General features: G+C 35.7%; 2 protein-coding genes across 2 annotated transcripts; one reads left to right on the forward strand and one right to left on the reverse strand.

Moving 5' to 3' along the window:
* Positions 1–1729: 1729 nt before the first annotated feature.
* Positions 1730–30693, forward strand: MEKK1 (MAPK/ERK kinase kinase 1). The gene is made up of 9 exons (XM_006846564.4): positions 1730–3550; positions 7374–7458; positions 7664–7726; positions 10915–11072; positions 15860–15935; positions 16030–16089; positions 19220–19327; positions 29231–29488; positions 30244–30693. The coding sequence occupies exons 1-8, from the start codon at positions 2103–2105 to the stop codon at positions 29462–29464; spliced, it is 2232 nt and encodes a 743-aa protein (XP_006846627.2). The 5' UTR covers positions 1730–2102; the 3' UTR covers positions 29465–29488; positions 30244–30693.
* Positions 30694–41600: 10907 nt separating this feature from the next.
* Positions 41601–52326, reverse strand: LOC18995744 (uncharacterized). The gene is made up of 3 exons (XM_006846565.4): positions 52086–52326; positions 42005–42118; positions 41601–41904 (listed from the first exon to the last, which is right to left on the reverse strand). The coding sequence occupies exons 1-3, from the start codon at positions 52246–52248 to the stop codon at positions 41858–41860; spliced, it is 324 nt and encodes a 107-aa protein (XP_006846628.1). The 5' UTR covers positions 52249–52326; the 3' UTR covers positions 41601–41857.
* Between the last annotated feature and the right edge of the window lie 19763 nt (positions 52327–72089).

The following is a 72089-nucleotide window of genomic DNA, read 5'->3' on the forward strand; positions in this document are numbered from 1 at the left end:
AAACGTCAAACTGTGTCGAAGAAAAAGAAAAATGCTCCAAAAAAATTTAATTTCAACTTTAAAGGATTAAATCTCTTAGGCATCTAAAGCCTCATAAGTCTTACTTCTGAAAAAGACTTCCAAACTTCGAGCCTTAAAGGGCCGAAGTATGTTCAAGAAAAATAAAACTGCTTTAAGTTTGACAAATTTAATTCAACCTTTAAAGGATCGACCTGATTCTTAATTAAAAGAAATAAATCAATTTGACCCTCGAACTTATTCTTAACAATCAAGAAGAGTAGTTTGGACATTCAAGGTTCGAACTTATTCTTGACATCAAAAGAAATTAGTTCTACCCTTCAAGGACAAGTTCCAGCCTTCAAGGGTCGAACTTAAACTTCATCATCAGCATCCGAGCTGTATCTCAATTATTTGGGGTCAGCTACACGAATTGAGTTTTATCATTCTGTATCCTAATTATTTGGGGTCAGCTGCACGAATTGAGTTTTATCATTATGCTCTATTATGGGCAACATCCTCAGTAAAATCATATAGGTCACTATATTTTTTCTTACTACTTCCATCTATGTCATTTTGAGCCTTTTTTCTTTTTTGTTTAGAACCTTTTACTAGAAACTAAATCACACCTTCTAACCGGCGTTGTATTAGGCATACTCTATACATGGCCAGCCTACCTAAATCTATTTTCCCTTGTCACCTATTGCACCCACACCTAAATTCTGTCAAATATATTCATTCCAAATTCTATCATTTCTTATCATGCCACTCATCTATCTAAGCATCCTCATCTCAGTTGCACTCATCCTATGGGTATGTTGTTTATTGACCGTCCAACATTCCATCTTATAAAGCACAACTGGTCTTATAGCTGTCTTATAGGAGTTCTCTTTCAGTTGATATGCAACTATTACATAAAACTCTAAATGCACAGTAAACGTCGAATTTATGCTTAACAACAAAAAAGTTAGTTAATAGTTTCGAATATAAAAATTGATTGTAAGTTAGAAAACTTTGATACTATTTTTTACATGTTAGAAAAGTAAAATTTATAGAAACCCCCCAATTTGCATTTTCTAAGCATATCCTCCAATATTTTTATATTATTAATTTCAATACTTTTTATTTTGATAACCACTTCGTAAATACAAAAGTAGACTTTTTGTTTTTTCCAAAACTCTTTATGCCCACGTTTGCCACTTTGTTTCTCTAAATCGGTCCGGCACAATTTATATAGGTAGTTTGAACGTTATTTGCTATGTACTCAACTTGTGTCGGAACAACTTGTATAAAGCCAACACTTTTTGCGCCGGACCAAGACATGTGTCATGTTTTTTGAAACATTGGTTACAATGGAAGGAGAATTTAGTTAAAAAAAAATTTTAACTTTTTTGTACGGTGGTGCAATTTGTATAGAGTTGAGGCTCAAAACAACAAAAATAAATGGTACTTTCAAATAGTATTGAGAAATGTAGTTCAATACTGAAAATTTGTGTATTTAATTATAAAATTTAAAGTTTTAAAAATAGTACAGGTCGAACACATTTATGAAAACTTAAAAATTTTGGAAACTTGAAAATCTTGAAAACTGACCGTCTAAAAATGTGTGACAAAATGTATTATTTTTAAAATTTAAAATTAATTTTTTTTTCATGTCCATGCACCATCATGTCGAGATGATCGATTTGACGATATTTCGACAACAAAACAACATCTTCGAGTGAAATTTTTAAAGTGGGATCAAATTTATTGTTTAGAGCGTCGGCTCTGTAGCAACTGTCTCCTAGCAGGAGATCTACCCAAAATCCAGGTAAAAGCGAGACACGTCACCCTATTATATTACATTGACGAATACGAATGTTAGGACAGTCAACCCTCTACTCTCCGCAGCACAAATTATAACACAAATTCAAACTCGCCCTTTTTATCGGACAAGAAAATTCCCCTGCATTTTCATTTCACTAAGAACTTTTCAACTGGCCAGGAGACTGTCGCTACAAGAGTCCCGCGAAGCGCCATCCCCCAGGGCCCTGCATCTCTCTCTCTAGTCTTTACGCACGCAGACACGCAGCAGCTCTCTTCGCTGAGCATGGGGCCTTGCGCCGATGCTACCACGCTTGTTTAGGCGGAGCGGCGACCGACGCTCTGGCGAAGGCGGCGACCGACGCTCTAGCGTAGGCGGCGATTCACGGACCGCACCACCCATGGACCAAAGTCCCACCACACGCCGCTCGCGCACGCAGCCGAGGCTCGACCGACGCAACGCTGTCAAGCACATTGACTATGAGGCCTCGGCCTCGGCCTCGACCTCGACCTCGCCTGACTCTGGTTCTGGCCTCAGAACTAGGTCACTTGACCTCGAGCCTCGCTATGCTGGAGAGATGAGCTTTAGGGTTGTTGGGGGAGTTGATGGTGAGCTTGATAAGATTTGTAGTCATTTGGGGCTCTCGGGGCCGGATGATTTTTCAATTCCTAGAGCTGCTTGGGAGGCGAGAAAGGCGAGGTCTTCATCTGATTTGTTTCCAAGGTCTCGACTTAGAGAGGATTCTTCGGAGGTTGTGGGGAGTCCGCGGGATTCTAGCGTTTCTGATCTTAAAGAGAGCGATGGCACCGCTGGAGTTTCTAATGAGTTTGTCTCTGAGCAGAGATCTAGGGTTTCTGACGCTCTGGGTGTTGATTCAGATGCTAGTTTAAATGAGTTGGTGAATTATAGTCTTATCGGTCTTCCAGCTGAGAATTCTACGGTTTCGGCCGCTCCGAATGAGAAATCTGGACTTCCTGGTTCCCCGGATCTTAATGACAAATCTAGGGTTTTGAATGGGAGAGCAAATTCTAGGGTTTCTGGTGATAAACCTAGGGTTTCTGGTTTGCACGATGAAACCAGGAAGACTGGAAACCGTAAATTTTTTTGGTTGGCAGATTCGATCAGGAACTCTATGGTCTCGAGGAGTTCAGAAGTCATTGAGAATTCTGGGGTTTCAGGTGATAATCACGGGGTTTCAGGTCCACAAGATGAGATCATGAGGACTGGAAAACCTAAATCCCTTTCTCTTGAAGATGGGATTGTGAATTCTATGGTTTCAAGGAGTTTAGAAGTGATCAATAATTCTAAGGGTTTGGTCGAGAATTCTAGGGTTTCTGGTATCAAAGGGATTCGGCCTCCCATGCTTGCTCGACCTCCTACTATGTCTCTTCCTGTTGTGGTTGATAACTTCTCTTCTACTTGGGATATAATTAGGTCATTAGCACCTGTAGAAGAGGAGGCTTCTCCCGCTGTAAGAGGAGGGGGTTGGGAGAGTGAAGAAGATGTAAGGGAGGAGGAGAAATTGGAAGAAGAGAGGTTTGGGGCTAGGGTTGGAGAGACTGATCTCACTACTGCTTCATGCTCATTCTCGACATCAAATGATGATGATTCTTCGAGCACTAGCACCACCACAGAGGGCATGTATGTCATTTCTCCTCATGGTAGGTTCAGGCGTGGGATCAAATCATGGATTCGAGGTGGGCTTCTTGGGAGTGGATCCTTTGGGACTGTATATGAGGGCATCAGTGAGTAAGTGATGTTAGAGAATTAGATGATTCTTTCTTATTATGATTCTTTATAGCCCAGTTTCTAAGTAAAATGAAGCTCTTTTATTTCCCTTTCATTTCCTTTCTGATCTATGTCCTCTATGGTGGTGACCTTGAATTCAAATCAAATAAACATTTGGGATTAATATTTGATAGCTTTACGTTAGAAATCCCTCTCATACAGTAGGTTTTGCTTTAAGAGTAGGTGATTCTCATTAGTTTGCGTTTACTTGAAGCAAAATGATCTTTCATACTCTATCAAATGGGCTGGTTACTCAATTATAATGGGCAAACTATAGATTATATCAGTACTTTGCTAAAAGAATTGACCTTCACACTCAGAATTTATGCACAAGTTATTTGAATTGTGATTTTCAATTGCCTTTTAACTGGCATGTTCTATGGCTTGCGTCAGATATTCACAACTAGAAATGATCTTTCATTAATTCAGTTGTATGATATCTGGATGATTTTCAAATTTGGATTCCTTGTTTGTAATTGTAATACCATGGATTATCCTTAGTATTTGCTATGACCTTTTCTAAATCCCTTCCCAAGTTTTCACATGAAAGTGATGTTCATGATGAATTTTTTGGTGCTCTATGTTGTTGAAATCAATGCCAAGAGTAGAATGTTGTCAGCAAGAATCAAGGTATAAAATGCTCCTGCTGAAGGGGTAGATAAATGTGTGTCTTTTTGATAATTAGCCTCTGTGACCATAGTATATGAAACGGCCCTACATTTGGCATGGTTGAATTTTTTGGTGCTTTATGTTGTTGACATCAATGTCGGTCAGGAGAATGGTGTCAGCAAGAATCAAGGTATAAAATGTTTCTGCTGAAGGGTAGATAAATGTGTCTTTTTCATAATTGGCCTCTGTGAACATAGTATAATGAAATGGCCTTACATTTGGCATGGTTGTACCAGTGTTTTAAATGTGGGATGCGGTCCCAATGCAGCGGGGGATCGATGCGGCGATGCGGTCCAGATGTGGGCACATCGCCTTGATGAGGTCATTAAATATAAAATTTCTCAAAAAATAGGTTAATACCTGAAAAAATATGGAGGTGATTTATGTCATAGTAGTTATTTAATTTATTCATTTGCTCCACTATTATCAGCTGTTCGGAGACTTTGAATCCCTTGTTAGAAGGCATTAGAAATTAGAGACTAGAAACTTGAAAGTAACTTTATAGAAGATATCATATTATTGCAATTGCAAACTCGACCTTTGAAACCCTCGATATCCTGACGAATCTATGCTCAAACTTCTTCAAAAGAATGCCCATGCTAATCCCAATCGACAACCCAACCAACAATAAGAGCAAATCGACAATTTTTTGCAATCAAAATTTCCTCCTATTTTTTCTTCTTCGTTTGATCCAAAAACAGCCACAAATGAGCCTTTTTTTGTGTTTGGAGGGGGCTTTAATACCCCCAAAACCCTTTCCACCACTTTTGGGGGGAAATGACCAAAATGCCTATGCTCGTGGGCACTATTTTTACCCACAAGCTATGCGGTGCATATGCGCTATCCACTATGCGGCTGTGTATGCGGTGGGCTGCGGCACATATGCACCCCTATGTGATTCTCTTTGGGGTGCATAATGCATAATGCGGCCGCATATGTGGCAATGCAGCCTCATTTTAAACAATGGGTTGTACAACTAACTATGGCAACTCCCCAAATCTAGATCATGGAGCTTGAATGAGGCTACAAATAGCCTTGCAAAGGTCGCAGTGATTCAACCTTGTTTCTTTGCACTTTGTCTTGATTGCATGCCATTTTATCATAGAATACTTTAGCTTCCATCACAAGGGAATGGGATCTGGTGCCATATAGGTTCAAATTAATGTGGGTGGACCTTGGGGGTGGTGCGAGAGTGTTGATTGAGAGAGAGAGAGAGAGAGAGAGAGAGAGAGAGTTGGGTTCAAATTATTGGGGTTAGACCTAGTGGCATGGTGCTAGAGTGTTTCGAGAGAGAGAGAGAGACAGACATAGTTGGGGGTTGCAGTGGGTTTGGGGTAATGCTGGGAGTGTGCATGGGCTTTCTTTAAAAACTATATGCCTTATGCAAGACAAACTTGAAGGGTATGGTCCTGGTTGTGCCATTTGAGAGCCATCTTGGATTAGCATGTTAAGGCAATGGTGTTTGATTTGATTTAGATAAACCCATGAGCTTTTCCTACTGCCTTAGAAAATCAAAATCTTACAAAAAAAGTAATCTTATGGTGGTTTTGAGGAATTACATTGCTGGAGTAGCATGGTGGAAGGGGCAAATGCTGCTTATTATTTTTATACGTGAAACGTTGGATATGTGGATATGAAGATTTTAGGCGTATTTGTCTAATTGGCAGTCTGTTTAAGATGCCAAGGTCACATGAAGATGAACCAATTGAGGGACAGCCTGCTGTTTTGGGTCCTTTGTAATAACGTGAGAGGAAGGTGTAGGTCCTGTAATAGGCACTTTCTAAGGCACTTTCTACATCTCCATTTGGTGTTTTTATATCTTCCTATTCGTTATTTTGTAGTGGACATTTGACATATATTGTTGAGTAAAGAGTTGAGGCGAATAAAATATTATTTGGCTTCTGTTGAAGACTAGGAGACAAAAGCACACGTCTCTTTTGCCATAAGTTTGGTTAGAGCATCATCAATTACGGGTGGCATGGCTACCCTAGTGTATTCAAACTGAAAGTTAGATGAAAAGGACCCAAGGGCAGAAACAGCCAAAGTTTCAGTTGTTCTTCGAATTTTTTCAAATATTGCCCCTTCCTTAGGATCCATCAGTGCTTGTTGACTCCAAATCATCAATTACAGGTAGCATGGATTCCCTAACCTATTCAAATTCTAGGAAAGGACCAAGGACTTGAGAGGTTTTAACAAACTAAAAAGGTGGTTTTCAATCTTTTACGAATTTTCTTCTACTATTGCCCTTTGTTTGGAAATGAAGGATCCATCAAATTTACTGGCATCACAGAAATAGTTGTAAAAGGAGTCCAAGATGGGAAATCTGTCTGAGTGTTCCAACTGGCAAATTGAGTATGGATTAATTGTAGATAAGATTTTTGAAGAGAATCCTGTGCTCCTTTGGTTGCTACAGATCTGATCAGATTAACTGTAGCAAGTAACTCAACTACTGTCCATCCATGAACAAATTTTGCCCTTCTTATCACCCATTCTTTATGCAATTAAATTTACTCAAATATTATGCAAATCTGAAGGAACTGCAGGTGGTAGTCAGTATACTTCCAAAAATCACATTAGATAAAAAAAACAATTTTTAGAAAGAATGCCTACTATCCATAATTTTTTAATTTGGCACTACAGGAATTACTTACGGTGATATACCATTTGATAAATAGAGGAAAAAGAAAAAGGATACAAGAAGCTGAGCAGTTGTAAAAACAACCCTAGTTGGCTCTGATACCATGCCCATCGTAGATGCATTGGAAGGTGGGAACAGGGTCCAAGCACATAAGCTCGATGCAAACTTGGGCAAAGGACAAATAATCTCCCAACTGAAATTAAAAAATCCAACATTCAATCATATAGGGCGACAATACAATATTATATTTACCAGTTCTATTTTGGACAAAAACTGAAATGTACAAGAGAAATTAACAGCATAGAAAATGCTTGTGTGATTTCAATTCTCTTTCAATATGTCATGCATGGTTTTAATGAAAGTTCCTGCATGTTGTTCCTTCTGTATGTTGTTGTGAACGAATGGTCCTGTTATATTTAGGACAGCTTGTGGTGCTTTAATCCAGTTTCCTTGTTGTAAATTATTATCTTGTTGCAGTGATGGGTTCTTCTTCGCAGTCAAAGAGGTCTCTTTACTTGACCAAGGGAGCAAGGCCCAGCAATGTATCCTACAACTTGAGCAGGTGATACAAAGTGGAAGTTCATTTTTAAGTGCTGTTTATGTTTTATTAAGCAGTCTGTAATATAGGAAACTGGAATCTTTTGCATGTCATCCTTCATTAAACAACATTACACCACATATTCTGTGTCATTATGTGAATGTTAGGGATTATTGTTTGGATCATTCATCATTTTTCTAATTGTTTGCTCATGTTTTACCATTTCCAGGAAATTGCTCTTCTAAGTCAGTTTGAACATGACAATATTGTGCAATATTATGGTACAGACAAGGTACTCCTATCCCTTGACTCAATTTATATTTAATGATCAGTTTATGTCCATAGTTTATCTTTTACAATTTGCTTTTTTGGATTGACAAACACTTGCTTCTAGATACAATATGTCTCATGATCATTGCTTTTCCTTTCGTCACACGGTATTTTCAGTATTTTTTCACTTGCTTCACCAAGAACATTGCGAGACCTTTTGTGTCACAAAGATCACTATTTCAATGCTATGAGATCCTTTCAGCAGCAAAAACACTGTGCATGAGTATTGATCATAGAGTTCCTTTTTGCTTCTGTGGACTGGACCATATGATCTATTGACCATTATTGACACCTGATAATTTTTGTTATACCATATATATTTGTGCATACACACTTGTATATCTGTGTGCACATGGTTTATCCTCTTTTGACAATCATCTACATGTTTTACCAAGTTTCTGATGTCGTAGAACTTAGGCATCAGTCAATGATTATTTTCTGAATGGTATGCACACTGTAACAGGTTTTTCCTCTATGGCTAGAGATCTTGTACCTTAGTTTATGGGGCATGGGGAAGAGTGCAAAACCGTTCTCTTTTTAGTGGAGCAAATTTATTATTTTATGCATATTCGTGTTCTTGGCATGATCATGAGGAAGCAACATTGGTCGCACAAGCATCTGCTTTCATGTGTTGCCTCTTTAATCTATGGGACTAGTTAGTTCGTACTTTTATAGAGGCAATAAGTAAGCTTTTACACGTTTGATGTTCTTAATGTAGTATAGTGAATTCTTCCATACTGGTTTAGGTAGAATACTACAAAGGTAAATTCTAAAGTCCCCTAGGGCTATTGCGTCATTACCATAGGAAAGTGATGCATATGCGAGTGTTCTGGCTCATGTTGTTCATGGAAGTCAACTGCCCTGACTCTCATTTGTTACATAGGCTATATTGATCTATATCCTGTTGGAATGTGGCACTAAGCAATTGGTTATGACGGATATTTGAGAGAAGGAATTGGCCTAGAGGAGATTAAATGATTGAGAGAGGAGTGGATCAGTGCATTTAAGTGATTTGCGTAGAAAGGAAGGAGAGGTCAAGCAGGGAAGCTGAAATTGGTTAGAAAGGTGGGAAGCACCTTTTCGTTTTTGGCAATAATAATGTGTGGTTTAAATTAAGTTTTTGGTCAATATACTTCCCACTTATGCACATCCATCCATCATGCCATCCTTTTATGCATCCCCCAAAGTGCATACTCCTTATTGCTCAGGCAAAGTTAATGCACCTTGTGCATTATTGATGTAGATTGGCCATGCTTCTCCTGAAGATTTGATGTGTGTGCATTCTTTGTGCACGCAATATGCCCATTCATTTGTCATGATTTGCCCATATCTGCAATTTCTATACCTGCCCACTTGACAGCATGATGTGATACTCCCTTCAAAACCAAAATTAACCACCTGCTTTCACATCTTTGTCATCCTCCATATCTTCACATTGACCCAGCCATATTATGGCTAAAATGATGCTTCCATCATGGATACCCGTAATCTATTTCTTTTCTGATAATACCCATAGTGTGCTTATATTGATGATGTGTGCATGCCCTCCACATTGTTGAACTTTCTACAGTATAGGACTGTTTGGTTTTTGGCATCCTCGGGTATGTACTTTTACTTATATCCCTTCATATGTAGTTTTACCTGATGGCACTGCCACCCTTAGGAGAAGCAGCAGTGCCTTTTTTAGGCAGTTAACTGGGCTCACTATGCTAGTTGCTTGCCTCAAGGGAACCAGGCAGGTGTGTGCTGGCTGCTTGGGCCAGGGTAGTATGGATTGTTCTTCCCTGTATTATATCCCTTCATATAATACACTGAGCCCATGCAGTAAACTGGGCTCAGTGTGCTAGTTACTTATATCCGTTCATATGTAGTTTTACCTGATGGCACCGCCACACTTAGGAGAAGCAGCAGTGCCTTTTTTAGGCAGTTAACTGGGCTCAGTGTGCTAGTTGCTTGCCTCAAGGCAGCCAGGCAGGCCTGTGCTGGCTGCTTGGGCCAGGGTAGTATGGATTGTTCAGCCACTTGGCAACATGGGCTCAATACATCTGCGCAGAATGTTATATGCAACCTTACAGGTTCATTATGGTGACCAAGAGCATACTTTCTACAAGGAGAATCCTAATTTCCTTGTGTTTTTCACTGACTTATCAAATTTCTCTCCAGTCACTTCAATGGAATTGTTCAGGGGTGGTGACAGGACCCACAGTGTGATTTATTACATACAACCCAAGTTAAAGTTTTATGTTATTTCTATGTTAAGTGGAGCTCTATAGTAATTCATACGCTGGTGAACTTCCTAACCAGAGCTGCAGGTTATGGTTCTAGTCCGCCAAGTAGGCTTCAATGAAAAAGGAAAAATAAAGGATAAGAAGGATGGGGATGATGAAAATACCTCAAATACATTCTCTCAATAAAGATTTCCCCTTTGTTGACTATATTAAGGATTTGGAATTTGGACCATTTAATTCCCTTGAAATGTGGCTATCATGCCAAGCGGAATGAGCTGTCCTGTGTAAAATAAATATCCTGAAGAAGTGTTTTGATATTTTTTGTCATTTTTCTACTAGAAGTTGGTTTTTCTGTTACAGTGAAAATCTTCAACGAAAAATTTCCACAACTCAAAATTTACCTGAGATTCTGGAATATCAACTGGAGAGTTTTCAAACATTGTTGTTGAACTCGACAGCTTGCTAGTTCATGTGAACAATGATTCAGAAGGTGAACCTCTACATGCTTGATCAAATTCTAGGGTTGTGAGGAGCAGGCCTTCTTCTCGGGCTATACTCATTTGTATGAGTCATGCCTTTTGATTTAAATAGTAGTGGACATGTGCTACCTGGGCACGGGCATTACATGTGTGGCATTCATGCATTTACATTTTTATATGTGTTTATATATGCACATGCTTTGTCATACATCCTTAAGGTATATCCTGTGTATTGTGCATTTGGTCATCTGAATTTTCAATTGATTTAAGTAACCTTTATAACTCACACTGATCACTTTTTATTTGCTTACTTTTGTAGATCATGATCTTGGTTATTTTTATGTTTTTTTGAAAAGCTTCATGCTCTTTTTTTGTATCTCACTATTTTGTTTGTCATCGAAGAGTATGCATAAAGATTTACTGGTTCATAGTGATTTGTGCAGGAGGAGCAAAAATTATATATCTTCCTTGAACTTGCAACAAAAGGTTCTCTTCAAAAATTATATGAAAACTACCATTTGAGGGATTCTCAAGTCTTGGTATATACGAGACAGATTTTGAATGGTCTCAAATATCTACATGATCGCCATGTCATGCACAGGTGATTTGATTTCTTTATGTCCTTTAATGTATTTCTTAGAAAGTTTAGTATGTTGGCCAACATCTAAAAAGGAAAAAAAATTCAGTCCACTAGCTGGGTTTGTGTCTTTATTAGAATAAGTCTCCAGTATTTAAAAACTGCCGGGCAGCGCCCAGGCAGCAGTGGGGCCGCCCAGGTTATAAGAACCATAAGGTGTCTGATCCAACTGTTTTAGGGCCAAATTATGTGTAAAACCTAAAAATGCATATTGAGGCATATAACACATTAAGAATACATGACATTTAGTTCATCCATAGTCCATTATTCCATTATCTATACATGTCAGACCATTCCATACTCCATAAATGCCATGCACAGTAAAAATAGGAAAATATAACCCAACATCCAAAATTTTTGGATTCAGTCATCAATTCATTTTCAAGAAAAGGAAAGAAATAACACATATGACATATCAAATGTCCATAGTCCAAATCCTCTCCTGCATGCTCCAATGTCTATAGTCCATACATGCACATAATAGGAGAAAAAGTAAAAAGAAAGAAATATAGAGACTTGAAGACTCAAAGAGTTTTAAGTCATCACTCATCATTAGAAAAAGTAGGGTAAGCATGATATGCATCGGAGTCGAGCCTATCATCATTGGAGTCATTTCCCCCCTCAACATAATGGTTGTCTTCCTCTGTCTCTTCTGAATCTACCTCTGCTTCCTCCTTCCTCTGCCACCCTCATCCTCTGTGAATAAGATCCAATGGCTCTAGGAGGGTCGGCTGTTGTCCTTTAAGCCTCCATGACCATAACCCGTGCCAATCCTTCATGCCCCTCGGCCTCATCATCATCAACCAACCACTCCATGGAATTATCCATATTTTTTTATCTGAGGGGGTCACATGCCCAGAGATATGCATTTTTCAGGCCCCTTTTTTTTATTACGAATCGCCCATTCAGCTGCCCAAGGCAGAATGCATCAGGAATATGAACATAGCACTTAGACCCGATTACTTTGAGATGTGAGTAGTCTGGAACCTTGTTCAATAACAATTCTATTGGATCTCTCGTATCTCTCTTAGCAAACCTCTCCTTCAAGTATCGATTGCACTTCACATAAACTAGGTCATTGAGCCTCTTTGATTCAAGCTTGTTTCTTTTCTTTAAATGAAACTAATTAATATTACAAATTTACAATTGACATAGTAATCAATAACTACTAATTACTAATACAAATTAGTAAATTGTCAACTAATAAAATAAATTACCATCTCAAAAGTACTCCAATTACACTCACAGCCGGACGAGGTAGTGGTTAGGCTCAAGATCCTAATGGTCAACTTTTTTAAGTTTGGGGCGCTATACCCATTTAGGCTCTACCAATTGGCTGCATATTGATTATGAATTACGATTATTTATGAAATATAAAAAACAAACAACAAATATGAAACTTGAACTTGAGGGCTGGGTTAAGTATATTATTATCTGGATCAATTTTGGTCCTTTGTCTCATAACCATTGGACTGCCAAAAGACTTCAATGCTCACTTGTAACTTATTAGCTCCTCAACACATATAATGTCTTGGATATCCTTATTAGGGACTAGCATGTCCAGACACTTATCAAATCCAATCATAATTATGTCATTTGTCTTCATATCCCTCTCAATATAATAAAAAGTTGGGTTCAAATAATAGCCAACTACATGCAATGGTCGATACAGCTGCCTATCGTACTTCTCATCAATAATCTTCCAAATTTGCTCATAGCAGCTCACATCATTATCCAAATTATGGTCTCTCTCTCTCTCTTACAACTTTCCAGTGCCTTATACCCTTACTAATTCCTGGCCCATTTGCATGCTCTGCAATCACAAGAGGCGAACATCTGCCTCAGCTGAGCTCTCCTCGAATGTATGCTATCTAGACGTAGGTACCGGGTAGCAAATCTCATGACCCCTGGCCGCATTATCTCCTTCTTCTTGTAAATATGCGCATCATGCTGAGGGTGAGGACTTGGCTATAAATGAAAGTTGTAATTGTCCTAATCTTCTTAACTACACCTGCAATCTTGCTGAAACCTCCAATAGGCTCAAGCATGAGGTCTATGCAATGTGTTGTACATGGTGTCCAAAAGATATGAGTGTAGGCTATACACAATAAATTAATAGCAACAACATTAGGAGCAGCATTATCAGTGACAACCTGTATAACATGCTACTGCCTATCTTCCTTGATGCCCTTCTCCATCACTTTAAATATGTAATTAGTATCATGTCTATCATCAGAGTCATCAATAGACCTTAAAAAAACGGTCCCTAAAGGACAATTCACCAACGAATTCATCTGATTTCTTCTCTTCTTGTCAATCCAAGGATCAATCATAATAGAAACCCTATGTTGAGTCCATGCCTCCTTCTGTGACTCCACTATCTCCCTTGTAACATTCACCTCTTTTTCGAAAGAGGCTCTGAAAGCTCAATTGTGGTTGGGGGCTTCAACCTAGGTCCAAATTGACCAATTGCCTCTACCAAGGTGTAGAAGCTGCTTAGGCGAACGGTGTTGAAATGAATACCCACCTCATAAAACCACTGAACAATGTACTGAGCAGTCTCTCTCTCTCTCTCTTCCTTCTTGATTTTGTTTTCAATGGTTCTTTTTTCTATGTTATCTCACCTGCAACCTAAAAATTAGGCCAGGGCAAAAAAAAATCCATATGCCCCCTAACCCGAGGCCTCTTAGGCTCCCCACCCTTAAATCCAACTGCAACTCCCTTTCCTTTCCCTCTAGTCTGGGACATAGCAAGCTTCTCCACCTCATTATTCTCCTCGTCATCATAAAATACGAACCCCAGACCTTACCTATGCTACGCATGCCTCTCTTTCCTCTTTTTTCTTTTTTACTATATTCATATAGTTCTTTGTCTCCTCCCTAATCGCATCAGGAACTTTTTACAAAGGGCAACATCCCCCTTGATACTGGCAAGATGTTTCTTGAATCAATTTATACCCCCATTTGTATCCTTCTCACAATAATTGCATATTAAACAATTTTTGTCTAAAAGATTTGGATTATAGTCGTATTTCCAACCCGGATCACTACTACTATTAGAACTTGAAGAAGACATCTCAAATTAATCTAAGCAATCAGAAAAATAATTTTTTTTCACATACTTTGATTGTTCAAACTTCAAACTTCCACCTTAGAGATATTTCTCAATCTTAAAATCTACTAAAAAGAACCCCTATTAGGCCTTAAAAACTGCAAAAGTAAATCCAAACTCGAATGGAGATGTTTGAATCGATTTCTTGGAACTTTCAGAAATCCTTTGATCTTGTGGAAATAACGAATTTGTAGTTTTTCTCTCTCAAATAGTTCAAATGCGGTTTAGGTGGCATATGAATCTAGACACCCCCCTCCCCCCCTCCCCCCCCCCCTACCCTCTCTCTCTCTTAAAACAAAATAGAAAAAGGCCCCAAAATGCCCCTCCACGAGGTGCATTTTTGCCCCTGGGTGGGGGAGCCCGTCTTGCCCTATGCGATGCGCCTAGGACTTTTTAAATCACTGAGGCACGACCATAAGAGTCTATTAGTTGTGTATCTCTATAGAAGCGGTTGAGAATATTTAGCTAATCTTTAGTTATTTTTTTCTTTGTTATATTTGTGTTTGCTTATGTTCATTTTACATGCATGCACTCACACACACACACACACTCTCTCTCATATCTATGTGTTTCTCTATCACACACAGAAAGGGAGGGAGCCCATATCTACTAGCCCCTTCCCCATATCCATTGACTTTGATTAGGTGGGGGACCGACAAAGAAGAAAAACTTCAAATCATTTCCCCCCACTTGATGATCATCCTCCTTCAAAAAAGATCGATTTGGAGCTCAGAAAAGCTCCAAGTTGAATTCCCGCCTCATTTTGAGTCTGGACCGTTTATTTCTTGGATGTTGACTTGGGGGATTTGGAGCTCCAAATCACTTATTAGTTGAAGGTGAGTGTTGTGTTGTGAGTCCCTCAAATTATTGAGAAGTGGTAGATTTGGAGGAGCCATTGCAACAGTATTGGCCCTTGGTCTCATGGAACACTTTCCCATATGAGAGAGAGAGAGAGGGGGGGGGGGGGGATGGGTTGAAGAGGAGAGTTCGAGTTTCTTTCTTTTCTTATGATAATTTCAAATTCCTCTGAAATACTTATATGGTACTAGGGTCAAGTACTCCACAAAAGCTACTCTTTTAATATCTTCAACTCCTTTCATTACCAGAATTTTCTTTAATCAATTTGGTCTTTTTCCTTTTATTTTATTTTATTTTATTTTATTTTGTGGGGAGGGGGGGGGGGGGGGGGGGGGGGGGGGGGGGGGTGTGGTGGTGGTTGGGGGAGGAGGTGGACAGGGAGTGGAGCAATATCACTCTTGTGGGCTACACATTAGTTCACTCTACTATTGGGGACCCTATTGGCATGCCTGGAACATAGTTCCTGTCTATCAAATTAGAGATATCCATGTTTCTTTGTTTAGGGGTTTTGGAATTCAAAATTATTATTTTGACTCTCAACATGTAAGACTTCACCCTTCTGATCTCTATGATGTATCTTTAGGTTCTTAAAAGAAGTCTATAGTCAGCTAAATTTCAACACCTTTGGATCTCCGATGTGTCCAAACTCCAAATCATATTAATATTAGATAGCCAATTAAGAAAGAATTTTGGATGGTTGTCATAATTAAGGTTAATTCTTTCACTTTTTTTTTTTCCCTTTTTCAGCATCTAAATTCTATGCATTTTGTTTTCTCTTGAAGGGATATCAAGTGTGCCAATATTTTGGTGGATGCAAATGGGCATGTGAAGCTTGCAGATTTTGGGTTAGCAAAACAGGTTTGCCCTAATTCCCATGTGTTAGATCTTTCCTGCACATTTGTGATCTGTACTTGATATATTGAACTTATACTTCTGCATGTGTTGTTTCCAGACATCCAAACTGAACGAGCTGAAATCTTGCAAAGGAAGTGCATATTGGATGGCCCCTGAGGTGGGCATCTATTAATTTGAAAAAATTATAATATTATATATGGATGCATAATAGTAAATAATTTAAGATATGGTCGTATGATTACTTTGTTATTATGGATTTAAACTTAATTGATTCAGAGTACACTTATTTATACTTGCTCTTATACCTTGATCAAGTAAAGAATTTCTGAGGAAACTTATTCACTTTCCTGGCATTTGTGGTAGTGTATGTTATTGAGACTATTCAGACTGAAATTGGTTTTGTAGATGGTCCTTATTGCCTAGAATATTGGGCTTATGATCACTTACAATGCACAGTTTATCATCAATTATTAATAGTGTGTGTGCGCATGCAAGCATGTGCATGTGTAAATTTGAAGTATTGGGAGGATAAATAGGTGGGGTCTTTGTTTGCAGGGTGAAATGAATTTGTCGCGTTATCCCAATTCAAGTTGGATGTTTTCATCTTGTTTCTCGAAAAGCCTTGTGAAATAAAAAACAAATGAAAAGCAAGTAACTGACAAGCATGCATGGAAGATGGCCATTCGTTCACATTGCGTCACTCATTTAATTTAAAAATCATACATGTATGTGTAGTGTCAGCATGGGTATTCTGCATGAAAATGATTGGCTTTCAAACTTTTAATGTTCATTCATGGAATTTGTCAACCATATTTTTTATAGGATTCTTTTGTAGATTTTAAAGTATTGCATATATGTCATGGAAATCAGTGCCTGTGTATCTGGCCATCTAATTGACGACCTACCTTGAAGCATGCATTTACATTTATTTCATGAAAATCATTCCATGTATTTGACCTTGTAAATGACAAATCTACCTTGCAGCGTGCATTTAGTATCCTTATTTCCTGAGAAGTTTGCCCTTTGTTTTCATTGCAACTCATATCTATCCATTTATGTCATTATTCTCCTCTCTACAGGATCATTTCTGTGTCTTTCATTGTCACTCTGTACGTGGAATTTGCAATGTCAAATATTTTTTGTCAAAGAAATGCTTTGCTTTGGAAAGTTGTGTTAATGCAATCCAGTGCAGTTTAGTTGACATTTTGTTGGTGGTCAAAAGGGGTATAGTTTGCTATACCCCTTTCCCATTGGAACAGATATACAAAATGACGCTAAAAAGTGGTGTTTTATATTTTATTTAGAGTTGAGTCAATTGTGGAATAAATCAAAAGATTATTCAATACAAGGCTGAGTACTGAGAGTCTTCAGTGAAAATGTAAATTAGCATCTGAACAGTTGAACACATGGATTTCAAGGTTTTCTGATCTGTCTAGTATTTGTGCATGAACTCACTGATTGTGCATAGGAATTATGAATGGATTGTTGTCCTTCTTCATCTTAATGATTTGATCATTCATCGTTTACAATTATATATGTGGGAGCTACATTTAGCCATATGATTAAATAACTTGGAAACACTCACTCAAAAAAGAAAAAAACTTGGAAACATGACTTGAGACTTGTGCAAGTTGGATCAACATGTAGGCTAGCTGAGGTTTTAATGACTCATTTGAGTAGCACAAACGTTAACTTTTCTGCACATCACATTGCCAATTCTTACTGAGTTGATCCTGTTCATGACCAATTAATCCTTGTCAAAACTGAGTCAGAATGGCAATTTTAGCATTTCAATTGATGCTCATCTCTTACGGTTATTGGAAGAAGAAATTTGCGGTTTGATCTACAATTTTCCAGAAGAAATTTGGGGTTTGATCTAAGTTTTTTATTTTTGTTGAGAATGTTAACTTTGTATTGAAAGAGGGCAATAGTACAAAAATTCTCCCCTAAGAATTGGGGGCTATACACATCCCAAAAAATTAGGCTCCCCTTAAGGGATCCTTGTACAAAATCCCATGGGGTCGAATAGGAGAGGTAACGGGACTCTCTCCACCAGAAATGAGGACTGAGGCTGCAAAAAATTACTCAGGCACTAGAGCATTAGCACCTTCTTTGGCGAGGGAATCTGCGTTTGAATTGCATTCACACCATACGTGTCTCCAAGATCCTAAGAAGCCCAAACAGAGGATGTCTGATCTAGGATGTTTAGGTATCTAGGATGTTTAGGTATAGTGTTAGATATTTATTGTCATTCAGGTAGTCCCATGAGGGATTGCCGATCCTTTGTTGGTAATGCTAGTGTCGGTTTTCTCCTGGAGTTCATGTGGCTTTCTGGTTGGTTGTGTGCCCAAGGCAGGTAGATGTGACCTGTATCAGGTCAAGCGACATGGTGAGGGAATGTGAACTCTGTGTGGAGGCTCTAAGAGAATGGTTTATGTGGGGGCTCGCTCACCTAATGGCTGCCGATGAATGCAAACTATTTGGTTGAGAATTTTTGCATGTGTGAGGCTTTCAAGTGCTCCAAGGTATATTAGTCTGAAGTAAGACTATGCCTCCCACCCATCTCATTGTAGGATGACTTTTCCTTGAATTAATATCTAGATGGAATACTGCCATCCTGCCATTGGGGTTTCAAACTTCTGAAAATGCAATTTGAGTTATTGGATGGCAGGGGAACGTAGAATTTATGGTACTCGCTTTTGTTCTCAGCTGTGAATTGAACCAAATTCAAACGGAAAAACGTGGGGCCCATTGCTCTCATGCTTAGATTGGAAGGTAAGGAATGGCATATTATTTGACTCTTGAAGGGGGGAGAAGGTGGCAGATATGGCTTAAGGAAGTGTCTACCTGTCACCAATGCCTTTAACTGGTGATTCGGTTATGGAAGAGGATGGCTTTTCTCCTCTGACTTTTTTGAAGAAATTGTCTCTTATGATTTGAAACCAAGGTGCTGCAGTATCCTTTGAACTGATATGAGTTGATAATTGGATATGTTATTGGCTAAAGGAATTAATCTTCTTTTTTTGTCTATGATCAAAGAAGAAGGACGCATTCCTCTCTGTGATTAAAAATTTACAAGAAATAACTTGCAGTTTCTTGACATATCAGTTCAGATGGCTCAATTGTTTGAAAGCTGTGTTTTATCTTAAATTCCAAGAAATTCTGTTTTAGGATCAGATGTGTAGACATATCAAGTTAAGATTTTTTATTAGATATCCCAGACATGGGATTTAGTTCATTGTTCATGTTTCCCATTCAACATGACCATGTTTCTTTGCCTTTTACAGGTTGTTAATCCTCGCAAGACTTACTCGTTTGCTGCTGATATATGGAGCCTTGGTTGCACTGTTTTGGAGATGTTAACTCGGCAGGTTCCATATTCTGAACTGGAATGGGTAAGTCATGAAATGATGGTACAACAATTAATGCTCTTATCTAATTGTCTTGCTTGATCAGTAGAATTTACTACTCTGCGAAACTTTGAGGCTTCCTTGAGAGGAGAAGTGATTCCTCTGTTCTATTAATGAGTCGGTGCTCGATAAATTCGAATTGCTATCAACTAATAGCTTGGCTTATGATGACTTCTATTGAGTAGGATATTTTGTTTGGTTGTATTATTGTAGAGAACAGAATTCAAAAATTTGCCCCCCAGGCACCTAGGACTAGCTGCCTCTACATTTTTGAAGCATTGGTGGTGAAATGTGTAATGAGTTATTACTAGCTGGACGTAACTGTGATATTCCAGAGATATAAACTACATGTTCAACATGCTTTTTGACTCATCAGTTGATGTACTTTGCGGAAACGATCAAGGTTTAGGTCAGAGAATGTTGTATTGAATAAATTAAAGATTAAAGAATGTTTTGGTCCAGTTATATGGGTTCTTCGCCTTGATAACTTATTATTTAACTTCTTACACTTTTCAAAAATCCCTAAAAGATTGGTCGAAGATTTTTTTTTTTTTTTTGCGAGTAAATGTTAATGATTGGTCCAAGCAATTCAATACAGATTTCTTTAATCATTTAGTGTCATAGTTTTACCAGTTATTCTATTTTCCCATGTTATGTTTAGCATGGTATTCTTATGATCCTATTGTTTGCTGTTATTGTCATCCTCACTTGCAATGAATTTTAGAGTTGTGTTTCAACTGAAGCATCGTCTACATTTTTCAATATGAAAGGTTTCAAGAAGCTCAATTTCTTCCAAGGTATTTGAATATCTGTCTTCTCAAGATATGCTTCGATCTAAATGCACATATGGACTTGAACATAAGGATGATGCTTGAATGCAAGCGTTTTTTAATGCAAGCGTTTTCCTATGCCTGACATACCATCTACTAAATTGAAGGAAGGTTAGTGAGGAATTCCTTTGTGTGTCCCATGGAATATTAAGGCATGATGGTGACATTCTCTCGCTGCTTAGGGATGAAATCTCTTCTCCTTTTGTTATTCAAATTTCTCAGGACATGCATACCCGCTCTAAATCTTACATGGAGACCATTAACTCTTGGTTCTACCTCAACTGGTCTGTCTTGTCACCCTGCTAGACCTTCAATTAGTGTTAGATGTGTAAATGCTGCTAGGGGTGGATCACCATCTGATTGGTGTTAAGACAGCCGTCTTTTACATATAAATGAAAAACAGCCCATGTATTGAGTAGAAAGGAAGCGAAATTGCTAAGTTCAGCAAAGGAGCTGAATATTGTACCTCGATCAATACTGTTGTTGACATAACATGGCTTAGTTCTAATCTGCATCTTCACGGTATTCATTTTAAGAAACCATTTGTTATACATTATGATACTCAGAGTTACCTACATATTAGCCAGAATCCAAATCATGCATGTTTTGGAATTTACTCCAAGAAAACTCATGGCCAACAAATTTCTTTTGAATTTGAATCAACTGTCATTTTCTTTTCCTCTTTTTTCCCTTCTTTTCTTGTCTGGGTCACATTGATTGTCAATTTACTCCAAGAAAACTCATGGCCAACAAATTTCAACCAAGTTATGTGTTCCCTTCCAACCAATGTTTTCAAAATCGAATCGGAACGGTTAACCAGACATAGGGCCGGAAGCAGTATAACAGGCCTAACCAGTAAACCGGCCGATTCAACCGTTCTAACCTGGCAAGTCCCGGGCAGTCAAAAAATTGTTGAAAAAAATAAAAAAATTACAAAAAGAAAATCTACTAAAATATGAAAAGCGTACAAAGAATGATTAAAACAAAACACATTCAAATGAAGTTGATAAATAATGAAAAAAATGGATTTTAAAAAAGCGATTTGTGCCTAGGGGTATTTTTAATGTTTTTTAAAAAAGATGGGAAAATATAAAAATAAGTATTAATGACAAAATAATTTTTAAACTTCACCATAATGTAAAAATATTAAAAAAATGCATTACAAACCAAATTCCTTATTTTTGAGATTTTATATACATTTTTTGAATTTTGCTTTTTTAAAATACTTGTCGATCACCAAAACCGCCCAAAACCAGAACCAACAAGTAGCTAGTTCCGATCTAACTGGGCGGTTACAGGTTAGATCGCCCGGTTTTTTCAACATGGCTTCCAACCACTCATTGGTTGTGCCTATCTTCTAACGAGGGTGGTGTCCTGTGATGAGGATATATGTATTTCAATCCTCTTTTTTGCTTTTTTTGTTGAAACTGTTAACCTGTATTAAGAGTAGAAGTAGAAGATGTACAACAGCTACCCCCATCGAGAAGAGTGGCAAAAAGCCCTACAAGCAGGATTACAATTATTAGCAACAGGATTACAAGCATAAGTAGAAAATGCAAAGATACACCCAACACACAGAAAACAGATAAAAACATGAATGAGACGCAGCTTAGAACAACTCTATAGAAGCTCCCTGCTTAGCTAGCACGTCAGCCACTTGGTTGGCCTCCCTCTAGGCATGCGTCCAAGAGACCTGCATATGCCTACAAATATAGGAAATCTCAACAAAGATAGCCAATAGTCTCCAGGTAGAGCTAGATTCTTGTGAGGCCCAGGTGATGATGCTTTTAGAGTTATCCTCCACGACTAGTACAATGCTGCATGAAGGGTTGAAGAGTTTGAGTCCTTCCAAGAGGGCATGGGTCTCTGCCTCAGTGGAATCAGATGTACTGATAGTCGAGGTGAAAGAGAGAAGGGAGATTCCAGCATGTGTTTCAGTCTTTAACGATGATATGTGTATTTCTTCCAGTTTTTTGTGTCATGAACAATGCACATCATTGGTATTTTCCTCACATGCATGGTTTGTATTTCATGAAGTACTTTTAAGTATGTGTATGGTATTATATTTGTGACTACCTCTGTGTATGATAATTACTTATTATCCATATTGTCTTCATTCACACAGAAAGAATAAAACTGATCTCACTTTTTTATCTATTTAGTTCATGATGCATCAATGTATCTCAGGAGAACTAGAGGAACCTCTTTCATATCTATATTTCATTATTCATCAATCCTAGCTTTTAGTTTCAAGGACAAGCAGTGTCCTACAAAGAATTTAGTGTATCGTTGCAGGGGTGTCCTACAAATAATTTAGTGTATAGTTGCAGGGAGCACCTTCCCTAGGGGATGCTCCTGTTCCGGAAGCATGGTTCTGCATTCCCTGAGATGATCCCCATTGGTCGCTTGTTCCTGACTATCCCATTTAACATGGATCATGATGTATAGTCATTAGTTATGTGATTAGACATTTTTTTTAACATATATGCCATATATAAACATGAATACAGTCAACTATAGTAAGCTGTGTGTTATGTTTTTATACATGTTGATTGTATACCTTATGTTAATAGGAGATCGGAGAAAGATCTCAAGGTTTCATTAACACTTTTGAAAGACTATGGTGGTGGATAAAATTCAGTTTCCTTTCTTGTCGTGGCCCTACAATCTCAATTATTCTGTTCTTGAACACTTTCGCTATGGGATATCTGTAGTGTATGTGTTTATATATATATATATATATATATATATATATATATATATATATATATAGGAAGATGTTTGGGTGAGCCCACAAGCTCACAGGAAAAAATGAGCCCAACGGCTCAGATGGAATCTCGGTTGATTTGACGATCACGGATGTCCGGTAGTGTTTGAATTTTAATTTTTTTTACTATAAATCCAAATCACTTAAAATTTGGAACGTATATACATAAAAAATTGGTGAATTTTCGAAAAATATCAAAAAAATATTTTACATAAAATAAATTGACCAAAATACCTCAGAAAAGTTTTGGGGGTATTTTGGTCAATTTTTTTGTGAATTATTTTTTTATATTTTTATTAGGTGCGGCTTGATGAGAAGAATACACGCCTAAAATTTCAAGTGATTTGGATTTGTAGAAAAAAAAAAAAATTCAAACAATACCGGACATTCGTGTTCGTCAGATCGGCCCAAATTTAATCTGGGCCGTTGGGCTTATACTATTCTATGAGCTAGTGGGCTCACCCAAGCTTTTTCCATATATATATCTATAGGAAAAATCTTCCCAACGCCTATAGGTGAAAATGAACAACAGTGATTTCACCTACTCTCGTCACTGTCCAAAGTTCTTCGCACAGTCACGATTGTCCAATAGTGTTTCATTTTTTTTTATAAATCGGAATGATCTGAAATTTGAAGCGTGTGTACATCAAAATAAGCGAATCTACAAAAAATATCAAAAAAATCGCCTATAGGAATTTTCGCCTATATATATATGTGTGTATAATGATAACAATATATATGTATATATACATATTTGATTTATTGACTCGCCTGTAGCCTAGTTTAGGCGGATAACCCAAATTGAAGGAAAGAGACAATCTGGACAGCCAAGAATGAGACTCATTTTACCAAAATTTTGTTGAGTGAATCCTATTTTGTTTATTTATTTATCTTGATTGCCTAGATGAGATGTGTATGTGTGCAAATTTTGGGGTCCGACCAATAATTGTTTTAGAAAAATAATTTATTAGCACTCAAATCTGGTTGTTCGTCTCTTTCTCCTACAATCTAAGCCAAGCAGTTTATAATATGTCATAGGTTGATATCTTGGGTCGTTAATACAAGAAAATGGAGAGATTGAGAAAGATGTTGCATATAGAATTAGAGCTGGGTGGGTGAAGTGGAGATGTGCAACCGGAATTTTATGTGATCATTGCATACCAATGAAGTTGAAGGCCAAGTTCTATAGGTTAGTTGTGAGACCAACTTTGCTATATGGGGCGGAATGTTAGGCAGTCAAAAACAATATACCCATAGAATGAGTGTAGCGGAAATGAAGATGTTGAGTTGGATGAGTGAAAAGATAAGAAATGATAGAATTCAAAATGAATACATTCAGAAAAATTGGGTGTGGCACAAATAAGCGATAAGATGAGAAAGAGTAGATTGAGGTGGGTTGGCCATGTGTGGCGCAGACCCAGTACAACACCTGTTAGGAGGTTTAGTTCAAGTAGGGCAAGGGGTAGGCCCAAAGAACAAGTAGGGCAAGGGGTAGGCCCAAAGAACATGGTTGAAAGTAGTGAGAAAAAATATGGGGACTTATGGCCTCAATGAGTGTAGACCTTAAATAAAGCATAATGTTGGATCAGGATTCCTATAGTCGACCCCAATTAGTTGGGAAAAGGCTTTGATGATGATGATGATATATATATATATATATATATAAAGGGATAATCTAAACTTCACAACTCTTCAAATTACAAAGGTTAAAGATAGAGAGAGTTGTGAATAGTGGATTTACTAATTGTGTAGTCTATTTTTTTAAAAAAGTTACTTTTTGTGATATCTTCATCATTAAATAAGGGTAATTTTGTAAATATTACTACAAGATAAAGGGTACATTTGTTATCTTCATAAAGGGTAAAGTTGGAATTTTTACTAAAAGACAAGGGCACTCTACAAATAAAATTTCAGGACACTAACTTCCAAATACCATTGTATTTTTGTAAAAATTTCAAATTTACCCTTGCTTAATGGTTACGTTACCTATGAAAATAATTTTTTAAACAAAAAGTAATGATCTTTTTGATAAACACACTCATTAACTTTAACCTTTTGTATTTTGAGGGGTTGTTAACTCTAGACAAATCATATATATATATATGGGGTTGTTAACTCTAGACAAATCATATATATATATATATAGCAATGATCCAATGCACCGGTTGTATCATAGTATAATGAAACGACACTTCAAGAAAACCATGTTTATGCTATTTGTATTACCCCAAATTTTGCACACACTCCTTTCATCTCAATAATCAATCCCCAAAAAAAAAATTTCAATTTGAACCCTAGATATGGTCAAAATGAGTCCCCTCCAAATTTTGTGAATTTCAAGATCTTAGCCTTCATAAACTCAAAATCATTTTTTTTTTTTTAACATTGTTCATCTAATGATAATAAAGCCATCCAAAAAAATTGAAAATGAAAAAATCCTTCTAAGACCTAGATCTAATCATCTCACCAAAATGGACGACTTATGTTAATTGGCCTAAAAAAATACTTTCTAGATTGTGGTTTCAATTTTTTCTTTTTTTGTGATTGTTCATTAGAATGAAAAGAGTGTATATTTCAAAATTTGGATCAAACAAATGACCATAAGATGGTTTTTTAAGATTGTTGCATCATATTACTATACAACGGTTGCAAGAAATCATTGCTCGTATATATATATATATATATATATATATATATATATATATATATATATATATATATATATATAGGGTTTGTCTAGAGTTAACAACCCCTCAAAATACAAAGGTTAATGTTAGAGTGAGTTGTGATGGGTGTACTTATTGAAAAAGTCATTACTAACCATTAAGAGCAAATTAAAAACGTTTACAAAAAACATCTCATATTTAGTAAATCCACCCTTCACAACTCACTCTAACATTAATCTTTGTAATTTGAAAGGTCATGAATTGTAGATTAATCCTATATGTAGGGTGTGGTTTTTATAAGATTGCAACCTTAAACAATCCAATTAAGGTGCACCTCCAAATTTTAGTGAGATGTAATTTTAGTGTAAAAAATTCTTAGGATTATCTCAAAATCTATTGTTATATCTAATTATAAAATTTGAAACTCCAAAATAGTTAAAATCAAGTAGATCTATAAACATGTGATAATATTGAAAATGGATGGTCTAGATAATGTGTTGCAAGATGCATTGTTTATGGGACTCAAAATCTTTTTTTTTTTCATATTCATTCATATTGATGTCGAGATGATCAATTAGAAGTTTTTTCAACATTAAACAACCTTTTCTGATGAGATTACCCCATTAGCTCATATGAACATATGGGCCCAACGGCTCATATTGAATCTGGGACGATCTGACAATCAAGAACTTATTTCGTATTTGAATTTTAATTTTTTTTCTATGAATCCAAATAACTTGAAAGTTTAGGCATCCATTCTTCTCATCAAGGCGCACCTAATAAAAATATTTTAAAAATAATTAGCAAAAAGTAAATTGATCAAAATAACGTAGCTACGTTTGAGGGGTATTTTGGTCAATTTATTTCTTGCAAATTAGTTTTTTGATATTTTTATGAGATTCTCCTAATTTTGAAGAATACAGGCTTAACATTTCAAATAATTTGGATACGTAAAAAAAAAAATTAAAATTCAAATACGAAATGAGGTCGTGATCATCAGATCGACCCAGATTCAATCTGAACCATTGGGCTCATATGAACGCATATGTTCATATGAGCTAGTGGGCTAATCCCAGCATTTTCCTATATATATATGTATATATATATATATATATATATATATGTATATATATATGTATATATATATATATGTATATATATATGTATATATATATATATATATGTTTGGGCTTACCTCTTGCCTTTTTATAGCCTTCCACTTGAACTAACTCGCACCTCTTAACAGGTGTTGTACTGGTCTGTGCCACACATAGTCAGTCCACCTATGTTTACTCTCTCTCATCTTGTAACCTATTGGTGCCACACCTAAATTTTTTTGAATGTATTCATTTTCAATTCTATCCCTTCTTGTCTTGCCACTTATCCATCCCAACATTCTCATCTCTGCTACGCTCATTCTATGAGTATTGTTTTTTTTACCTCCAACATACCACCCCATAGAGCAAAGCTGGTCTCATAGTTGTCCTATACAACTTGCTCTTCAACTTTATTAGTATGCGGTAATCACATAAATTTTCGGTTGCACATCTTCATTGTGCCCACCCTGCTCTAATTCTATGTGCGACATCTTCTTCAATCTCTCCATTTTCCTAGATTATTGACCCAAGATATCTAAAGTGTGCTCTTTTGGTATTTTCTAACCGTCATTCTTAACTACTTCATCATCTTTACTTCTATTATTACTAAATGTGCGTTCCATCTACTTTATATTAGTCCGGCTAATTTTAAAACCTTTAGATTCAAGAGCATCCCTCAGTAGAACTTTGTGTTGATGCCGTTTCGGGACTCATCAATCAAAACTATGTCATCTGCAAACAACATGCACTATGGTACCTGATCTTGTTGGTGCCTAGTTAGGTCACCCATAACTGAAATAGAGGTATGGGCTCAATTCTGACCCGTGATGTAGACCTATTGTCATTGAAAACTCACTCATCTCTCCACTAGTTGTTTGTACACTATTCAACGCCCCATCATACATATCTCTCACCAAGTCAATGTAGTGTCTGGAGACTCATTTCTTTTCCAAGACCCACCAAATCAAATCTTAAGGTACTCTATCTTAAGCTTTCTTTAGATCAATAAAGACCATGTAAAGGCTTTTTCCCTTCACCCTAAACTTCTCAATCAATTGCCTAAGTAGGAAAAGAGCCTTGATTGTTGACCTCCCTGGCATAAAACCAAATTGGTTTTCTGATACATTCATTTCATGCCTTAGTTGTTGCTCAATCATTCTCTCCCAAACTTCATACTGTGGCTCATAAGTTTGATCCCTTAATAGTTTGTATAATTCGATGTTTTATTTGTTCTTGTAAATAGGTACCACAGTACTTTTCGTCCATTCACTTGCCATTTTCTTTGTTTTCAGCTCCTTATTGAACAACTTGGTCAGCCAGTCAATACCAATCTCCCCTTTGCATTTGCAAACTTCTATCATAATACTATCTGGTCTTAAAGCATCTCATATTTTCATCATTTTTAAGGCTTCTTTCCCTTCTAATATCCGAATCCTACGAATGTATCTATGACTTCCGCCGTCATTTATGCCAATGGTATGGTTCCTTCTACCACTGTATTCCCATTGTGTTCATCATTTAATACTTTTTTAAAGTAAATTATCCGCCTTCCGTTGATCTTTTTATCCTTCACCAAGATTCTTTGATCCTCTCTCGTAAAACGTATATATATATATATATATATGGAAAAGTCTTCCCCACACCTATAGACGAAAATGAACAGTAATTTCGCCTACCCTCATCACCGTCTGAAGTTCATCTTACGGTCACGATTGTTCGGAAGTGTTTCATTTTTCATTTTTTATTTTTCATTTTTCATTTTTTTTCTACAAATGGAATGACTTGAATTTAGAGTGCATGTACATCTTAGTGAGGCACACCTAATAAAAATATAAAAAAAATAATTCGCAAAAAACATATTGACCAAAATACCCCCAAAACTTTTCGGGGACATTTTGGTCAATTTTTTTATGTAAAATATTTTTTTTTTATCTTTTCGTAGATTCACTTATTGTTGAGGAACACGTGCTCCAAATTTCAAGTCATTCTGATTTGTAGAAAAAAAATGAAAAATGAAACACTACTGGACAATCGTGACCGTGCGATGAACTTTGGACGGTGATGAGGGTAGGCGAAATAACTGTTCATTTTCACCTATAGGTGCTTTGTAGTATCTTCCTATATATATATATATATATATATATATATCTGTGTGTGTTCGTTCGCATGCGAATGTGTGTGTTCCTAACAACTATGATTTAGCCCTCCATTTGTCAAATTGTTCCATAAATTGTGTTCGTTCGCATGCGAATCGTGTTCCTAACAACTATGATTTAGCCCTCCATTTGTCAAATTGTTCCATAAATTGTATTTTGAACTTTACATCTTTTGGAGTTCTATTTTTAATGTTTTATACTGGATTTATTTAGATGAGCCTTTGATGAATTCAGTTCAATGTGTCTTGTTTGCAAATTCGTATTGTTCAAGATAACATGATTCACAATTAAACTCAAGACCTTTAAAGTTTCAATAGAGAGCTCAATGCACTGTGACTGAGGACAATTATTTAAATTGGTTTGCTGTAACAGACACAAGCAATCTTCAAGATTGGTAGGGGAGAGCCGCCCCCTATTCCAAATTCACTCTCAGTAGATGCTCGGAATTTCATCCAGCAATGTTTACAGGTTGACCCAGAGAAAAGACCATCTGCTGCTGAGCTTTTGGAGCATCCTTTTGTACAGAGGACATTGTCACTTTCAGCAGGTTCTGGCACCTCGCGTGATAATATGATTGGTGACTTAAGATCACATAGATCAGCATGATACTCTGAATTATGAATTATCCAGGTGTGTAGTGTGCTTCATTTCAAGCCATTTCTGTTACCATCTGTGGACCAGCCTTTGGTCTTATTTTGAGATACAGCACATATTGTTTGGAGGAAAGCGGTCTAGGGTTCAAAACTCATACAGACAGACCCAGCCAGGGAAAAAAAATATACAGGAGGCTTTCCTGCTCTGGTCTTGTTCCAAACTCATAAAACTTTTCCAATATAACAAAAGCAGTTGCACATCATGGGACATTTTAGATTGTGTAGCTTTCTCTCATCACCCCTCTCAAAAAGTAAAAGGGGCAAAAGAGGGAAAGTTACTCAATCTTATGGATACCCAACAACTAAGTCACTTGGGTCATCACCATTCAATGAAATAGGGAGTGATGGAGTTGGGGTTCATCATTGCGACTGGTGGGGCCCATTCTCTCCCACTTGCCACCAATAGGTTCATTCTATAGTGATTAACCCATTGAGCTGGCCTAGTATATGTTCTCTCCCGTTGTATATGTTCTCATCCTGGCCCCCCGCTCCCCACCCCACCAAAAAAAAGAGGGGAAATTGATCAAAATAACCTAACCTTTAAACAATTTAACATTGTACTCTTTTTCAACTAGTCGAACTCATAGGCATATGTATTTTGATGGGTATTTAGAAATTAAATAGAAAGATATTGGCAAAATCTTAAATAATTGATCTCATGTGTATTAATTTCCCACAAAAGAAAGACATCCAGTTCTTGACTACCTGTACACATTTTGTTTTCTCTCTCAGGTTTGAGTAGCACAGGTTGGCAGGATGTTATAAAAGTTAATTCAGGCCATATGCGTCATGAATCCTGTGCCTATGTGTGGGGATAATGGTATTTAGAGGTGTTTCAGGTGAATTTTGAGGAGTAAAACCCCTCTCGGATTTGGACGGGGCATCTGAATACAATAAAAAAAAACCATACAATGAGACTATTAATCTTTGGGACAAGGTAGTCACAATTAATCTTGTTCATTTGATGTGAAATTAGATGAATGCATTTATTCCATTGATCAAGCTTAAACTTCAAAAGAAATTTTCTTGAACTTTGTGGCACACCTATTGGGATGGTTGTAAATAATTATGATCTCTTTGTATCAAAAGTAAATGGTTTTATTGTATACAATTCCTTACAATAATTGTACAAAAGTTTTGGGATTTTAGTATATCTGAGTTGGCAGTTGATTCTTGTTGGAACTGCTTTTGTTAGCCACTATTGACCTTTGGGCGGTAGTATGAGAGTGGTTGTTTCTAATGGTGACCAAGCAGTTCCATTGCTTCTTTGTTTTCAGCCCTTTGTAAACTAGATTTATTTCTTTGGGTTAATTGTAATAGTATTTTATTGGTAAATGGTTATGTATAGGTTCATGCATACAAACAACGCGTCTTTTTGTTTTTAGCTGCACAGCATTTTGCTTAAGTGGATCCCTCTCTCTCTCTCTCTCTCTCTCTCTCTCTCTCTCTAAATGCACTCATAAAGCAGGCAATTAGTTGTCAAACCATACTGCCATTGGATCTACAATGAAAGGCTGCTTGTTGAAGCGAGCTCTATGGCCAAGAACATAGAATATACAGGATCTGGATCTGTTTGCTACCTGAATACCCTCACTTTCATACATGTCACTCCTGTGTGAACTGCTCATATATTCTAGTAAAAATCTAAATATCATTTTTACTGCTTTGCGTTCTGTTTGATATTTCCACTCAGTCGTGGGAAACGAAAATCTAGTGAGTAAATGTTTCCTCAGTGTTATATGGACACGGACATAGGAGTCGTGTTTTGAGCGTGTAGTTTTTAGTAAAAAAAACCATGTATGGCCTCGACACATCCGTGAAACCATACTTCTAGAAAACTACATTTGTGGCATTTGTAGGACTTCAAATATTGTATATAGCCTCTTTTCATCCAAATAATCAATCTTCTAAAAAGTAGAATTCATCTTACATTTTTGGCATCTTTAAAATGAGTTTCCCGTCAATAATGAATTTAGATTCCTATTAGTGAATTTCAAGATCTAGATCTTTACGAACTCAAAATCAATTTTTTTTTTTTCAATATTGTTCATTTAATAATATAAAAAGGTTGAGCTAAAAAAATTCATTTTAAGGTTTAGATTTAAGCATCTTATCAAAATGGACGATCTATATTAATTGAGATAAAAAAATATTTTCTATAGTATGTTTTGAAATTTTTATTTTTTATAATTATTTTTACAAAGGAAAAAATTTATTTAAGGTTGTAACCTTAAAATGTAAAATTATAGATGCATCGCAAAAATCTATCATAAAGGTTTTAATGTTGAAAAACCATCTAATTGATCATCTTTACATTGAGATGTATGAACATGACAAAAAAAATGTTTTTGAGTCTTAGAAATATTGCATCTTGCAACACATTATCTAGACCGTTAATTTTCAAGATTTTCATATGTTTATAGATCTATTTGATTTTAACCTTTTTTTAAGTTAAAAACTATCTAATTAGATATGAAAATAGATTTTAACATAATCTTAAGAATATTTTAAACAAATTTATATGTTATGATAAAATTTGGAGGTGCGCCTTAATTGGATTGTTTAAGGTTGCAACCTTATAGAAACCATACCCTTATAAAAATAAAGAGTCAAACAAGGTTTTTAAATATTTTTTCATTATATTATAATACAACTGTTGCATGAAATCACTCCCCATTATATTTTGTCTTAAAAACGTTTAGAGGCGAATTGCTATTATGTTTCGCTCTCATCACAGTTATGCTATGTTCGGGACGGTTTTGCTTAAATCCTCATTTTTCCAACGGGAGCCGTGGCGGTTGTATATTTTTTGCATCAATTTTGCGTAAAACACTCTCATCACGGATATGTTAAATTCGTGACCGACCGCCACAGACATGCTATATTTGTGACAGTCTTTAATCCACGTCATCTAAAGAAATTGGAAGGTGTCGAGCCAATAGGTAAAAATACTGTTCATTTTTGCCCATAGACATTTTGTAGTCTAAATATAAAAAAAGGACCCAGTTTTTATGTGGCTAAGCCCACATATGTAGAAATGCGAGCCTCATTGAATCGGGGCCGATTTGATTATCACGACCTCATTTTATATTTGAATTTTATTTTTTTCTACAAATCCAAAGCACATGAAATTTTAAGTATTCATTCTTCTCATCATGGTGCACCTAATAAAAATATAAAAAAAATAATTCACGAAATCTAAATAGATCAAAATACCCTTGAAACATTTCAAAGGTATTTCGATAAAAATATTATAAATTATTTTTTTAATATTTTCTTATACCCTTGAAACATTTCAGGGGTATTTTGATCAATATATTTCTTGTAAATTATTCTTTTGATATTTTTATTAGATTATCCTATTTTTAAAGAACACACACCTAAAATTTCAAGTTATTTAGATTCATAGAAAAAATCTAACATTAAAATACAAAATGAGGTCGTGACTGTCAGATCGGCCCAAATTCAATCTGAGCCATTGGCTCACATGAACTCATATGTTCATATGAGCTATTGGGCTAATCTCAACATTTTCCATATATATATATATATATATATATATATATATATATATATATATGAAAAAAACTTGGGTGAGCCCACTAGCTCACAGAATAGTATAAGCCTCATTGAATTTGGGTCGATCTGACGATCGAGAGTGTATGCATTTTTTTTTTTTTTCTAAACGCCAAAATCACTTGACATTTTAGATGGATGTTCTTCTCATCAATCTGCACCTAATTAAAATATATAAAAAAAATTAATCTTCAAAATTTAAAATGACCAAAATACCTCCGAAAATTTATCGGGGTATTTTGGTAATGTTTTTTCTTGTAAATTTTTTTTAATATTTTTAAAAAATTCAGCTATTTTTTATCAATACAAGTATAAAATTTCAAGTTATTTGGATTTGTAGAAAAAAAATTAAAATTAAAATACTATCGGGCATCCGTGATCGTTATATCGACCCAGATTCAATCTAGGCGTTTGGGCTCATTTTTCCTACGAGCTAGTGGGCTCACCCTAGCATCTTCCTATATATACATGTTTGTGTGTGTGTGTTGGGGGAGGGGGGTGCAATTTTTCTAGAGCCTAGGCCCTAAACAATCAAATTAGAGCCTACCTTCAAATAGTGTCGAGAAATGTGGTTTTAATATTGGAAATCTTTGTGATAGCTTTACAATATATTTTCATATTTGTTTATAAAGTTTAAAGCTTAAAAAAATAGTGTGCATCGACAAATCTACGAAAACTTGAAAGTCTTGAAAATTGACGGTCCAAAAATGTGTTACAAAATGCACTACTTTCAAAACTTGAAATCCATTTTTTTCTCCTGTCCATGCATCTTGATGTCTAGATGATCATTTTGAAGATATTCAAGCATCAAAACAACCTCTTCTAGTGAAATTTTTGAGGTAGACTCTAATTTAATTATTTAGAGCCTCGACTCTCTATAAACTTTTCCATATATATACGTATGAAGAAACTACAAAACGCCTATGGGTGAAAATGAACAGTATTTCATCTCTAGCCTCGGCACTGTCTGATTTTTTCGGACGGCATGGATTAAAGATTGTCACGGACATGGCATGTTCGTGGCAGTCTGTCACGAATATAGCATGTCCATGACAAGATTTTTTTCACTCAAAATTGACGTAAAAAATATATGAGAACCGCCATGACTCCTGTAGGTCTCTGGCAGTTTTTAGGCAAAACCGATACCGACATAACATGTCCATGAACAGTATTTTCGCCGATTGGCTCACTTCGCCGATAGGCATTTATAAGAATTTTTAGCCCTAAATCATTCATATTAACAATAGCCTTATAATAATTACATTTACGTCACTGTCACTATTATTTTCTCCTTTAGACAAGTCATGATTAAATCTTCATCTTCAATAGTCCCAATAACCATTTCCTCTTCCTAAGAATCTGATAAGATCTCATTTTCAGCTATAATTTGAAAGATTCGTTGCTTCGCCTCTTCGTCTATTTCTAAGGAATTTATTTTATTCTTAGTTATGTATTTATTTTTATAATTGATAAGAATTTTTCTTTTATTTCCTACTTTCGGAAACAAAATCAAATTGTTATATATATATATATATATATATATATATATATATATATATATATATATATATATATATATATATATATATATATATATATATATATATATATATATATATAACAATACAAAATCAAATTATATATATATGGAAAAGTCTTAAAAACGCCTATAGACGAATTGAGCTTATGGGTGAAAATACTGTTCATTTTCACCCATATATAAGAACATGCTGAGATTAACCCACTAGCTCATATGAACATATGAGTTCATATGAGCCCAATGGGCCAAATTGAATCTAGGCCGATCTGACTATCACGGCCTCATTTGTATTTGAATTTTAATATTTTTTCTATAAATCCAAATAACTTGAAATTTCAGGTGTGTGTTCTTCAAAAATATAATAATCTAATTAAAATGTCAAAAAAATAATTTATAAGAAATAAATTGACCAAAATACCTCTATAAATTTTAAGGGGTATTTTGGTCAATTTATTTATTGCGAATTATTTTTTTAATATTTTTATTCGGTATGCCTTGATGAAAAAAATAGATGCCTAGAATTTCAAGTTATTTGGATTTGTATAAAAAAAATTAAAATTCAAATATGAAATGAGGTGATGACCGCTAGATCGGCCCAGATTCAATCTAGGTCGTTGGGTTCATATGTTCATATGAATAGTGGGCTAATCTCGGCATTTTCTATATATATATATATATATATAAAACGTCTATGGACAAAAATGGAATGTCAAGTGGTGTAGACCCTTAAAGTGCTTAACATTTTTTTATACTAAAATACCCTTAATACAAAATATTTTAAATAGGGGCATTTTTGGCCATTTCAAAGGGTAAAATGGATATTTTTATAAGAAAATAGTGGCATTCTTTTAGTAGTTAAAAACAATTAATGCATCTTGTGGGTGATATCTTGGATATTTTTATAAGAAATTAGTGGCATTATTTTAGTAGTTAAGGACAATTAATGTATCTTGTTGGTGATATCACACTCTATATCGGTGATGTCATTGTCCACTATTGTTAACAAATGATTTTGTTTCTATTAAGAATTTTTAGTTTACCCTTGCCTAATTATTTAAAATACCCTTAGATAAAAAGTTATTATACTATAAAATAAGAGTATCTAAATGTCTAAAAATGTTGAGCACTTTAAAGATCTACACCACAAGTGGTGTAGCCTAACAAAACCCTATATATATATATATATATATATATATATATATATATATATATATATATATATATATATATAGGAATGATCCAATGCAATGGTTGTATCATAGTATAATGCAACGTCACTTCAAAAAAACTATGTTTGTGGTATTTTTATATGACCTCAAATTATAAGGATGCTACCTAGAACTACATATGCCCCTCAAAAAAACCATCTTATGGCCATCGTATGAGCAATGGTTTCATACAACGGTTGTATAGTAATTTGATGTAATAACCTTAAAAAACCATCTTATGGCCATTTGTTTGATCCAAATTTTGAAATATACACTCTTTTGAAAATTTTGACATATACACTCTTTTCGCCTATAGGCGTTTTGTAGTATCTTCATATATATATATATATATATATATATATATATATATATATATATCATGATAAAAATAAAATATAAAAATAAAAAATTTGAAAATAAAAAACTAAAATTTATGCGAGAAAGGATATATAAAAGAGAAAAGTTTATATAAGGTTGCAACCTTAAATTATAGAATTACATATGCACCTCAAAAATCTATCGGAAAAAGTTGTTTTAATGTTAAAAAAAACTCTAATTGATCATCTTGACATCGAGATGTATGAATATGAAAGAAAAAAAAGGATTTTGAGTCTCATAAATAGTGCATCTTGCAATACATTATCTAGACTGTCCATTTTCAAGATTTTCCTATGTTTATGATCTCCTTGATTTTAACTATTTTTTAAGTTTAAAATTTTATAATTAGATATAAAAATAGATTTTGATATAATCCTAATAATTTTTTCACCAAGATTAAATATTATTATAAAATATGAAGGTGCGCCTTAATTGGATCGGTTAAGGTTGCAACCTTAGGGAAACTACACCCTATATAAAATATTTATGTTGTACATTATATTTTTTCGAAAGGACGCTCTTAAAACTTTCTATTACGATATTTTCTTATTCGGACATTTTTTTCACATAAACAGTCATGTGTATACTACAAGATTTATTTGGGCTTGTTAATGAGGCGTCTTTTTTATTCAGTTGTATCAAGTAAAGCACACTCCCTGCACAACTATGCATGCCTGGCATGATGGGTAGCGCGTACCATCTTTTTGCAAGCAATTTCAGGGCACAGTTTTCACAGTGTGCTAAAAATAATATATCTTCAAAACGCGTGCTGAAAAGAAGGGGTTAGGCCATGGGTTTGTAATATAATTTCTCAGAACGGGCTAGAAAAATAAGGTGCCCCCCACAAAGCATTGTGTGTAAACCAACTGAGCAAACACCGGCGGTTTACCCCTCTCTCTCGCTCTTTCGGGCTGGGCCTAAGCCCGGACGAACCCATATACACTTTCTCCCAAAAACCGCCTGCTACGGTCAATCAAGTAAGCGCACTCTAATCACTTGGAATAAATAAAATCCGTCTCACTCTCTCTCTCTCTCTCTCTCTCTCTCAAACAATTCCATCTGTTCTGCTCAAACCATAGTGAGCCCTCGCCAGCCCTTTCCTCTCTCTCTCTCTCTCTCTTCATCTTACATCTCTTTATCTCTCTCTTCCCACCATTAACCTCTATCTCATCAAGAGTAACACACCCACTACCAGCCTCAACCCCATAATCTCTCTTCTCTCTCTATGTAGCTCTACTTGATCTCTATTTTCTTTCTCTACCTCCTTTTTTTGTGATCAGAGCAGAGCTCAACTTGGTTGTATATATAAAAGGGAGAGAAGCTCTTAAAGCTCGGTGGATCACTGGTGAAGCTCTAAGGATCGCTCCTTTCTTCTTAGCTTTACAATGGAGCGTGCAAATGGCATGTGGGATTTTATTTCTCCAATACCAGCTAAAAAATAGTAGCATTTCCCATAACAAAAAGTAGCAGCAGATGAAGATTGAATAAGGAAAAAAAATATATAAAAAATCAGAGAAAAAGCAGTTTTGAAGTGGGGGAGCAGGAAATGATGAATACGAAGAGCATGAATTGCAGATAGTGTCTTGGAAACCAAGCTCTCTCTGAAGCCATAATCAATAGACGACCACAGCCCAACCAATGGATTTTCTCCGTCTTTAGAGAGAGACTAGGGAAGTCTAGATAATAAAGGAGGCAAAGAGGGATGGGACGGGAGCGATTGGGTCTTGAGTACAAAAAAAAATAGGTTTAAGAGAGAGAGAGAAGAGATATTGGGTTTCGTCCATGTAATCGGACCACGTTGGATAGGTACCAACCAGGCTAAAAAGTGTTCCAAAGATTAAAAAAAATCCCAAAAAATATGATTAAAGTAAAATTAAACAAAATTCATCTCAAAGAGGATAAGAAGTAAAAAAAATAGATTTTGAAAATTAAATTTCTAACAAGGGGTATTTTAAAAACAATCCAAGAATGAAGGAAAAATAAAAAAAATGAGTATTCATCATGACAACACTTTTCAATTTTTACCAAAATGATTGAAAACATTAAAAAAACACATAATAAATACTCTTTTTTTTTATATATATATATATATATAAGCCACTACACAACGACTTTGGACGAAAATGAATCATGTTTTCGCCCATAAGCTCGATGCCGTCCGATTTTCCATGCAAATGCAAATTTAATACAAAAAATATATGGGGACCGCCCCCGTAGGTTTGTGGTGTTGTTTTGACAAAACCGTCACAGACATGTGAGGTGGAGAAACAATAGCAATTCGCCTGTAAACATTTTTAAGACTTTTCTTATATATTTTTTAATCTCTTAAGATCTGAAGCTTGACCACCAAAACTAGGCACCAGAAGAGAGGATGAATAACCCGGGCAGGTCCAGGTCAACCGACCCATTTTTGGGCAGCGTTTCCTCAATAACTGTTCCAATTTTAATTATGTTTGAGGAATAATTTCTCAAGCTAATTGGCAGCCGATCAATCTCTCGATTTGTATGGAGTGGCTAGCCAAAAATATAGCAAGCATCTGCTAATGTCAGACCATCTTCCCTGTCTCTCTATCGGTTATTTCTAGTTACCAGCTTCTTAAGCCGCTGGTTACCATGACAGGCTAGAATAACTAATGGTCCTAGAGAACAAAATCCTGTAAATGGATTGTTACTGTTTGGTAGTATTTATGAGTAATATTTAGATGCAATCTGAGAAATACATAGCTTCTATTTGGTGAAAAAATATAGGAAATGCATTACCAACATTTTATCAACACTTAGCTTATAAACTGTCATTTTTTTCCATTGAAATGTAGAATGAAAGTAATCATCACATCATTACAAAAAGATTTTTTAATAATAAGATCATCACCATTCCAAAAAGATTTTCTACTAATAACTTGTACCATTTTAAGGTCATCATCACACAATTTCTTACTTATTTTGTACGCCATTGGCACTTACATGGAATCACATGTCGGTCATCATCACACAATTTCTTATTTATTTTGTATGCCTTTGGCACTTATATGGAATCACATATCCTCTTTCATAATTAGACTTTAGTTTCAACATGATAAGTCATTGGAATAATATAATCGAACATGTTTTTATTTATTTTTTATAGAAATCTTTCAAATGTCTATCTATATAATTTCAAATAGGCAATAAATTTGTGATACCAAATTAAAAATCTTTACCGTACAAGTTAAAAAATGTGAAGAAGTTTGATTAATAAACTAGAAGGTTCAGTACTTGCAATAAAAAATTTTGAGGTATTGAAAGAAACTAAAGAGGTATCTTATTTCAATTGAGGTTTTACTAATCTCTTATGAGGATTATGTTGAGTGAAATTTTTTATTATAACTGTGTTGTGTAATTTCTTATGCTGGGTGAAATTGTTTATTATAATTGTGTTGTGTAATTTTTCATTGATTAGATATGCTGAGGATAATGGATATGGAGAGGGAGAATGGAAAAAGTCAAAAAAAAAAAAAAAAAATTCCAAATGAGAAGAAGAGGCTTAAAGATAAATAGGCTTAAAAAAAAAGGGAACGCTTAAAAAGAAAGGGAGCATCTTATGCAAACCAATTATTAAAGTTCGAAAAACCTTATGCAAACCAGTTATTAAAGTTCAAGAGAAACCTTATGCAAACCAGTTATTAAAGTTCAAGAAAAAAGGGACAGGTTTAGAGAGGGAGGGAGGCAGCTATACATGTTATTAAGCATTTTGTCAAGTAGAGAGACATACTGGATTTAGAGGAGGAAGCACGTATGCAAACCGAATAGGTGATAGAAAGACACACAGAGGAAGGGCTTAGAGATAGGTGATAGAGAGACACACAGAGGAAGGGCTTAGAGATGGTGGGCTTAGACATGGGCTTAAAGATGGAGGGAGGGTTTAGAGAACGAGGGACATATGCAAACCAAATAGGTGGTAGAAAGACACTGGGCTTAGAGAGGGAGGGCTTAGAGATGGAGGGGGCTTCAAGAGGGAGGGCTTAGAGATGGAGGGACTATCCATACAAACCGAATAGGTGGATGGGCATTTTATTAAGCTGAAATAAGAGTTTTAGAGAGGAAGGGCTTATAAAGAGGAAGTCATAGAAACGGAGGCTTAGAGAAGGAACGAATAGGTAAGTTGGCATTTTATTAAACTGAGATAAAACACACATTGGGCTTAGAAAGGGAAGGGGCTTAGAGAGGGAAGGGTCTTAAAAAGAAAGTGTTTAGAGAGAGAGGGCTTAGAGAGGGAAGGGTCTTAAAAAGAAAGTGTTTAGAGAGAGAGGGCTTAGAGAGGGAGGGGTATTAAAAAGAAAGAGTTCAGATAGGGAGGGCTTAGAGGGGGGGAGCAACTACGCGAGTAGATGGATTGGCATTTTATTAAGCTTGGATGAGGGGTTTAGACAGATAAAGCTTGGATTGGCATTTTATTAAGTTTGGATTGGGGGTTTAGAGAGAGAAGGCTTAAAGAAGGAGAGAGCATCTATACAAACCGAATAGTTAGCTTTACATTTTATTAAGCTGGGATAAATTAAAGAGTTGGCATTTTATAGATTTTTAAAGATTACGTGATATAAGTTGAAGAGTTGCATTTTATAAATTTTTAATGATTACCCATCAAATGCGCAATAGATTTTCTACTTTAACAGCCTGTAATGTGTGTTATATGAATTTTGAAAAAATCTCGAGTGATCTCATTCTATTTCATTGCTTCATTAAGAATAGTGTTCCCAAATGGTGGAAATATCATTCCCTAGCTTTTCTATTTCATTACTTCATTCGGAATAGAGTAACCAAATGGTGGAAATACCATTCCCTACCATTTTTAGTAATCTGCGTAAAAATAGAAAAATCACTGGGTTTCATTATTATGGAGTGTACCAAATGCCATATTTTCATGTAGTAGATTTCTTGGTACCTGCTCCTAACGTTTTAAGTGATCCAGAATGGATTTCATTGTTATGGAGTGTACCCAAATTGTGGAAATGCCATATTTCCATGTAATAGATTTTTTGGTACCGGCTCCTAACGTTTTTAGTAATCCAGAATGGAAATCCGTGATGGCTTGGCAAAAATTTTAGAAACATTCGGTGGATCGCTATATAAAGGTAAGAAACATTCGGTGGATCGGTATATCGCTATATAAAGGTAGGTGACCAAACATTCTTTTTATTCGGCTTGCAATCTCGAAACTAAAGATAAAATGAAAAACAATTTTGTCATTGGAGAAAAAGAAATTTTAATCACCGGATCATGATGGGGAGAATTGGAGATCACAAGTAAGTAAATATACCCTAACTACCATCATCTTTCATCTGGTGCTGCATATTAACAGAGAACAGTTTTACCAATCAGCAAATGCAACAGCATACATGCCCCGCTGGTAATCAACCGGTGAATGAGAAATATAAGGATAAACAAATAAAGTATTTTCTTCAACACCTGCCACTGAAGCCCGAATCACAAATGCATACAATGGGGCGGCAATAAAAAGATAGCAGTGCATCAGATACATTAATTCTATTTCAAGGGCTTTGATAAAATTACCTGACAAAAATATCTAAATACAAAAGATTCAAATGCATATCTGATTCAAATAATCCATACAAAATGATCCTGCTGATGTGGCGGTGAAATCCTCTCACGCCCCTTCCGGAAGTGTCCTTTTGGAGGTGCTGATGTATAAAACTGCCAAAAATAAAACAATCAAACAAATGCTATACCCATTGATAAGCAATTGTTAGTCGTTGACTATGGATTGAATAGAAAACTAGTTAAGAGGAAGTACCATTATTTCCTCGAATAAATGCATCCCCATATTTATTTTTCAGCTGCCCGTTGACATATTCTTCTGTCTGCTCCATGGCTATATTCATATATCCATCCAAGCATGCCAGAATACCTGCAAAACGATACCTCAGTTTTATTTTTTCAGATGAGTAACTGCATTATATTAAATTTAAGTAAAATGTACAAACTTTAGATATCGGTATATTAGAGGTAACAGAATTTTGGGTAGTAAAATAAAACTATTAAAGAGCATTGCCCATCACAATCACAAATTCAACAAGATGTTCTTGGAAGCAAGAGCCAGTAATAAGATATCCAAAGGAAACAGAATCCTTCCCTAGATAGGTACTGTGAAAAACTAGTCATAGCTATACTTGTCTCTGAAAGCCAAAATACATGCAGAAAATTATAGAAAACGAGCACAGGCAGAAGCATCTACTACCACACGATATTATCTCTACATTCATAAATCAACTCGAAAAGATTTCTTCGGAAACGATATCCCATTAATAAATCATATTCACAGCAAGTATGTGAATACAAACATGTGAGATTACAGAAGTATGATAGGCCCGGTACATAAAACATGTCAAACTTAATTTCTTCCATATAAAATGATCGCATTTGATATAGAAGTCCATAGCTTCAATAGGATGAAAATGGTGAAAGCAAACCTCGTTCCACAAACCAAATCTTGCGTCACCTACATTTGTCCCAATGCCATGGGTTCATTTGGAGAGAGGATTACCTTGGTACAAGGACAGCATGGAGTGGCAACCTCATCTCAGTGTTTAATCTCCCTTCGACAAGGTCATAACGAGCCATTTCAAACCTTCTTAAGGTAATAATAAACTTAACCATGGTTGTCGTTTTTCTTGTGTACTGGTTTTTCCACATTGAACAATGTTTTGAAAGCCACTAGGAGGCACCTAAAGGTCAGGGGAAAAGGCCAGCCACTCAGGCAGGTGCCCGTTCGAGGGGCACCAAACACATATACGGGTATAACTGTGCAGAGAAAATACAAATACATGCATATATTGTATATAATTACACATGACCAAATTTTATGCTCCCATGGGAGCATACTATTTACTCCCTTGGATAAAACCTAGTCTAAAAGTAATTTTGGGGCCCAAAATTTTGGGGATGTAAGCTCTTCAACCCATAGACTAACCTCAAAAAAATTCCAAATCGCCCTCTCTATGCACTTGAAAAAATAATGACTCGATATTGAACAAAAACTGTCCAAGTTTGTGCGGGTGAGATCTACGTGCTAAAAACCCTAAATTTCAAATTTTCTCTTTTGAAAATATTCATCTTGTGACTCTTAGGAGGTTCTCAAAATTTCAGCGTGAAAAAAAATCTCCCAAGTAGGCCATCTGCCTGAGGGTGTAGGTCTATAGTATGTTCCCACAGGAGCATAGTATACGCGCTCACATGTAAATATACAATGCATATAACAAACTAACAAATTACATACTTTATATAAAGTATTAGCAATTGAACATTAAAATTTTGAAAGGGTAAATTCTAGAGTTTGAAAGTCTATAGGTAAATGTTGAAACACATTCAACACACGTAAATATAAGACATAACAATCACAAAGAGTCACCAACAATAGCATTTCCAAATCTCGATGCTATATGGCTGAATTTGATCACTCCATGTCCATGATGACAAACTCAAAATACTTTACAAAAGCACATGTCTACTAATATAGAGAAAATGACACAACATATATATATATATATATATATAAATGAAAGTACATAATGTTAAGTCTTTATCTTCTTCATCGGCTTTGATCCTAGCACCTCCATCTGATTGCAAGCCATCATAATCAGAGTCACCACCCTCCTCAACATAATGGCCCACCTCCTCGGTCTCTTCTGAATCGATCTCCTCCTCATCTCCCCCCTCCTTTAAGTACCAAACATAGCAGTGGATCTAGTGGTCCTCCAAGGATAGGAAGCGGGCACAGAAGACTCCTCAACTATATCACAAGTCAAGCCCTCTCCATAGAAGACCTCTTTGGCTCTAAGGGCAACCAAACACTCACTACCATCATCTCCACATCAATATCTTGATCATTTTTTATCCAGGCAATGACCACATTCCCAACCCGTAACCCCATTCGTATAAAAACCTGATGAAGACATCAAATGATCCCAAATAGGGAACAATTTAACAAAAGATGGCTATCCTATGTTTCCGTCTCTGATCCATGATGTTTTGGATGAATATCGAGCTTTAAATCACTCAAGACCTCCTTTAACCTCTCTTGATATTTCACAATGAATCAAATCAAAATAAATTGGTATTATCATCATTCCACAAAGTTCTCAGATTTTTCGACTTTGAAATTTCAAAATTCAGAATTTTGGATTTTTCCTCATGGGGAGCATTGAGGTAGGAGGTTTGTTTCAAAAGGAAAAAGAGAGAGAGGCCCCCCGGAAGACGGCGCGGGGGGGCCGACACTTGATGACAACCTCATCAAGTGTCGTCACCGCATCAACTGTCTTCACCATAGGGGAAGGGCTTCTCTCCATGGGACGACAATTCAAGCTGAACATGACTTGTCAAGGAGGAGTCGGTAAAGCTATGACCAACTCAATGACAGGGGCTACCACTGGTAATGAAGGTAGAACAGGAGAAACTGCACGAGCCACGCGCTTAGAAGACTTCAAGGGCTTTGGTGGCATAATCTGAGGCTTGCTAGGGGAAAACGATGGTGACCGGCAGTACGAGGAGGAAGATGCATCGAATGAGCTTGCTTCTTCAATCGAGCACTATTCCAAGGTGTAGGTTTCACGACCTCTTCAGCCTCATTATCTTCTAGAGCTTCCTTCCTCTTCTTCTTTCCCTTTGCCGCCATGGCTGCCCCATCATGACAGTCATAAGTGCGTACGGCAGCAGGGGCAAAATGAGCACCGCTACCGATCAGGGCATTCAAGTCCTGTGTGGGCCGTCCCTCAGCTCCTCTTGCAACACACCCCTCCTTCCATCAGTAAATAAAACGAAGACCATCAAACAAGGACCCGATCTTACCCTTAAGAGAGAGAAGCACACGTGACCCTTCATTAGTGGTCATCAACCTGAGGACAGCAATGGTCTTCCAATCCTTGGGGTAATCTAGCTCAAAGATCTTCGAGGAAGGTGGGCAAAGTTGTGCCCATGCTTTGGACCCCCCATTTTTCTCTCTCCTTCCTCTTCACATCTCTCTCTCTCGCACGAGACGGGTAGCATAGCCGCTGGCTCGGTGCCTCCCTCTCCCCTCTCGTCTAACTCTCACATTCCCCACTCTACACCGTGGGTACCATAGTTCAAAAAAACAGACCGCCCAGTGCCTAGGCGGTCCAGAAGGCTTGAGCGATGCAAATTGGGTAGTATTTCCCTAGGCAGGCCTGCGCCTTGCCCAGAGGCAGAAAACTTTTTATTTATTTATTTATTTATTTTTTCAAAGATATAAAAGTTAAGAATGATGACTTTTAGGTTCATTTTAACTCTAAACCCACCAGAACCCTTTTTATAGTAACAGAAACCTCCAAAAAACTACATTTCATTGGATTGAATCATCGAAGTGTTTCTCAGAGTTTGGAGTTCAAGCAACCAAAGCAAGTGCATTATTTAGATTGCTTGTTTTAGTTTGGGATGTCTTCTTCAGGAGTTAGAGTGGAGATCCAGGTTGGAAATATTGATACAACCCAAATCCAAATGACAAACATTGCGTTAGATGCAATTTTTGTGAAAAAGATACAAAAGGAAGCATAAACCGGTTTAAAAACATCTTGCCGATATTAAGGGGGATGTTGCCCCTTGTAAAATGTTCATGAAGCTATCAAGGACGAGATTAAGCAATTTTCAAGCTATGGAAAACAAAAACAAGAACAAAATCCTTGTCATAGATCTATTTCTGCTACTCCTAGAAAAAATGATCTGAGTTGGAAGTATGGGTACAACCCAAAACCAAATGATATAAATTGTATAAGGTGTAATTTTTGTGAAAAAGATACCAATGGGGGTATTAGCCGATTCAAAAAGCACCTTGTTGGTGTTAAAAGTATTGTTGCTTCTTGTACAAACGTTCCTGAAGCAGTTCGAGATGAGGTTAGATATCTTCTGAATTTTGAATAACCAAAAAAGGGTGAAAATAAGCCTTTTTGTATGGAAGTATCTTCTCCAGTTTCTAGTCGGAGTGGTGATCCAGGTTGGAAGTATGGTTATAACCCAAATCCAAGTGATAAAAATCGTATTAAATGTAATTATTGTGAAAAAGATACTAATGGGGGCATTTACCGCTTGAAAAAACACTTTGCCGGTATTACAGGGGATGTTGCCCCGTCTAAAAATGTTCTTGAGGCTACCAAGGAGGAAATTATACAATATTTGAGTTTAGAAAAGCACAAAAAAAAGGGTAGAGCAGCCAAGACTCCTTGGGCCTCATCTACATAGACTGCACATACTAGTAAGAGGAAGGTAGAAGAAGAGGAGGAAGAGGCAGATTCAAAAGAAACAAAGGAGGACAAGCGTTATATTGAAGAGGGAGATGACTCTGAGGATGATGGTCTCGACTCTGATGCATATGATGAGACTTGCCTTATTGATATTCCTTCTGATGATGATGATGATGATGACTGAAGACTCTTACCTCTTGGTGCTGAGTGTTGAGTCTGTTGACTGTTGTGTTGAGTCATGAGTGTTGACTTTTGTTAGACTGTATATTTTCTAAATTTCTGTATATTTTTGTTATGTTGAGTGTTGACTTTTATATCCTACACTTGTATGGTTTTACAGTTTACTGTTTTAACAATATGGATTATCTAAATTCTCTTCTCGCCTTCTATCTTCTTCTTTTCTTTCAACTTGAAACATGGTATATTGGGATTTTTACTTTTTTTTTTCAACTGGGTAGCAACTGCCTAGGACCCGCCTAGCGCTTTTTGATACACTGGTGGGCACACACCCTTCTCCCCCCAACTCTCTCTCTCTCCCACTCTATATCATGCCTACGGCCAAGCCATGGTCACACACACCCTTCTCTCCCATCTTGCCCACTCAACATCGTGCCCACGGCCACATCTCTAGCCATGGGCACACCCCTTTTCTCTCTCTCGTCTCCAACTCTCTCCACCATACAACGTACCCACTGCTAAATCGTGGGCACACTCTCATCGCACCCTCTCGTCTTGCCCACTCTCTTCGTTTTCTCATTGTGCCCACAGCTCACCCATGGGCACACTCCCCCACCTCTTATCTCAAACTCTCTCACTTCCCCTTTGTTTCATCTCACCACCTCTAGCCCATGGCTCACTCATGGGCACACAAATATTACACTACACTCACAATACCTCAAAGCCCATAACTTGACCACGGGCACACAATCATGCACTCTCTTATGCTCTCACCTCTCACCTCAAAACCCATGGCCTAGCCATGGGCACTAATGCACCTTCCTCGACTTCATCTACTTTCATTTCGAAAGCCCATGGTTCAACCATGGCCCACACCTTCTCCCCTCTTGCTTTCATCTCTTTCTCTCTCTTCTTTCACTCACTTCAGGTCACTTGCACACACCGTCAAGCCCATGGCTCGACCCATGCTACTCAGACGGCTCGCTCAACATCCTGGTGACTCATCAGCCACCCTTGAGCCTCACATTCACCATCATTCACATCATGACCTTCATTTCAGATAACCCAGATTTTTATCACTACAATCGAGCATCATTCAAAGAATACAAATGAGCGCTCCACCCAAACACCCATCCCACCAATGAGTCACCATTATTTCAAACCAATAGCATCACTCATCATCCCCTATAGGTTGCCTCACATGCCCTATGAGGTAAAACCATCATCCCTAGGGAGTTACACTTACCTCATAGCAAAACTCACCACCCTGATGAGCCTATACCTTACCCGTTCCATGAGAAAAACCATCAATCCCCAGGGAGTTTTGCCCCCCTAATGGAACAAACCACTACCCCAGTGAGACTCACGCACCTCATAAGGGAAACCGTTAGCCCCAGAGAGTTTCATATGCCCCATGGAGCAAATCACCATCTCCAGAGAGCCCCATATGCCTCATGGTGTGAACCATCCACCCCAGTGAGTTTCACCCATCTCACAAAACCATCCTCACTCCATGGTGAACCTATGCCTCACCCATTCCATGAGATAAATCATTACCCCCAAGGAGTTTCCTCTGACTCATGGGGCGAACCATACCCCCCATACAACCATTTCACCTTGGATTGCTCAACAACACTCGAAACCATGAATGAGCGCTCCCATCTATAAGCCAATACCATCCCCAGTGACCTCATCACATGCACCATCCAAACCCCTGGATGGTCACCCAGATAGAGTGTTTCACCATGGGTGAGTTCATCTTTGACCCCCATCAACAACCCTCATACATACCCATGGGTAATTGACCAAATCAAATACATAAGAAAAGCTGGTCAGGTACGGGTTTGGGTCCTGGGTCCAAACCTACGTTTTGGGTTTAGGTACGGGTATGGGATCTATGGACCCATCAGGGCTAGGTTCGGGTATGGGTCCAACTCGTACTATTCAGGTCTGGGTAAGTGTCCAGCAAGACCTGACCCATACCCAACCCATTGCCACCCCTACTGAAAATGCATGGGTTGATGAAGTAAAGGAATCTGTGGAGAACGGGTTCTCTTTTTTCGCTAAGGTAGCAAAGGTTTGTGCAGCAAGCCCATCCATTGTATTAATTTGCATGAAAAGTGATATGGCATTCACAATGAGCCTCCCTGGAAGTTACTCTCTCTATTGCTCAATGAACAAAATGACTCACCACAGTCGCTCTACATCACTCAATGTCAATGGGCAGATTGTATTTCCAATCTTTTGTATATGATTTTTTCTTGCATTCTTTGAAGGAATTCTATTTTCTTCAGGGATGCTATTTTGATTTTTCCTACCACCTCCTTATTATCATTTGATTGGCATGATGACAATGGACTGCATTTTCACATCGATTTCTTTCTTTCCATATGATCAAACTAGAGTGGGAAGAGAGGCACAAGGAATTTGTTAAAAATTCTTTGGAAAAAATGAACCAATTTGTTGGGAGACTTTGGATGTTGGAACCAGCTATGGCTCTGATATTGAATCGCCAAGTGATTGCTGTCCAAAGCTCACCCACGAAGGTGTATGTGAGAAGAGGTGATAATGATCTTCAATCTTCACTACATAGGGGGCATCAATTACAACCATGATAACCCCATTTTTGCACTCTATCGGAGGTCTACAGCCTCTTTTGATAAGCAACCCATGTAAACCACGAGATCCTTGGGTGTATTGCTTTCTCACATAGAGTCTCAGGTGTTTTATTTTTGGCCCCGTGTTCTTTGATAATTTCACGAGCACATTTTGACTTAATTTGTCCATATTCATTAGGCACAGATGTTTGCATATCATCATCATTTCTCCCTAGATTGGTGGCCTTATGCAAGGTTATCTTCCAAGCCTATAATATCCACCCTCTTACAGAGAGAGGAAGTTGCCATGCATTTCTATCCCAAAATTACGAGACGTATAGAGATCTTTCAAGGCCCAAGTCCCTTATGAGAATGGGTTCTCATTGTGACTATTCCCAAAGTTGAAACCTCAAAGCCTGATTTCAAATCCACTAAGACTTCGGGTTAAGCTTTTTAGTTTTTCATTATGAGAGGGTTTGGAATTTGGAAGCTTTTAGAGAGAGAAAGAAGAGGTTAGAATTCACAAAGGGGAGTGAACAGTTATTGTGTTTGTTTATAGAGTCATGGAATTTGTGTCATTATCAAAATAATTATGTGAATACGTGAATATATAGGCTCTACTTTCTTTTGTTTCAAATTCTCATGATAGATCAGTTTTTATTTCAAAAATGTCTTGAATTTTACTGCTGTGTTAGTTAACTTTCTCAAAAAAGTTTTGCTGCTTTGTTTTTTACTTAATATAGTCAAATATAGTCAGATAATACTTACTTTTCCGTCTAACAAGTAATATTTATTTGTGAGTTCGTGGAAAACATTTGTATGTTTGTTATCTTCGTGAATTGACGAAAAAAGTTCTTTGTGTAATACCAATACTTATTCATTGAATTTGTTGCGTTGTAAGCCATAAATAGCCCATCAATGGAAAAAGACTCAGAGAGAGAGAGAGAGACAAACCCCATCCCAAAACTCCCATAGTTATTTTTATCATATTCCCTATGCTTATTGGTGGAGGGGCAAATGTGAAAAGGGCCCCTTCCACAATTTTCCGGACATACAAATGTGCCCTTTGATTGGCTTTCTAAAGCTGCCTCAAAATATAGGTCAAATATTAAATGGTTCATATTTTAGGTGTGATTTGATAAATTTCCCTAAATATAACAAACATCATTTCGATTCCCTAGTTGTTACTTTCATCACTGAGACACCATTCTGCTCAAGCTAAACTTGACACAAACTTTCTTCAGAAAAGGTTGCAAAGCACCTCCAAGGAGATGGAATAAATTCTCTGATCCATGTCAAGTAGCTACTACTACAACAGACTGCATCGACTAACACCCAATGTGTTCACAATTTCTTTACTTAATATGTGGGTAATAAAACCTATCACTATAGAATTTTCAATGTTTTCACTATGTAAATTTTAAGAAAATTAGAGTAATTTACACTTCCAATTTGTGAGCTAACACATGAATAGTACCTTTTTGACTGCTGAACCTACCCACAACAATATCCAACACTCTCTCACTTCACCATTGTCTAACCCATTTTATGAACCTTTCTCTTGTACCCTCCCCACCAATTTATCTCTTTTCCTAGACAAACAAATCTCAAATTTCCTAGCCAAAAAAATCTCAAATTTCCTAGCCAAACAAATCTCAAATTTCATCAGATTCTAGTAATAACATTTAGACAATACGACTTAAGTCATTCGAATTTTTGCCAGGAAAGTATGATGACAAATGAATGGAACTGTATCGTGAAAGCATAATCCCCATTCACTTCAGACACACGTAGAACTATGAGTTAAATGAATATCGCATGAGAAGTCTTCCTCTTCAGATTCGCATTAGTTACAATAACCATAGAAATGGAAATCTGGTGGATCAGATTACAGTGCCTTTTTCTTCCCTTACCTAGTTCTTCTGCCACAGTGTTTGTTGACAAAAAAATAAGCAATATCAGTCCATTTCACCATCTATTTATTATTCCTAAAGAACTATTCTCAATTATATATTAGTTCCATTTGGATTTAATACATAGGACCTGACAAATCTTCACATGCCAAAGTTTACAAACACAAAGCTTCTCCCATAAATCAAGTTTATGATAACTTAGAAGCATAGAAACTAATAAAGTCCAAATTCCACTACATTAAAATTTGCATTATCAGCAATACATGATCTGCAGCCACTTCCCATACCCAATGGTGTGTTTATGGCCTAGGTAGGTCCCTAGATTTATCAATAAACTCTAGTTCCACTGTACATTAAGTTAAAAACAGGTCAGGAAAAAAAATTACCAAGTTCTCAACCACATTCATGGGAATTCGCTGCTTTGTAAGACAATCTCAAGGGACTATCCACCAGAAATACCCAAAATACAATCTTTCTCCATTTTCCTTTTCCACTTTAAGATAATACAACTTCTAGAACTAAGGACGCCCACCATCAAAAGAACTTCCACTGAACTATAAATCCTCATTAATCAAAGACAGTGAAATTTTCCCAATAAAATGATTAAAAGAAAAAAAAGTTCCCAGAAAAATTATATTGAGACAGTAAAAAAAAAAAAAAAAACTGGTTTTGCGTTTTCTCATCAATAATCCATACAAAGAAACAGAAATTCGACCCACAAGCCATTTTAATTTCGCATAATACTCTATCATCGCTCCCAACCTTCAATTAAGACTAACCTTCCTTCGAAACAGCTTCCATAACCCCTCTCTCTCTCTGAAAAGGGATAAACCCTAAATGGACAATGACTAAACTGGAGGCACGAAGTTCATACGCTTAGCATCCAAAACAAGCGTGTTAAAAAAAAAAGAATGACGAAGAAATTCATAGGTACAGACCTCTGTAATCGACGCCTGAGTTGAGTTTGACAACCACAGGACGACCGCGAATTGATTTCAAGAAATCAGATGGGGTTTTAGCAGAGCCGCTCGAGTTCGTCGAAGCGTTCCCAGCTCCTCCACCTCCACCTCCACCTCCACCTCCACCTCCACCTCCGCTCATCTCTCTCTGAACTAGGGTTTGAGCAGAACCCTAGAGTCTCTCTCTGAATCGCTCGTTATAATCTCTCTCTGAACGCCCGAGATCGCGGTTCTTTAGTCTTAGACTCTTATTACTACTGCGTGCAACTTTCGGTGATTCGCCCATTTGAAAGGACCCGGTTTCTATGCGCCCATGCCCGCGCCTGTAGAAATGCGAGCCTATTTTCATTGTTTTTAGATAGAACACGTTGACGGTTTTTTGAAAAACCGCATATGTACTCATGCGGTCGAGGCCGCTTGAAACAAATGTTTGCTTTTGGGAAAAGGTGCAACATATGCAAGCAATGTTGGGTACTACAGATCCGGCGTATTCTATGTACAGTGCACCACCGGAGCATATGAGAGGAAATGAAAGGTGATGTGCGCCCGTGAGACAATGGAAGGTGTATATGGATTGCACGGGGATCATCAAAAGCGTGCCATGCAACATGTATTAGTGTAGAGCATAAACATAGGGAAAATATCTCCATCGACTTTATTTTCAACTTGCATTTGTTCTTGAACCAAAAAATTCAAACCTATCTTTTAACCTCTCAAATAACTTTATCTATTTTTATCTCAACTTTTAACCTAAACAAGTTAAAAAATACATCTTTTTTTAACTCTCCCTCCTCACATGTTTCACATGTTCCTCATGTGTTTCTCTCTCTAGACTGTCCAGGAGGTCAACGGGAAACCTTGCGTTGTGGCCGAAACCTTGCGTTTTGGCCACAATCTTCATCAAAAACCTCTCTCCAAGTAGGCTAAAAACCCAACCGTTACTGGCAGCGATCGTAGGCAGCTCTGTTGTTTCTTCGATGACCAACACTGTGGAAAATCAATTGTTTCATGGATTGAGATCTCCGATGAAGGGATTCAACCTTTCATCCTCAGCTACAGCAAGAACAAGAACCTCGCCTTCATCTTTGAAAGAAGCTTCCTCGGTTCATGGCTATGATAGGCCTGAGTTGAAAAAGGAATTGAAGAAAGGTGATGCTATCTCTTCGCTAGTTTTGGAAGATAAAGTGATGACGCCGCTGAATTTTCAAGATTATTTGGAAAGATACAGGGACTTCACAAAAAATGGTGATGGCCCTCCTCGCTAGTTTGCTCCATTGGAGTGTGGTGCTCCCTACAAATTCCGATCAAAATTCCGGCCAAAATGGTGGCCGGCCAAAAAGATTTAGTCTGTAAAACCCTAAGCAAGAAATTATGGGTTCTCCCTGTAAATCCCGATTAAGATTCCTGCCAAAATAGTGGCCAGCCAAAAAGATTCAGTCTGTAAAACCTTAACCGGAAATTTGTGAGCTCTCCCTGTAAATCCCGATCAAGATTCCAGCCAAAATGGTGGCCGGCCAAAAAGATTGAAATTTGTAGGTTCTCCCTGCAAATCTTGGTCAAAATTCCGGCCAAAATAGTAGACGGCCAAAAAGATTGAAATTTGTGGGTTATCCCTGCAAATACCTGTCAAGATTCCGGCCAAAATGATGGCTGGCCAAAAATGGTTTCCGACGAGCAAGTGAGGGGGGAGATAGAGAGAGAGTGAGGTTTGGGAGGTTGATGGGGGAGACAGAAAGGGATCACGTTAAGAGAGAGGGGTTAAGAGAGAGGGATTTAGAAACCAGGTTTTTTTTTAGTTTGTTTGGATCAAATAAATTAATAATAAATAAATCAAATATGATCAGGGGGTTAAGAGATATAATAGTGTGAACTTCTATGCAATAAGGTAGGTTTTGTAACTTTAGGTCAATGAAGAAATGACAGTTGAAAATGGGGTTTATGGAGATATTTTCTCTAAAACATATATCCCTTTTGCAATAATGGAGTGATTTTTATGGGGACAATGTTTACATAAAGGAAATTGTTTCATGCGGGAGGTATGCATGACTACATATGCAGTCCAAAAAGTGTAAAGCATCTATCTTAAAGATAGATACAAATAGGTGTTCCATTTGCAACCAATGAGAACTAATGGTCTAAATGCTTTCTTACTAAAATTATTATTTGTAATTTTTAAAATTTACTTCTTTTTCCATATTCATGATCTCCATGTTAGATTTAAGTTAAAAAATCCATCTCAAAAATAAATTTATCAATAGGGCCACATTTCTACATTTGCAGGCTTGACTGCATAGAAACCAGGTCCTTATATAAAAGGTGTGGACTGCGTAAGGAAAACAGTCAAAGGCGAATCTCTAAGTTTTATTTTAAGATGTAGTTTTCATATAAAAAATTATTAGAATGGCCTAAATATCTATTTTGCATCTTTAATTATAAATTTTTAAACTTAAAAAATTATTCAAGTCATGTAGATCTTTTAAAAACATTAATATATTAAAAATAAATGGTCCAGATAATGGGTTGCAAAATGTACAATTGTTTGTATTCCAAATCATTTCGTTTTTCATTTCTGTCTATCTCAATGTCGAGACAATCAATTAGAGGGTTTTCAATATTAACACAACCTTTTCAATAGATGAGAGAGAGTTTAGGGCCGGTGTCCTAAAAATAGAGGAAATTCATGCTAGGATGTAGAAATCGATGTAAGGTTTTTTATATTTTAAATAAAATTCAATTTTTCTAAGATGGGGTCTTTTTATTTTTTTTGGTAATTCAATAGGGATGACATGGCCCTACCTATTTTTGAATTAGAATGAGCAATTAGAACATGCAACTGAGATATGGGGTGTGCTACCACCACGACATCAACCTCTTTCCCTGAGATAGAGTCTATGAATGAAAGAAAAATGATCATCCCAAATTTTAAGGAGAATAAGTATGTGAATAAGTTTATATTACCCCTTAAAATTTCAAATTTTAAAAAACTTATCCATGTACCATTGTTTTTACATAAAAAGTTTTAGCATGAAAGGTACATGGATAAGTTTTTAAAATTTTTAAGAGGAAAGGTACGGATATCTAAGTTTTTATACAATTATATCACCTCTTAAAAAATTTATCTAAATTCTTAAAATATGAAAAATTAGTTTTTATTATTTATAAGGTATGTGGGTAATTTTTTATATTAACCCAAATTTATCCACTTTCCTTTCCTCCTAAAAATTATCCCCAAAGATATGCAACTTTTATGGAGAAGTTCATATTGTTTTTTTTTTTTAAAATGAAAACCAGAAAAAGTTGTATCATCACATGGAGAAATTCTCGCCCCAATTTAAAACAAAAAAAACAAAAATCCATGGGATAAGTTTTTTGAAATTTAGGGGAAAAATTAATATTTGAACAACAACCTAAATACATCCTTGAGAGAGATAGATATTATACTAAATATCACCCTAGAACTTTTACATGAATCAAATCTCATCAAATCAAATATCATCTTTTTTCTCATCTAAATCACAATATTCATTATTATTTTTCATCTCTCTCTTTTTCTTCACTCATGCGCTTTGCCCTTTTTCATCTCTCATACATAACGAGGTAACACCTATTTCTACAAATTTTTCTAAGTGGTAGCAAAGTTTTTTCTTTTCTCATGGTGTCTCTCGCTTCTCATGACCTCTAACTACTTAGGGAAAGCTTTTTATGTTCTCCCTATAACATAGAAGTTTCTATCATGCCTCTATCATCCAGCCGTTTATTTTTTATCAAGAGAGTCACTCACCGTTTGATCTTAAATCCGACGTTTCAAAGTATTTTATTTTTAATTTTTTAATACAATTTTTATGAATATAAAATTTGATACCTGCCATCTTCTCATTGGGGCACACCTATAAAAATATTAACAATAATTTTTTGATAAAAATAACTACCAAAATACACTTTAAATCTTTTAGGAAAATTTTGGTCATTTTATTTTATTGAAAATATTGTTTTTATATTTTTCATTTGTGCGAGTTTAATAGAGGAATGGACGTCCAAAAGTTGGTGTCAACATAGTTTATAGAAAAAAAAATTAAAAATAAACGTGACATTGTGATTGGGGCAATCTTAACCCTCCATTAAAAAATAGACAGTTAGATAAGGGGGAGGATAGAACTTCTATATTGTAGGGGGAACAGAGAAAGCTTTCCCAACTACTTATCTTATTTTGTAAGGACAAGCTTTCTATGCTTCATCTACACCATGGAAGTTCTATCCTCCTCCTTATCCAATCGTCCATTCTGAATGGAGGATGCCCCAATCACAATGTCATGTCTCTACACTATTTTATTTTTAATTTTTTTTTTATAAACTATTTTGACATCAAATTTTAGACGTTCGTTCCTCTATTAAATTCGCACTAGCAAAAAATATATAAAAAAATATTTTCCTTAAAATAAAATAACCAAAATACCCCTGAAAGTTTCAAGGGGTATTTTGGTCTCAGGGGAATTTTGATTATTATATTTTATCGAAAAATTATTTTTAATATTTTTTATACGTGCGCCCCAATGAGAATATGGCGCGTACCAAATTTCATATTTATACAATTTGTATAAAACAAACTAAAAATAAAATACTTTGAGATGTCGGATCCAAGATCAAACGATAAGTGGCTCTCTTAATCAAAATTGGACAGCTGGATGGTAGGAGGAGGATATAACTTCTATGTTGTAGAGGAAGCATAGAAACCTTTCCCATTTTGTATTACTTTTTAGAAAATCTCTTGAAGCTCTTTGTAGTTATTTTGGGGCATGTGGTTTTTCTTCACCAAGAGACCCACGAGTTATTATTTTGTATTGATTTAAGCTATGGATTCTATTGTATTTTCTCCTTTTAGAAAATATAAATATTTATTTAAGAACCAATTTAAAGTAGAAATAGATTGAGAGAAATTATTGGATGGGCACCTCCTATAAAAGGCTATATAGTGGGAGAACATAGCCATGATACGACACAATATATCTGAAAAAACATCCAACAAGATTGGGACAAGGCCTTGGATTACAATGTCTAGGTAGTGAGAGAAGAATATGTTTGGATTTCATTATCCATTGAGGGTTATTCAACACCAAAGCTTTCATCTTCAGGAGGATGGTAATACAATAGAGGTTGTCAACAAGTAGAAAATAAGATGAGTTAATGCATCATTCCACTAGGAACATGGATGTACTAAGTTTGTCCTTTTGTAATATAAAAAGAAGTCATGATTTGATTATTCTTTGTGGGAGGATAGAGCAAAGGAAAAATATTTTTGTATACCCTAATTTGATGAACAATTTTCCACTATCACATGGAATATAAAAAAAGAAAAGTTTATATAGAACCGAGCCGAGGCTCTAAACAATCAAATCAGAGCCTACCTTAAAAACTCACTGCAAGAGGTTGTTTTGATGTTCATCAAATTGATCATCTCGACATCAAGATGTGGGGACATGAGACAAAAAAATGGATTTCAAATTTTGGAAATAGTGTATTTTACAATGCATTTTTTGACCGTCAATTTTCAAGATTTTCAAGTTTTCATAAATCTCTCGATCTACACTATTTTTGAAGCTTTAAACTTTACAAATAAAAATAGAAATATTTTTTAAGGTTATCAAAAAGATTTTCAATATTGAAACTACATTTCTCGATACTATTTGAAGATAGGCTCTAATTTAATTGTTTAGAGCCTAAGCTCTATATAAACTGCACCCATACAAAAATTGCGTTGCAGTATTAAACTTTCCTAAAACATCTGTTCCAACCCCTAAACACAGTTGACCCTCAACTTTTACTTTTTACGATATTTTGCCATCTTAAACTGAATTGCATTCATTGAGTTCCCTTCAACCACACATGGTAAAAAGATACCTCTCTCCTTAACGATTTTAAGCCCTTGTACAACTAAAAGTTCAGTTTCATTTGCAAATTTCTTTCATAGACCTGTAAAACAAAAAATAGTTTCTCCACGATAATTTCTCACAATATGTCCAATACCTGCTGGTTCTGGGTTCCCAAGCGACTCTCATCACAATTCAATTTGATGCTTCCAAGCATCGGAGCTTCCCATCTCCCTCTCAGCCGGATCTTAATCACAATCTGTTTCATAATGTTAATCACACTCACCTCCATATCCACCTTAGAAACAACAAATCCTTCTTTTGAAACCGAAAACCAGCTCCATAATGTGTATTGGATTCTTTTTTGAACCATATTACTCTCAATTGATACTCCTTTTAAAAACTCTTCTATTTCTTTCAAGCCAAACCTCCCATAAACTGCTGCCCTACCGATTTGAAAAATCACTTCACCCACCTTAGGCAACCCCACAGAAGGCAATTGCTCGATATCCATATGACTCTGTGGAATCAAACTCACTGTACCCAACTTCCTGAAAAACTAACACCACGTATCATAGGTAAATGGGCAATGTATAAACAAGTGATCTCCACTCTCGTTATATTTTGCAAAGCAGGCAAATATTAGTTAAAACTCTGCACTCTCTCTCTCTCTACCTATCTAAGTCTCTTGGTACCATCAAAGGTCAAATAGTTCCCTTTAATGGAGGAAATAAGAGCTGCATTTGCATCTTCAGGGCTGTCCGATGTCACTTGTTGCGATATTAATACATGCACATCGCTCAAGGGAAATGGGCAATGACGCCGCTGCCTAGCCATAGAGCAAGGTGGTCCGGAGATGCTAGTAAGAAACACTAACCTCTTGCATTTTCCTCCTCACAAGCTTGTAAAACTGTACGCAGTCTCCATTGATGGATTTGAGAGAGAAGAAGCACGTCCTCAAGGAGATTATATACTTTGATAGAAAGGATAAGAGAGATGGATTTCAAATTTTCGAAAAATGATTTTTGAACTAGTGTGAGAAAGATAGGGAAAAGTTCATGATATAAGAGAGGTAAAAGGAGAGAGATATTCAGATTTCACGAGAAAGATTATTGGACTTACGGAGAGAGAGATTATAGACGCAAGTTGGGAGATTATAGGAGAGAAAACAGATTTGTCCAAAGAATGCACAAAGTCTTTTTTATTTTACAAAAAGGAGAGACTAAGATCCCGAAATTTCTACACATACAGACAGCAACTTTACAATTTTGGATACGCCCAAGCACTGAAAGAGAGTCAAAGAACTTCGATAAATTCAGTCATGGAGAAATAGAGAGACAAGCGGAGAGAGATGATGCAATTTTATAGAGATGGTGTGTGATTTCTTGTTAGAAAAGAGAGTATGTGATTTTAGAGGGATAGAGTTTCAGAAAGAGAAAGGAAGTAAAAGCTCTTGCACCTTTTGAGAGAGAGAGAGAGTTGCAGCAACATTTGAGAGAAAGGAAGATAGAGAATGAGAAAAAGAAATGAGTGTCACAATGGTTTTTTTAGAGATACGGACAACAGTAAAAGTTTAAGCGGATTACGAAAGAGAGGGCTTAGGGAAGAGAGAGAGAGGGAAATTAGAGAAAAAAAAAGAATGTAGGTGCCTTATTTGGGGTCGCCACCATAAAAAATGTGACTTTCTTTAGAGAGAGAGATACAGGGGGTCTCTTGCACAGAGAGTCGATGCCTTCACATAAAGAATTTTAAGCTTCCTGGAAAGGAACAATGTGATGATACCTCCAGCAAAGTAATAAGTTGGTTTCTTGTATAGAAATAGTCACTATAAATATTTTGGGCAGATTTCATGGGAAAAGTCTCAATGGGTCTCATGAATCTCTTCCAATATAGTTTTTAGGTGCGGAATAGAAATAGAAGATTTGAGGTTCATGTCGGTTGGGAGAGCTAATATAAAAGGTTGCTCAGCTTCTTTTTCGATAGTTGGAGAGGTAACTTTGTGTCTCAGAATATGCCATGCAACTTTTATTAATATAATAGATTTCAATTTGTTATACTATAGTCCATGTAGGGTTAACAACGTGAATTATGTGTACTTCTGAAATGTGTATTTTTATGCTTTATTTATCAATGCCTGTTTTGTTTCAAAGCCAGTTAAGTACGTGATGTTAGTGAGATCATGGTATCAAGGTTCTTGTTTCCTCATATAAAAGAATATTTAAATCCTAAAATAATGATTCTAGAAATGGAGACAATAGATTTGTAAAAATTGTACATAGTCATCATTTTCAAGTGAGATTTGAGCTATGTATGTGACTTTACAACATATAATTCCATCAAAAAATTGATGCATAAGTGTAACGAGCAGCCACACCAAAACCAATAGATAGTTGAGTTCTTGTCACGTGAACCAATGATCATCTCAATATGAGGGTCCTGAATAGTGCTACCTTTATTAACATCACAACCAATTGAAAAAACACAAAGTTCTTGAAACTGAAATTCGCCAAAATGCATGTTTGATAACTGCAAAATTTGGCGCTTGGCACGAAAAGTTATATTAATTGTAGTAAGTTAATCAGTTGCCGTACATGATAAACCCTTCTCTTTTGATAAAGATAAAAAAGTAAATTATACTTGTGCTGCAAGATTTGAAGAGCCCATGCATATAATATGCTATAACAGTAGCATCCTAACTCAACTTTTTAATTGAAGCTTCGAAGATCTATTATTCATTTTGTAGTACTTGAAAAAAAAAAAAAATAGAAATAAAATTTGAGTTTTGCATTTATACATATTAGAGGATTTTGCTTGATCATGAAAAGGGGAAAGTATAGGATAAGATCATTTGGTTTTTGTACTAGGAAGTCATAGTCACTAACAGCCGTCAGATGTCAAATCGTGAGGCTTGGCATCGGCCATTGATTTCATTCAAAGTCCAAAAAAAAGAAAATTTCATGATTCGTGACATTCTCCAAGCCGTAGAGTTTCGTATTAGATAGGTAAGTTTGATTGTGACCTTTGTGTACTATAGTAAATGAATTATACAATCCCTACTAATAAATGTAAAACATATTATATATCAAATAAACTTAGGTCAATTTCCTGAAATAATAATGTAGATATCCCATTTTAAAAACTGAAAAATTCTGTGATATTTCTGAAGCCTTAGGACCACACTACCCCGTAAACCCCCAGACCATAGACCACCATAGTTCATATTACCTGCCCTGTGATCCAGAATTCTGCAGAATACCTTGTTTTAGTAAAAAAATCATTAAAAATAGCAAAACATCTCGTTTTGACCCAAATTTTGGCAGACAACATCACTTTTGACAAGCAACATCACAAGAGCCCGTAGATACCCCTAGAACTGGAATTTTGTGATTTTAGGCAGATTTTGTTTGGGTGACCGAACTGACCCAAATCATGTAAAATACCATGTTTTAGTAAAATATATTATTAAAAATAGCAAAACATCTTGTTTTGACCCAAATTTAAACAAGCAGCATAACAAGAGCCCGTAGATCCCCCCAGAACTGGAATTTTACGATTTTGAGCAAATTTGGTCTAGGCAACGCTCCCAATGTCGCTCAGTTCAAACTGACCCAAATCCTACATAATACCATTTTGTAGTAAAAGAATCATTAAAAATAGCAAAACATCTCGTTTTGACCCAAATTTTAGCAAGCATCATCATAATAGCCCTTAGATCCCCCCAAAACTGGAATCTACTAATTTTGAGTAGATTTTGTTTGGGCGACGCTCCCAGTGTCGCCTAGACCTGATTGCCCCAAATTGGCAGTTTCCGCATGCCAATACCTCCCAAATCATTTTGGGCCAGGTTCACTGAACCTGAACCACTTTGGTCTGGGCGATACTACTAGTGTCGCCTAAGCCTTGGACCACCAAAATGGCAATTCAGGTTGAGAAATCTTCTGGTTATGGTATGTTAACCATTCCCGATGATTTTCAGCTTATAAAAATGTCATTTCGGGATCATTTTAAGTTAGACTCTTGAGACTCCAGAGACCCTTTAGACCTGGTTAGCTCTTGTGCTAGAGAAAACTTAAAGATCACAAGATCTGATAAAAACGAGACTTAGGAAAACCCTAGCTTTAGGTCACTTGCACCCCTTAGATAAAAAAAAGATCCAGCCAAGCCAAGGCCTGGTCAAAACCTGAAGAGAGGCAAAGAGGACACACGACATAAACTCAGTTGGTCCTGATAGGGGCGAGGCGTCGGGAGTCCCGGGCCAGTTGGCCCGATCTGGTACATTTTTACTCTTTCTTGTATTTTTTTTATATTTTTGTTTATTTTATTATAATTAAATTAGTTTTATTTTTTTTGTATAGTATTGCGTATTTTGGATCAGTGTTGGCTCTGCGACTGATCTAAGAATAGATCTACTCACTTCTGAGTAGATCTGACCTCATATCAGAATTTGATTGTTCCACTCTCTATCACTCTTTTAAAAAATCAGTTTGTGGTATTCAAATATGATGGATCTTCCTCTGAAGATCTCTCCGATTTGCATCGTAAACAAACAACAAAAATTGTTAAAACTTTTTTCATTTATTATGGTATTTGTGAATATATCAGATAATTTTTAAGCACATTATAACTCAAAATAGAGCATGTGTACCTTGCCAGTGGAGAGAGAGAGAGAAAGAGGCCTATTTCGAAGAACATTACGGGATGCTTTTTTATATCATAGTCTACACTCTCTTATGCATGTAAATGCAATATTTATCATCAACAATCAATCCCCAAAGTGTCACATGTTGTGTAGAATCATCAAAAGTCTCTTTAATTCATTTACTGAGCAAAACCCTAACATCATAGATAACCGATGTTTAATAGCTCTTGAGAATATTTTATTTTGCAACAATAAAAAAAGAAAGAAAAGAAGAATACCTTATCTACCTTAAAAGAAAATGGCTATTTTGAGTCCTAGAAAGATAATAGAGATAGAGGATATGGAAAAAAATCTATTTACAATTCCTGCCACTTTGATAATTAAGAGATTGTTATGATTAGTAGGAAAAGGACATTATAAACTGCTCAAAAATATGGAAGAGTCATACAACTACTCAGAGATATATGCAAAAAATTTATAATAATATGCATATCTTAAATAATATATTTTATGGCCATGATGAGAATATCATATTACTCTAAATGTATAGAAATTTTGATAGTTGTCACACATCTACATTGGCTGACAACATTACCATTATATGAGCCTTTCACAAATTTTGATAGCTCTCAAAAATTTATCGTCAATATCATTTACAATTTATATTTATACATTTAGATACAATTGGTATATGGATGACTATACATTATATACCTGCTCACATCTTTATAAGAAAAAAAATCAATAATCAAACCAATTAAAATGAGCATATTACCTAAACAACTTATAGCAGTGGTTTCATGTTAATAGATCTTTTTCTCTCTAATTAACTAAAAATAAAGGGATATATTAAGGTGCTCACATTATATAACATTTTATAAATGTACTCAACAAATTTTGGATACTAATATACTCGTGTGATGATGTCACACCCTTCTAATGCTTAAAAATTACCGTTATTAAAAAAATATTGTGTTACGAAACAATATTATATGAATATTAAAAATATGTTGATTATGAGCACCCTAACGTAACTCCAAAATAAATAATATATCTTTACAATAAAGTTTGCCTAATCTCAAAGGACCCATCTCTAAGAGTTCTCCGTCTCCCTCTTTTTCTTTCTTTAATATCTTGCAAAAATGGCCCAACAATAACCATTGAGATTAGGATATGATATTCAAGAACAATGAAAAATTAAAATACAATATATTCCCAAAATATCACAAAAAATAGTCATTCACCACAAATGGATAAAATATAAAACCCTAACCAGATTTTGTATTCTCAGGAATGTCTATCCCATCCGCAACTTCATCCCTCTTTTTAGTGAAATATCGGCAAATTTCAGTTAGAAAGACAAGTTTTGGTGCTTCACCAGATGGGGGACTTATTTGGTGCTCCTGTGAGCACATATTGTATACGTAGTCTAACACTTAAAGTAGGACGTAAAACAAAAGTGAAGAAAAACAAATCAATTTTTCATAATTTCATTTGTAGCAGCAGCACAGAGATCAAATAAAATACCCTTGTAAAACACTTTTATCATAAAATACATAACCCACGAGAACACCAAACGAATATTTACATTGCGATGGCAAATTGAAGCAAGAACAATTGTTTCATGCGGGCTGGACCGTATTTCTGCAATATGCGATCCAGATGCATAAAGCATCCATCTTAAAGATGGATGCAAATAAGTGATCCATCTAAACACAATTGTAACATAAAGTCCAAATATTTCTTAATATAATTATTATTTTTAGTTCTCAAATTTTTCTTTTCATATTCAAGATCTTCATATTAAAGATTATATATGCTCTACAAATTAGGATTAAATTATATTTAAAATATATATTTATTGTCAAGCCGCATTTATACAATATGCGGGCTCGCCACATGCTAAGCACGTCTAGCAAGCAATGGAGTGATGCCATTTCCTTTCGACACATGGTTCCTAAGGGAACTCACGCTTTATATATATTAGCGTTCGCAAGTGCCTTGCACGTGTTTTAAGGCAATCTAAAATGGAATTAAATGATATTGTTTATATATTCATAAAAAGCTTGCAAATAAAAGATTTATTATTTAATAATGTATATGCATGGAGTGAAAATTAAATATTGGTACGTATAACTAACTTAAGAGTCTCATTGATTGTAATAAGAAGAAAAGAAATTAAAAATTATAATTAAGTTAAGAGTCTCATTAAATGTAAGAAGAAGAAAGATTGATATGTACCTAAGATACATGAAGTATAAATTTATTTTATAAATGTGCACTTAAGCTTGTACAATTGCGAGAATTTTAAAAAAGTTTTTAGCACAATTTTGTAACTTTAGATTATGTTTTTGATTTCGAATTGTTTTCTTGATTCATTTAATGTTCTCTTTATATACATCATCTCCATCTCTCTGCTTACAAAATATCACATCCTCTTTTCTCTTTTTCCCTCCTACTCTCACTTCCATTTATCTACCTCTTTCTTTTATACAAAATTTTGCAAGTTTAAATAATTCTTCCGCTTTTGAGTTGTTCTTGATTTCTCCCTCCCTCCACATGTCAATTGTTTCAATTTTTGCATGATTATTCTCTCTCTGTCTCTTCAATGGTGACCCCAAAGATTAGAACCCAGGGGTTCTCTTTTATTTATCTCTTTTTTCTTGTTTCTTATTTATTTTTTCTCTCTCGTTTACTTCAATGTTTCCAATGTAACTTGAGAAACCTAGGAGTTTCATAAATAAGATTTGTCATATTTCAATTAATTTACATAAAAAATCACTAATCCAAAGAAATCAAATGTCAAAAGCATCATTTTTGTGGTAGCAAGTAAAGGGAGCGTAATAGTCATTTTCTTTACAAAAAATTTAAAAAATATCATGAGTGAGAGAGAAAGTACCCAAAGGTAAAATTCAATTTTTTACTTGTATTTACATATGTATGAAAACAATACAAAATCAACGACCAAATATTAAGTGGAGATCATACAATTCTTGAATTATCAAGCATAAAGAAAAGGCAAAATTACATACAGATCGCATTTCCCTAATATTATGATTTGATCCATATTTTACCTAAAGTTACACGAAGATCATCCCTTGGATGGCTGACTTTTTTTTATTTTCTCCCCAATTTTGCGTCCCTATCCGACATCATTGAACATGTCGAAAATTCACTATTTTTCTATTTGGTTTTAAAAATCATATTTTGTATAATTATCTATTTCCATATTAAAATTTGTTTATTTAAAAAAATGAACTTTTTATTCATTTTTTAATACGTTGGCATCATGATTTTAAGAATAAATTATCTATATATATTTTAATTTTAATATTTTCAACGGAGTGCTCTGTTTAATAGCTTATAAATATTGAAAATTTTTATTAAAATTTCAGATAGATAATTGATGACAATAAATAGGTGATTGCATACCGTCTTATTTAATAGTCTATTATCTCTCATCTTATAGTCTATTGGTGCCACACCTAAGCTTATTCGAAGCGATAAATTTTTGTTAAATTTTCAGATAGAGGTAAATCATGTGATACACTAATCACGTCTCCATTCGCGTTTCCACCTTGGAAAATTAGAATTGGCCACCATTTCTTGATGACAGTGTGGCAATGCGTAGCCTCCATCCAAACCAATTTTTTTTGCTCTTTATTTTCTATCGAGCCTAATTCTAAAGCTGAGATAAATTTTTTGAATGCCACCGAGTCATAAACCTCCTCACGTTTTATATATATGGAAGATTATATATTATAAATAAAATGAACTACAATATAGATTATTTGGTCATTTCAAAAAAAAATTGGGCTTATCTTTAATCTAGTTTTACATTTTTTCCAACATTATATGAAGATGAAATTTGGAGCTCATGTACACCTCATTGAGATGCATCTATATAAAATAATAAAAATAATTCAAATAAAATGAAATGACAAAATCACCCCTCATAGTTTAAAGGGTATTTTGCTATTTTTACATTTATTTATTTTTTTATATTTTACACAAGTGCATAAGGGTGATAAGCATGGTTCCTTAAGATTTTTAGCTCAAACATATATAAAAAATAAAATAAAATTGAAATACTAATACATGCTCCCGACCACCTCATTTGTGGTGACTTATAACCACATTATTTATTTTTAATTTGATCTAGAAGATCTAATTAGTTCGAGCTACAATGGACGGTCATTATTTATTTCAATCTCATTCAATTATTAAACATCACATTTCTTGTTAAGGATAACTTCAATAAATGGTTAAAAGTGGCTAATTTCCATAGTATAGGTGTGTAGAATTCTAGATTCAATCAATATAGGTTCCCAAACTTCCTAGAACTTCATGATGGATTATCAAACACACAATTTTCCATTTCTAGATATGTAGATTACAAACCCTTAAATCAAACTCAAAATTCCTTTTCCTATTTTTGTTTACGAATTGAAATTGGACCAAACCAACCGAAATTTCGCTTGAAAACACGACTGAAATTTCGCTCAAAATGTGTATTTGGGCTTTGGCGATGGAGACCAGTCCAAAGAAGTCCGATACAGGCAACCCAAAAAGAGAGGGTAGTTTGGGTACTTTTCACTTTCCCTTGATTTTTGTGGCTTACATTTGGCACCATTTTACGCATTTTTTTGTCATTTTCGAAAAACCACTTCGCAATTGTCATCATTTCTAATACTAATTTTTGTCAGTTTTCTAATGCGATTAAAAAATGCCATCAGTCAGGGTCAGGCGAGGGCTTCAATGACATCAATGGGAACATGGGTCTGTCAAATAAATAAATGGCAAATAATTTTTTTTTGTTTTAAAAAAGCCAACAGATTTTTTAATCCTACATTTTTTGTTTTAAAAAATCCTAACAGATTTTTGAATCCTTCGTGAGTATAAATTGTCCATCTACACTCTCGGGCAAAATTAGTATTAGGAATATCTTTTAGATCTTAAATTTTGAAAATTATCTATAAAAAGATCATTTATCTTTTGTATAAGGAGGTCATAATCATTCTTGTCTTTTATATTTCAAAATTAATAATTTAATAGTCTAATTGTTTAGACATAAAATTTTAAAAAAAAAATTTTTGATTCACCTCAAGCTATCCAATTTAATATATAATTAATAAAAATAGTTGTGATCACTTTATACAAAAATAAATAAATAGTTTCTCTATAAGCAAACCTTGTAAATGTGATCAAACCGACTTCAAGAAATAATAATTATTTCTCACTCTTTATATACCTTAAAAAAATGGAGATTGCACTAGAACCATCCAATTTATTGAAGAATGATTTAGATATTTAATAGCTCAAAATTCAAATTTATTTTTTTAAAAATAATCATCGAGTTATAATTAGATGGACTCTGAAATTTCAATTAAAAAAAACTCTTCAAAATAAGTGGTTTGCCCGAGGACGTAACTGTATAGTATATGCTACTGTAGGAGCATAGTATACCCGCTCAAACAAAAATGGGTTCCAAAGTCAATAAAATCCTGCACACACAACCTTCACGTTCACGTGGGCCCCAAATTTAAACACGTCAACCCCCAACAGTAGCCTTACCGTATTTACGAATGCCTTGGATTTTAAGAAATGCCTCGGATACCCTTGACATATGGCCTTTGCCACCCTAATGGCACTTTTGGTTCGTGTGAAAATATTTTGACATTAAAAAATTCTTTAAAGAGTTTTTTTATATCAATTAGTTGTTAGGTATGTGAAAAAATTCTCTGAAGTGTCTTTTTATATCAATTAGTTGCTATGTGAAAGGATGTATTAAAATCAATTGGTATGAAAATATTAATATTTTTAACAATATTAAAGAATTTTTTCATGTGAAAATATTTTCACGCACACCAAACGTGCCATAAGTTTTGGACGAGTGTTAAGCTTGAGGTCAGACTCTCATGGTTGTTTATTGAGGGGTGTTTCTTGTATTTAATTATGAAAAATTATTTGATAAGGTTGCAAATTGGTAGGGCTGTAACCTCCTGGCCCTTCCATTTACATAGATGATGATAAATTTGCACAAAATAAAATGAGGGAAATTGGGTTACCAGATCACTATTGTTTTCTTATACTTCTCCCTCAACTTCTCTATCTTACCTTTCTTAATCGTACTTACTGTCTCTCCTCGCTATCCCTAACATCAAGTTTTCCCAAGCCCACAAAATGCATCTGGCAGCTCAAAATAGAACCTCGAATCCATTGCCTTGGCTCACAAGTAGGGATCATATGGGTCGAATCCATTGCCTTGACTCACAAGTAGGGATCATATGGGTCGGGTCAATCCGTGCGCCTGACAAGCTGACCCTCCCAGCTCTGAGTCTAAACCCATATTCCGTATGATAAATCACGTGTAGGTCCACTTGACTTGACTCCATTCGGATGCAGGTCTGGGTCTAACTTGGACCCTGTTGGTTAGGCTGGGTCGGGATCAACCTGACCCAACCTAACATAGTACTTATATTTATAAGGTAAATATAAATATAGTGCAATTAGGTATTACAAAATATATGGCATAAATTTTTATATCTTTTTGCTTCTAAACTTGCACTTAAGTAGTGCAGTGGATCAAGTCCAAGTCCAAATGATTTGGACCCAAATAAGGTTTGAGCCAGGTTCGAGCCTAACCTAAACTTAGTTGGGTTGCATTTGGGTTCAGGTCGACTTGGACCTGACCAAGTCCATCCCCACCCCTACTCAAAGGCTTGTTATTGTGCTAATTATCGAACATAGAGTTAGACCTCAATTCAAAGGATCGATGCTTTGAAATCCAATAAGTTTTTTTTATTAGTGAGATAAAGGCTGGGATTCCAACAAGGCTGGCAACTGCCTTGCCCTAGTCCAAGCCCAGCTTTGGTCCCTATAGGGCTGGCCTGAGCTCTTCTTAGACTAGGCCGAAGCGGGAGCAGGCCCAACCCTAAAAATGGCTGGGGTGGGCCTCGCCCTATTATAGCCCTAACAAGGCCTTCAAGCCACATTTTATAGCACAAGGCATAGGTTTTTTAGGGCTCATTATTAGTCATAGCATTCCAATTTTGGAAGGAGGAAGTTATTAAGAATGGAGAGGTTTGGAAAGAGAATTCTAAGTTTTTCCTGAGAAATAGGGTCATCGTAGGTAGTGAGGGTCCATGGCTTTGGTGGTTAGGGTTTGTTTGTTGTTTTCTAGGGTTTTAGCTTATAGGGTCATCGTAGGTAGTGAGGGTCCATGGCTTTGGTGGTTGGGGTTTGTTTGTTGTTTTCTAGGGTTTTAGCTTGTGGAACATGAAATTTCAAATACTTATATCCCTAAGAAGGTTGTGTTCATAGTTAGCTAAATGTAGAATAAGAGAATATAACGACAAAAAAGTACAATAAATAAAATGAAGAAGGAAAAATCGATTATGTCAATGAAGATTCCAATTTTAGGCTACAAGAAATACATTTCTATCTAGATATCAGCAAAACACTTATTGATATTCACGTTTAAACCCGTTCTTCCAATTGAACAATACCACCAATCAACCTCTTATTTCCTCTTTATGTGACAAATCTAACAAGATCTTGGATGAGATCTCCTCGAATTTGTGCACAAACAGTTAACATTTTGATATCAATGGAGAAAGTGGAACTAATCAAATTATAGGTCTAAAACGGGCTCAGATCTAGATAGATCTGGCCGCTTTTTCCACTAGCAGCGTTAGTTGAGTTTTCACACTAGAGATTTTTTCTTGATACTTTCTAAGGTTTTGGACTTCCTAATTTCTAGGGTATTTTCTGGAATTTTTCCTTATTATTTTTGGGGTTTTTGGGATTATTGGGAATGTTGGATATTTTGGAGAATTTTGTGAATTTTTCAAAATTTTCTCAAGATTTTCAAATGATTTTTCTTAGGAGGCCAGGGGGTTTAGATAGGTTTAGGTTCAAGGACCCTTTTGGATTTTTTTTTTTATATTTGATTTTTCTTAATAATTTTTTAGAGTAAATTCCACCACAAAGCCCCAATAATAGCTTATCCAAGGTGGCCAAACTGCCTCTCTAGTCCATCAGAAGATTCCATAAAAAGTTGGAATTGTCTTGGGCCTAAAATAGTCTAAGCACGACCCATACGGTCCACAATACGATCCGTATCGTGGGCCCAAATCACCCCATGTTGGTCCAGTGAAGCTCATTGAATCCAACAATGGTGATCTGGTCTCATTTTAACATATCTTGGGGTTGAGTTTCTCACATTTTCTTATGTATCTTGATATTTCTAACCGGTTTTGGATTACTCTAGTGATTTCAAGGGACTCGGATAACAGTATAGGTGTACTATGGCTCACTAGGCTAGTGTGGTCTCTAAAGCTCAGAACTACAAGTTTATGAGAACTCTATCAGACAGATTCAAAGGGGATGTCTATTTTTTTTTTTTGATATCTATATTTCTCATTACTACACTTCTATCGTAAAAATTCTTGAGAACAAACAATAAGAAAGATCTCCTTCCTCTTCCTTTTGGATGACCCACATCTCTCTTTATAGAAGCCAACCATTCTTTAAATGATCCCAAAAGGGACAAGTATTATATCTCGTTGATCCCTCATATATAGCCGGTTTGAAGAGCAGGCCCTATCAACTCGGACTCGGTAAAGTAACTAGGCCTCAGTAGTGTGTCAAGGTAATTTTATTTGGCAAACTTGGGTTCATAAAACTTACCCAAAAAAAACATAGGTTTATAAATATTATATTATTTCTATATAATTTTTGTTACTAACTAGTGATAAATGTGTGTAAATATATTTCTATATAATTATTTGTGTTCAACGAAGATTTATGATTTTATTATATCCCACACAAAAAAACAAAAGCAAATAACCCCTATTTTTTAGTTGTTATTTTTCAAAAAAAATTGGTTAGCCAATAAAGACTGATAAAGATCAGTGATCCGACACAGATACGTGGGGTGGATGGTCCATTGGTTTCATATCATTGATTTCTACAACTTTTGAGGAGTTTTAGGTTGGGATAACGCTATCTATTCTTTTATGTTATTACTTTTTGGGAAAACAATGCGTGTTGAAGGTCCTATGTACCATGAATAAGTGATTGCCCGTGGGGACCAATGGCTATTTATGTTTATTCATGAATATTTCTCAGGTTGCTTTGGCTATGCCTTGAGCCCTTCTTTTGTGATGTTTTCCTTTTCATGCAAAACATTTTGACACCACGTTTTGGGTGTCCACTTATTTTTTAAACTTGCACCTGTAAAAAATATAAAAATAATATTTTTAATAAAATAAACAGATCAAAATATCTCTAAAAATTTCATAAATATTTTAGTTATTTTCAAAAGTATTTTTGTTATTTTATTTTATTAGAAATATTTTTTTTATATTTTTAAATGTGCTCTATTGAAATGATCGTACTTATTAAATTTTATATTCATATATTTATAGAATAAAAATTTAAAATAAAATACTTCAAAGAGTCGCATCTAAATCAAAC

Source organism: Amborella trichopoda, chromosome 4, assembly GCF_054954075.1.
Source record: "Amborella trichopoda isolate Santa Cruz 75 chromosome 4, AtrichopodaSantaCruz75HAP2 v2.0, whole genome shotgun sequence".
Lineage (NCBI taxonomy): Eukaryota > Viridiplantae > Streptophyta > Magnoliopsida > Amborellales > Amborellaceae > Amborella > Amborella trichopoda.

Coding starts and splice junctions, on each gene's coding strand:
- MEKK1 (XM_006846564.4), top strand. CDS start 2,103: ATGCTACCACGCTTGTTTAGGCGGAGCGGCGACCGACGCTCTGGCGAA. Junction 3,551..7,373: donor GTATATGAGGGCATCAGTGA/GTAAGTGATGTT, acceptor ATCTTGTTGCAG/TGATGGGTTCTTCTTCGCAG. Junction 7,459..7,663: donor GTATCCTACAACTTGAGCAG/GTGATACAAAGT, acceptor TACCATTTCCAG/GAAATTGCTCTTCTAAGTCA.
- LOC18995744 (XM_006846565.4), bottom strand. CDS start 52,248: ATGAGCGGAGGTGGAGGTGGAGGTGGAGGTGGAGGTGGAGGTGGAGGA. Junction 42,119..52,085: donor CTCAGGCGTCGATTACAGAG/GTCTGTACCTAT, acceptor ATCGTTTTGCAG/GTATTCTGGCATGCTTGGAT. Junction 41,905..42,004: donor ATTTATTCGAGGAAATAATG/GTACTTCCTCTT, acceptor TATTTTTGGCAG/TTTTATACATCAGCACCTCC.